At 33.9% G+C, this 72,089-nt stretch overlaps 5 protein-coding genes and 1 pseudogene across 5 annotated transcripts; 4 read left to right on the forward strand and 2 right to left on the reverse strand.

The window, feature by feature from the left end:
* The first annotated feature begins 5,702 nt into the window (after positions 1–5,702).
* LOC120212552 (histone H3.2) lies at positions 5,703–6,334 on the forward strand. Its single transcript, XM_039210827.1, has one exon. The coding sequence runs from the start codon at positions 5,739–5,741 to the stop codon at positions 6,147–6,149; it is 411 nt and encodes a 136-aa protein (XP_039066758.1). The 5' UTR covers positions 5,703–5,738; the 3' UTR covers positions 6,150–6,334.
* A 13,334-nt stretch (positions 6,335–19,668) lies between these two features.
* LOC120212441 (protein MIZU-KUSSEI 1-like) lies at positions 19,669–20,334 on the forward strand. The gene has a single exon (XM_039210739.1). It carries the CDS (start codon positions 19,669–19,671, stop codon positions 20,332–20,334), a length of 666 nt encoding a protein of 221 aa, XP_039066670.1.
* Positions 20,335–22,424: 2,090 nt separating this feature from the next.
* On the reverse strand, positions 22,425–23,026 carry LOC120212338. The gene has a single exon (XM_039210685.1). The coding sequence runs from the start codon at positions 22,959–22,961 to the stop codon at positions 22,554–22,556; it is 408 nt and encodes a 135-aa protein (XP_039066616.1). The 5' UTR covers positions 22,962–23,026; the 3' UTR covers positions 22,425–22,553.
* A 23,371-nt stretch (positions 23,027–46,397) lies between these two features.
* Positions 46,398–47,447, forward strand: LOC120212356 (transcription factor bHLH94-like). The gene is made up of 3 exons (XM_039210697.1): positions 46,398–46,770; positions 46,845–47,246; positions 47,329–47,447. The coding sequence occupies exons 1-3, from the start codon at positions 46,429–46,431 to the stop codon at positions 47,419–47,421; spliced, it is 837 nt and encodes a 278-aa protein (XP_039066628.1). The 5' UTR covers positions 46,398–46,428; the 3' UTR covers positions 47,422–47,447.
* A 745-nt stretch (positions 47,448–48,192) lies between these two features.
* Positions 48,193–52,111, reverse strand: LOC120212438 (annotated as a pseudogene).
* A 9,842-nt stretch (positions 52,112–61,953) lies between these two features.
* Positions 61,954–64,064, forward strand: LOC120212312. The gene is made up of 2 exons (XM_039210668.1): positions 61,954–62,284; positions 63,828–64,064. The coding sequence occupies exons 1-2, from the start codon at positions 62,045–62,047 to the stop codon at positions 64,035–64,037; spliced, it is 450 nt and encodes a 149-aa protein (XP_039066599.1). The 5' UTR covers positions 61,954–62,044; the 3' UTR covers positions 64,038–64,064.
* Positions 64,065–72,089: the final 8,025 nt, after the last annotated feature.

Here is a 72,089-nt window from a genome sequence, read left to right on the forward strand (position 1 = left end):
AAAGAAGATATTGAAGGAATCCCAGAAAAAAGATAAAAGAGCGTTGTTTTTTATTTTTCAAGGAGTAGACGAATCTACCTTTGAAAAAATTTCTGATGCAAAGACCGCAAAACAAGCGTAGGAGATTCTTCAAAAATATTTACAAGGTGCCGAAAAAGCAAAAATGGTACGCTTACAAACTCTCCGAGCTGAGTTTGAGATGTTAAAAATGAAAAATACAGAAACCATCGATGATTATATTAGCCGTGTGAAAGCAGACGTAAATGAAAAGAAATGGCGAATCACTCGACGATGTTAGAATGATGGAAAAATATTTGTGGTCATTAACAAGAAAATTCGATTATGTGGTTGTGGCAATCGAATAATGAAAAAATTTATCCCAAATTTCGATTGATGAGCTTGTGAGTTCACTTCAAGCCCATGAGCAGAAAATAAAACAAAATGAAGATTCAGAAAATTTGGAGCAAGCTCTACAAAGCAAGATGAATGTCAACGAAGGAGAAGCTAGCAGCAGCTACACACGAGGTCGAGGAAATCGTGGTGGTTATCGTGGAAGATATAGAGGATGACGAGGAACTCGTGGACGTGGTGGTCGATTATATAGCACCGTTCAAATAACTGAAAACAATCCAACATCAGGCCGTGGACGAGGATTCAGAGGCCGAGGTAGAAGCAGATATCAACAAGGAAGTAAATTCTAGGTACAATGTTATAATTGTAATAAGTATGGTCATTATAGTTATGAGTGTAGATCTGCTCCTAAACAAGAAGAAAGAAATAACGTAGCAGCAGCTGAAGAAGGAAAAATTGAAAAATCTCACGTATTCCTCACTTATAAAGGAAATGAAGAATTCAAGGACGAGTAACATTCAGAGATGACTCGCACGCAGAAATAAAAGGAAAAGGCGAAATCATGATTACTCAGAGAAATGGAGAAAAGAAATACATTTCAGATGTTTATTATGTATCTGCTTTGAAAAGCAATATCATCAGTCTTGGTAAACTCCTGGAAAAAGGATATGAAGTGCAGATGAAGAATCGCTCACTTGCCATCAAAAATAAAGAAGGAGAATTGATAGCCCAAGCTGCTATGACTCGAAATTGTCTCTTTACAATTGATATCGAGTCGGGAGAAATCAAGTGCTTGAAGACCACGATCAAAGATGATTCATGGCTGTGGCATCTAAGATATGGACATCTTGGATTTTCTGGTTTTAAGTTGTTATAAAAAACAAGCATGGTGAAAGGACTACCAGAGATCAACCCTCCAAATCAATTATGTGAGGCTTGCATCAAAGGAAAGCAACATAGACAAAGCTTTGACGTTGGTAGATCCTGGCGTGCCCAAAGACCACTAGAGATAGTACACACAGATATATCTGGTCCTTTTGGCATACCATCTCTTGGAGGTAACAAGTACTACCTAACTTTCATTAATGATTTTAGTAGAAAATGTTGGATTTATATCTTGAAAGAAAAGTCAGAAGCGCTGGAAAAATTTAAAGAATTCAAAGCAATTGCGGAAAACAAAGTGGTCAATATTTGAAGATACTCAGATCAGATAGAGGAGGCGAATATACATCAAAGTTATTTGAAGAATTCTGCAAAGAGCATGGCATCATCCATCAGCTGACAGTTATATACACGCCACAACAAAATGGAGTTGCAGAAAGAAAGAACCGCACAATCCTGGACATGGCAAGAAGCATGATAAAAGGGCAAACAACAACCGAGAAATTTTTGGCCTGAAGCAGTTCGATGTGCAGTTTATCTATTGAACAGATGTCCAACAAAAAGTGTGAAGTATATGACGCCAAACGAAGCATGGAGTGGACAAAAACCAGGAGTTGGACACCTCAAGATTTTTGGATGCATCGCATATGCCCACGTTCCTGAACAGACCAGAAAGAAGCTTGATGACAGAGAAGAAAAATGTATTTTCATTGGCTATGATGAAAGAAGCAAAGCTTACAGATTATATAATCCTCTTACCAAGAAGATAATTATTTCAAGAGATGTCGAGTTCGATGAAGCAAACTATTGGAGATGGAGCAAAGAGGAAAAGAAAGTTGAAGGACTATTTTTTAAAGATAATTATCTTATCAATCAAGATAAACAAGCTGATGATCAAGGTCCTCAACAAAATGTACCATCATCATCAAGCAGCAGCAGCGATGCCAGCAACATAATAGAAGATCCTGAAGCACCTCCCACAGAACTTCGAAGATCCCCAAGAGAGAGAAGAATGTCAGAAAGGTACAACGATTATGAACTAAATAATGTTTCACTTTTTTGCTTACTTGTGAACATTGATCCAATAACATACGAAGAAGCGGTTGAAGATGAAAAATGAAGGAATGCAATGGATGAAGAAATTGCATCAATAGAAAGAAATGATACATGTGAGCTAACAAGACAACCAGAAGGCCATAACCCAATTGGAGTAAAATGGGTTTACAAGACAAAAACCAATAAAAAAGGAAATGTCGAGAAGCACAAAGTAAGGCTAGTTGTCAAAGGCTATAAGAAAAGACAAGGAATAGATTATGATGAAGTATTTGCTCCAGTAGCAAGGATCGAGACCTTCAGACTTCTCACAGCAGTAGCAGCACAAAAAGGATGGAAAATTTATCAAATGGATGTGAAGTCAACATTTCTAAATGGCTACCTAGAAGAAGAAGTTTATATTGAGCAGCCACCTGGATATATTAAAAAGGGACATGAAGATAAAGTTTATCGATTGAAGAAAGCTCTATATGGTCTGAAGTAAGCCCCGAGAGCATGGAACACGAGAATTGATGAATATTTCCAGAGAAATGGGCTTATGAAGAGTCCATACGAGCATGCTTTATACACAAAGAAAAATGAAGACGGCGATATCATGATCTTGTGCTTATATGTGGACGACATGATTTTCACAGGAAATAATCCAGGTATGTTCAATGATTTTTAAGAAAGCTATGACTAAAGAATTTGAAATGACATATATTGAAGAAATGTCATACTTCCTTGGAGTTGAAGTGAAGCAAATGCAAGAAGGAATATTTATATCACAAAAGAAGTATGCAGAAGAAGTTTTAAGAAAATTCAGAATGGAAGATTGCAAGCCGGTAGCCACTACAATAGAACCAGGAATCAAATTAAGTGTGAATTCAACAAGAGAGCAAGTGAATCCGACGTTGTTTAAAAGCATCGTTTGAAGTCTAAGGTATCTGACTATCACACAACTAGACATAACATACACTGTGGGATTGGTAAGCAGATTCATGGAGAATCCAAAACAAGATCATTGGATTGCAGCAAAAAGAATCCTCAGCTATGTCAAAGGTACAACAAGTCATGGCTTATTCTACACGCGATCAGAAAATTCGATGATGGTTGGTTATTCTGACAGTGATTATGGGGGAGACTTAGACAATCGGAAAAGCACAACTGGATATCTCTTTCATTTCGACTCTGCAGTATTTTCATGGTCATCAAAGAAACAACAAACGATAGCTCTTTCAACATGTGAAGCAGAATACATAGCCGCAGCAGCGTGCACCTGTCAAGCAATGTGGTTAAAGAATATTTTGCACGAGCTAAACTTGGCAGAAGAAGAACCAATTACAATCTATGTCGACAACAAGTCTACAATTTCCCTTGCCAAGAATCCAGTCTCCCATAGCCGAAGCAAGCATATTGATACAAAGTATCACTTTATACGAGAGCAGGTGAAGAACAAAAATGTGGAGCTAATTTACTGTAGAATTGAAGATCAACTAGCAGATATTTTCACAAAACCATTGAGAGCAGATATATTAAATCGACTCAAAGAAAAGCTTGGAATGGAAAGTCGAGTTTGAGGGGGAGTGTTGAAGTCAAACTCAAAGAAGAGTGTAGAAAGCTTAGGTTTCCCATAAAAAATTATAAGGTGGCAGCAACTTTTTTTAGTTTTGGAAGCATGCTAATAATAAAGAAAAAAAACTCGACAATGCACTAGTATGTATGGCAAAGATTTTTTTAATGAAAGCAATAATTGTTGCTACAAACATAAGGTGGCGAGAGGAATTGAGAAGCATTCAGAGCAAGTTAAGTCGGTTTATTACAAATATAAATATGTGTGTATTTTGTAGCAAAGAGAGTGAGAGGGCAAAAGAAAAATATACGAGAGAAAAAATAGAGAGAATTGAGAGAGCTTAGCAAAGCTTAAAATAGTGAGGTTGAGTTTGTAAACTAGCCGCATCTAGTATTGCAATATTGTAATATTGAGGTAGTGTCATTGTAAAGTATTTTGTTTCGTATCAATAAAAAGTTCGAGTTATAAATTACCGAGAGTCCATCTACGCTTCCAACAGTTATGAGGTTTTCGTTAGGAAGCAAATATGTGGAAGGAAGTTGTATTATTGTCACCATTCTTGAGCCAGTTTGCTCGAGCTCGCTGCTCCCAATATAGCTCTTCTTTATCGGCTTCTATATTAAGATGATGCAACTTTGTTTAATGTATCTTATCATTATATTGTATTGGTTAGTTTAATAATTTACAACTTGATACAACTTTTAATTAATAATCGGACTAAGGAAAACCCAATATCATAAGCATTAATAATTGACTGAAATTCAAGTTGACAACTGTATATAATAACCATTATAAAGTTGTAATTAAACAACAATGTGAAATGGGATCCGAAAGGTCAAATCTATTTTTTATTCTCTCTTCTTATAGAATTACAATGTTTCATAGTTAGAATTGCTACTTGTAATTAAACAATATATCTCGTACAATTTGAAATTTAATAAAAAGTCAATTTTTTAGGCATAATAGATCTATCTCTTTTGCTTGAGCAAATCATATTAGAAATTTAAATTAATTTAAACTCATAATATAATAAATAATAAGATCAACCGAAACACAAGAAAATAATTTTTTTATTAGTATGGGGTGATTACAATATCATATCTATTCAAAAAAATTAATCAATTAAAAATAAATACACAAACATCATAAGACACAATTGCTCAAATTCAGAATCTTTAGGAATAACAACATTTTTTATCAATGAATTCGTTCAATAAATTTAAACACATGAAAATAACTAAAATACATATAATACAAAAAATAGTATGTATGTAGTAGAAATATCATATTGACATTTTATAATTTTACCTTTTGTTTTTTTTATTAATCTGTGATAAATATTAAGTAGTATATGTTTAAAGATAACTCTCAATATTTCGACATTGAACGCCCATATCTTTAGCATCTATGGTGCTGGAACATGAATCCTCATAAATAACAACAATTCCTTTATCACAAAAGTCAATTGATTAGTGCTACCTTTGTTTATTTATCTTAAAGGGAAGTATGACCAACTTGGTTTATTATTTTTTAATAATAATATTTTCTTGGGCCTTCACACGAGAATAGGCTTGCTCTTCAATGGGCTTCAAAATTTTCAAACAATCGTGGTTTTGCTAATAAGACTGTTTTAAAAGTTTCACGTATCAAACCCTCAAAAAAAATCTTTTGGCGCCTGACTAAACAAAATTATATTGGTCCAATCCATTTCACGCGGATCAAAATCTCACAACACCATCCCTCAACCGTCCGATTGAAAGGTCCCCTCAATTCCCATTTCAAATCTATCGAGCTTGTTTGCTTACCTCTATTTAAAACCCCGATTCCCTGCCCACTTCACAGCCCAATCGTTTCTTTCATTTTCCCAAGAAACAAACAAGTTTATTTTTCGGTATCCAAAATGGCTCGTACAAAGCAGACTGCCAGGAAATCCACGGGAGGCAAGGCACCGAGGAAGCAATTAGCCACCAAAGCGGCGCGAAAATCAGCTCCGGCTACCGGTGGAGTCAAGAAACCTCATAGGTTCAGACCCGGAACCGTGGCGTTACGTGAGATCCGGAAGTACCAAAAGAGCACCGAGCTCTTAATCAGGAAGCTCCCGTTCCAAAGGCTGGTGAGAGAAATCGCCCAGGATTTCAAAACCGATTTGAGATTCCAAAGCAGCGCCGTCGCCGCTCTCCAGGAGGCCGCCGAAGCTTATTTGGTCGGGCTTTTTGAAGACACCAATCTGTGCGCCATTCACGCTAAGAGGGTTACTATAATGCCAAAAGATATTCAATTGGCTCGTCGTATAAGGGGCGAAAGGGCTTAGTTTTCCTTTTTGATGAATTTTACTTTATATTTTATGGATTTGTGTAGGGTTTAATATTGCAAAAGTGGATGTGTACATCCTTGTCTTTCTTGTTTTAGTGTTTGTTTAAGGTTAATGTCATATTAATCATTCGTATTTTTACCCTTTTAATTAATATAAATGATTTAAGTGTTGTTTGTTTTTAATGTTTAAGGTTTTCAAAATTTTTATGTTTATGCCGTGTAGATTATGCATAGACATTAGATTTCGCAGATCGTTTGTTTTATGGTATATTATTTTATTTTCTTTACACTAAATTATATACATTGATATATTTTTGTTATTTAAATGTTCTTTAATCATGAAAAATTACAATATAAAATTAATATTGAGATAAATAAAAATATTTTTTAAATAATTTTATTTATATAATAAATATAAATTAAGTTAACTTAAATTAATTTATATGTAATTAATGTATTTCATAATTGAATGTATAATTATTTATGTTTATAGTTTACTCTAAATGTTTGTGTTAGTCAAAATATAAAATCTAATACATTATTTTGTTATTATATAAAAAAAAAATTGTAACATTTGTGTGTCCAATTAGACACATAAACTTAGCTTAAGGCTCACTTTGGTATCTAAATATTTATTTTTATCAAATTAAATATCTACACTTGGCTTGTTTGTTCAAATTAGTGTTAGAAATTTAGGAGTGTAAAATAAACAAAGTGAGATTAATGTAAAAAAGATATGCATAGAAACAAGATTTAACGTGGTTTAGTTTTATTTATTTACATAGATGAAAAAATAATTCATTATAAATGTAGATTATGAAGAGTATAAATATAATATCTCGTGTATCTTAAAACTTGATCTATATAAAAAAACATAGAGTATCCCAAATCACTCTTAAATATCTTTATAAAACTATATTTGCAATGTAAATCCCAAAAATTGCATAAACTATAAAAAAATACATCTCTCTATAATAATTTTCTCTAATTACTTGTAAAAATTAAGACATCCGCTTTGTTTATGCAATTAAATGTTTTCATAAAAAATATTATTGAATAATGAAACTTAATAAACAAACTTAATCACCAAGTAATTTTCAACTAGTAAAATTGTAATAAAATCCAACTTAATTTCTAATTAAAATTTGAATCAATATCTAACAATCTCTCCCTTAACATAAATTTCTTTAGAATTTGATCTATAAATTTTCAACAACTTCAATTTTTTATAAGTTAAATATTTATTGAAATTTTACCATCAATCCTTCAATAATTTTAATTTTTGTTTAATATAAGTCAATATTTAGTGAAGTAACGCTGATTGATTGAGAATTACTCCTCTATAACTGAAACTCATTGAAGCAAATTCTTCTTGCAAGTCTTCAATATCACTAGCCAAATTCGTCGTAATAAATTCCTTTGAAACTCTATAACTCGAACCATGACTACAATCCCACTTATTAAGAATTTAGAAGAGAAAAATAGTAAAGCGGGTTCAACATAAAATTATAACACGTAAGAGACATAATTTAATGTAATTCAACCTAGCCTATCTCTAAGAATGAGAAGAATAATAATCTAATAAAACGTAGAGATCACGAAAGATACTAATATGATATCATGTATATCTTAAAATATTATATGTATACCAAAACTCGGAGTATCCTAAATCACTCTCGTCTCTACATCTACAATGCAAATCTTAAAAATTGTAAAGACTATAAAAGAATTATATCTCTAAAAAATAATCATCTGTCATTAATTATAGAGACCAAGACCTACTCTATTTATATATTTAAATATTTGGTCATAAAAAAATTTATTCAATAAGAATTCTTAATAAATAAACTTAACTACCGAATAATATTTAACAAGTAGAATTATAACAAAATTCAACTTAATTTCTATTAAGAATTTGAGTTAATATCTAACAATCTTTCTATTGACACAAGTTCTATTAGAAAATTGATTTTCAAATCTTTAACTTTTATTTAAGTCATATGTTTTTTTAAATTTCGTCGTCGAGTCTTCAACAACTCCAATTCTCACGTAATATTTATTGAAGTACATCTAGATTGATTAAGAATTACTACTATGCAACTAAAAGTTCATTACAGAAAAATACATCTTGTATCTGTTTAATATCATTAACCAAATTCGCAATAACAATTTTTAAATTCTATAACTCGAATTATGACTATAAAATCATTAATTAGAAATATAAAAGTGAAAAACAAGTTAACATAAAGCAATGTATGATTGGAGGAGTCCATATCTAACAATTAGTATTTAAACTTTAGTTTTTAATATAAGTTAATATTTGCACTAAATAATTTATTCAAACCATAAACCCAAGTTCAAGTTCCATCTTAAATTTAAAAGTTGAGTTTAGATATTTAAGTGCACAAAAATATTAAAGTAAGAATATGGATTTTGAAATCTGGATATCTAATTAAGAAAAAAAATGAAATACCAAATTAGACGTTAAATTTTCTCCATTATTCAACATGTAATTAAATATAATTCATATATCTATATATAATTAGAATATTTGTATTTGCACTTTAACAATGTCTTAACTGTATTTGTCACCATACAAATATTGTATATGTTCTTTTTGAGTTTTTGGACTTTACATTTTAATAATATTATTATGTTCAAAATAAAATGACAAAAGTGGCTTCGTATTTGGAGCATTGATCCAATTGCTGAGATGGCTCTCTTTGTTTTGTCTCAACTTCTTTTCTTATGTCGAACAATCCCTTAAAAAAGACAACTTTTTTTTTGTGCGTGTGTGGTTGCTATCCTATCTTTTTCATAAATAATTTATAAGATTTTTGTTTGGACAGTCTTACATTATTGGGTATAATTAGGATGATAAAAAGGAATAAAATCATAATTTTTATTAAGTTAAAATATGATTTACAAATTTTTTGCATTCTGAAATTTTATTATAATTTATTATTTTTATACATTTATATAAAAATCTATGTTCGTTTCTAAATAAAAGTATTCGCAGGTATTATGTATTTTACATCCAAATAAATCCACTACATATTTTAGTTTCGTAATTTTTTTTCGATTTAAAAGTTTGGAAATTGGTTTTAATTTATTAGGTAAACAAAGGTAATTGGAACCCAACCCATGTTAATAAATTGACCAGGGGTCGATTATAATATGGATTTTTAGAATTATAGTTGAAAATTTTAAATTATAGGGATTTTGGGTTGGATTTTTTTGTTAAATTTAATAAAAAAGTTAAATTCTTTTTAGAGACAACTTGTCTTTGTCAAATAATATTTTTTTTATAAATTCAACGTGTTTTTTATCATATATTAATATTTTATTTAAATTATAGATATATTTTGTTAAATTTAATAAAAAAGTTAAATTCTTTTTAGAGACAACTTGTCTTTGTCAAATAATATTTTTTTTATAAATTCAACGTGTTTTTTATCATATATTAATATTTTATTTAAATTATAGATATAGAAAAAAGATTTTAATGGTTGAAAGAAAATATAATGAAACTAACCCAATAATTCTCTTCTTCTTCTTCTTCTTCTTCTTCTTCTTCTTCTTCTTCTTCTTCTTCTTCTTCTTCTTCTTCTTCTTTTCTTCTTCTTCTTCTTCTTCTCTTCTTCTTCTTCTTCTTTTCTTCTTCTTCTTCTCACAGAGTTTGTAGTTTTACATATGATAAACGTTACTCATAATTAAAAAAACTATGTAATGTGATAAGTTTAAATATAATATGAATATATACGTATTTATGATTGAAAGTCTCACACATTTAGAAAATTTATGTTATATTTATATTTATATGGTTGATTTAAAGATGTGAGAATAATAATAATAATAATAATAATAATAATAATAATAATAATAATAATAATAATAATAATAATAATAATAATAATAATAATGTAGTCATTTCATGGAAAACTCCTTAGAAATAAAACTCATTTTGTTTAATGTTTAATAAACGTTAAAATTCTTTTGAAATATTATTCTGTTTGTACGATCTAATGGAGAGGTGTGAGCGAGGTCTGAAATATTATTCTGTGTTTGTAAACAATGTGAGCAAAATGATTCATCCTAAAATCCTTAAGGAGGTGTTTCATTCTTATGGAGTTGTGATCGATGTGTTTATAGTGTTCAGAAGCAGGAAAAGTGTAGCAGCTAGTTCAACTTTTGCTTTTGTTAGGTTCAGAAGGCAATCGGAAGCAGACTTAGCAGTCCGTAGAGCTGATGAGAGGATTATCAATGGCTTTAAGATTAGAGTTTTTCACGACAATAAGGGAGATCCAAAGTTTCAGAGGTCTGTTGATGACAAAAATATCAACAAAGTTTGGAAGCCCTCGATAAGGGATTCCATGTCTTTTAAGGAAGTAGTCAGAGGGGGTCAGTTTGTTGAAAACATTTTTTATGTTTCGATATAACAAACTAAATATAAATGAATTTTAAGATTTTACAAAAGAGTTTCTATGTATATTCGATTTAATTAATTGAATATCAAAATATTACTCCAAGTCTTTCAAGATCATTTTCAAACCTTACTAAATGTGTAAAATTGTGTTTTATACTTAATATATTTTTGAAACAATTTTCACAAAGTATTTTGAACCAAAATCAAGCCTAAAATCAATTTTTCGAAGTGATGCACCAATCCATGCATCGATGCACTATGGAATTAATTGAACATCAAATGCATTTTATGCATCGATGCACATACCATGCATCGATGCACTCAGTACATTTGATGCATCGATGCACAAGCCATGCATCGATGCACTCTGGCTATTTTGAAACATCGAATGCATTTCATGCATCGTTGCACTCTTAGTGCACCGATGCACTAAGGGTCCAACAGTCAAAATATTTAAATTTTACACTTGATGCACTGATGCGCCATGGGTATGCATCGATGCACAGACGCTCCCAACTGATTTTATTAATTGTTTTCACACTTAAACGGCTATATTGACTCCACTAACCATCCCCAACGTTCAGAATCATTTGAAGGAGTATTTAAACAAGTTCTGAAGCCATTGATCAAAACAAGAAAGAAGAAATCATAGAGAAACAAGAGAGAAAGCATCAAACATCAAGTTTGTGCAATTCAAGCCAAATTTCCTTTCAATATTCATTTTGCTTTCAAGAACACAATTTGTGCTCGATTGTAATTATCTTTGAGTGTTCTTATCTTGTTCTAGAATTGTGCAAACATATTGCATTGTGAGGTTTTCCTTATAAGTTTGCAAATTTGTGTATTTCTCTTTGAAAAAGAGTGTGCTCAAGAATTGGGGTATAATTCTTGAGGGAGTTGTAAGGTTACTCTTTGTCCTCAAAAGAAAGAACAAATTAATGAATTTGTTGGAAAATCCTTAGTGTGGATAGCTAAGGTAGTGGACGTAGACTTTGGTTGAGAAAGTCGAACCACTCTAAATCGATGTGCAACTTCTTTCAATTTTTTGCAAAAAGCTTCCACCAATTTTTAAATTGTCAATTCACCCCCTCTTGGCCGATTCCATCGATCGATTAACTCATCACAGTTTGTTGAAGGAAGAGCTAAGGAACATGTCGATTTTTCTCAGCGTTTTATATTATCAGGTAAGGATAATGTGATTCATGTTATGATTGAGAATGATAAAGCTGTGAGGAAAGCTTCAAAAAACAGAGAGTACAACAAGATCATTCGTATTGCGGAGAAGGAGGTCTCGTGAAGACAATCTTATTTGGTTGGAAAAATAAAAAATATGTATAATGAAGATATAGTTCAGACTGCTTTATGTGCAGATGGTTTCGATGTGAAGGTAAGTATCTGGCATGAATTACTGGTGGTATCAATTCAAACATGATTATGCTCGACATGTGAGTTGGCTAAATAGGGAGCATTGGGTTTCTCTATGGTTTGACGAGTTGGAATTGTTGGAGGGTTATGAGAACAAACTTAGAGTTAAAACCTGGATTCTTTTGTCGGATGTTTCATTATTAGTATGGAGTGAAAGTTTTTTCATGAATTTGGGAAGTTTGTGGGGTAAAGTGTTGTTGGTAGAAGAAGATACTTGCAATAGGTCAAGGTTTGATGTAGTTAGGATTCTATTGGAAGTTCAGTGCGCTTCGGATATCCTAGAAAAAAATTTCTATTATATGTAATGGAAGATTATATTCCATTAAAATTATAACAGAAGCTCAGGAAGAGAGTCGAATGTTCATAGATGGACTGATGCCTGGAGGTGGTGCGTGCTGCCCAGATGCTGGGGTAGCGAGTAAGGAGAAATTGATAAAAGATATCCATGATTCAGGATTTGGTTCTGAGGACGCATTTAATTTGGCTGCTCCGCATGCTTCGCTCATCCAGAGGAGCTAAAATGTCAACAGACTGATGGAAGTTAGTAGGGGACTCGGGGAAGCTGAGGTGAAAAGGGGGTTGTTGTGGATGAGGCCTTACATGAGGTCCCAATTTTTACAAATATTGGGCCTAAGGATCTGTTCGCGGATGATAGTGTCGGGTATATGGAACTAAATAGAGATGGTGTGCATGTTTGGGAGACCTAATCTATTTCTAACAGCTCTAGGCTCTTGGACATTCCCATTGACGAGGTGTCTTCTTTTAGGATAGAGGGTGAGGGCCCTACTGCATATTTTCCTAGGGGTTATCGGTTCCTTCATCCTCAAAGCATGTCTAGGACCATCCTAATTCTCAAAAAAACATTATTCCTAGCGTTGATAAAGGAACAAATGGGGCTAAAATTAATACTCGTTCTACAAGTACCATTCCAAGAAGAAAGAATAAGAATTCTACAAGACGAAAATTGTTATAAATTGTAAAAAGGGGTACAGTGGATCAAGCTAATTCGGGGAGGGAGATCATTGTTGGTTCAGAGGGTTTACAAAATAAAGCGAGGCTACCTTTAGTGTTGGAGAGGCTCTGGGTGTATCTCTTTTCGAAAGAGGCGGTCATCCACAGATTGGAGCAGAACGAGCTCTTGGGTAAACTTTGATCTGGTTTGAGTATTTTGTTGTTATTTCTATATTTCAGATAATATGGATTTGGGTTTCTCAATGTTAAGCTAAAATATTAGAGGGTTAGGGAAAAATGTTAAGTTAAGAGCAATTAGTCGGGTTCTACAGTCCAATAAGCCTAGTATAGTGTTCTTCTAGGAATCAAAAGTGGGGGAAATTTCTTTTTCTGTTGAACGTGTTTTAAAGGGCTGCTTTGAAAGGGGTCTGATTTTTGCGCATGCGGAAGGAGCCTCGGGAGGTCTCATTACTTTATAGGACAATAATGTTTTTGTGATGAATAGTAACGTTATTTCCAGGCGAATAGTATCTCTAAAGGTATACTGATGTTGAACAATTTAGAGATTGGTATCATTAACGTCTATGGGCCAAATCATCAAAGCCAAAGGAGCGATTTTTTCGAGCAATTAAGTAATGTTTCTAGTTTCAAGTGTCCAGTTGTTATGGGGGGACTTTAACGTTGTAATGTATGTCTCTAAAAGAATGGGGGCCTCCGATCTACCTGCTGCAAGGAGATTGTTTGAAGAGTTCATTTCTAGGTGGGAGTTAATTGAAGTCCCAACTTTGGGCAGTATTTTCACTTGGTTTAGGGGAGGGTCGTCTGTGATTGCTAGTAGACTGGACATGATACTAATTTCTCCTGAAATGTCTGCTTATATCCTGAGTTTGTGCAACTATCTCTTCCAAGAATGTATTGGATCATAATCCGGTATCTTAAAAGAAAGGAAACATAGAAAATTGTTAGGCCCTTCAAATGGTTTAATCATTGGGCCGAAGACTCAATTATTGTGGACAAAATTAAGGTTGTGTGGGAATCGAATAGAGGCAAAAACATCTCACAGTCATTCTTACTTACAAAGGTTATCACTAAAGAAAGAGCAAGATCATTACGTGAGAGTGATATTGATTCTGTGGATAATATCGGGAAACTAATAGATGAGTTAGAAATAAGATGTATTTCGAATCTGAATTCTAATACTGCCCAGTCTGATCTTGTTGTAATGAAGGCTCGATTTGTGGTCTTTTGCGGAAGAAGAACGTGAATGGCTTCAAAAATCTATACTGGGGTGGTTTAAGGAATGAGATAGGAATATGAAGTTCTTTCATTTAACTGCTTCATCAAGAGCTAGAAGAAACCAGATTTCAAAATTGAAGGTGCATAACTTGGTTTTAAAACAACAAGCTAGGATTCAGAACACTTTTGTTTCTTACTTTCGGGTTCATTCCATGAAGTGAAGATTATTCTAGTAAAGAATTGGACATTCCAATTAAGAGATTGTGTGCTGGTTCGATAAGGCTGTTGGAAAGTCTGTTTTCCGATGAGGTTTGGTCCGTTATTATTCGTCTGATGGTTCGAGAGCGCCGGGTCCTGATGGCTTCAACTTGGATTTTTTAAAAATTCTGGAATGTTATCAAGGAAGATGTTATGTTGTTTATGACTTATTTTATTGGGGTAGAATTGAGGACCAGTCTTTAACAAATCGTATATCGCTCTAATCCCAAAGGTTAATGAGACGGTTCATCTAGAGGATTTCATACTGATTTCTATGGTGGGGAGTTTGTATAAAATAGTGTCTCAGGTTATGGCAAAAAGAATGGCTAGTTGTCTTAAAGAAGTTATAGGGGAATATCAGTTTGCTTTTATTTCGGGTAAGCAGATCACAGACTGTATCCTGATTGCTAATGAAGTTATTGATGACATGTCTAAGAAGAAGAAAGAAGCTGTGATTTTTAAGGCTGATTTTAGCAAAGCCTATGATACTGTTGACTGGAATTTTTTGAACCTTATTCTTAAGAAGATGGGCTTCGGAAAAAGATGGAGAAAGTGGGTATATTTCTGCATTTCGACCATATCCATTACCATTCTAGTTAATGGTTGTCCGTCTAGCAGTTTTTCAATAAAAAGAGGTCTAAGGCAGGGTTGCCCCCTATCGCCAATGCTCTTTAATGTTGTTGGGGAGGCCCTCAGTGACATGTTATTGAAAGTGTCTGCAAATGGGTTGCGTGAAGGTGTTGGAGTTAGGTCCGGGGACAGAAACATATCTCACATTTAATTTGCTGATGACCTATTGATATTTTCGGTAGCAAATGTTATGAGCTTAATGAATTTCAATCCCGTTTTAAAAATTTTTGAGTTGGCTGCGGGATTGAAATTAAATACGAAAAAATCAAAGATATTCGGGATCAATGTCAATGAAAACAAGATAAGAACATGGGTGAATTTGTTGAATTGTGGATGTGATTCTCTACCTACGACATACTTGGGTCTTCCGTTGGGTCACAAAAAGAATTCGAAGACTCTATGGCAACCAGTGTTAGATAAGGTACAACATCACCTACAAAGTTAGAAAAGCAAATTTTTATCTTTAACGGGCAGAATTACTCTAGTCAGATCTATGTTATCTAATTTACCTGTCTACTATATGTCATTATTTCCTATTCCTAAGTCTGTCGCAGATTCTATTGATAAATGCATAGCCTCGTTTGTCTGGAAAGGAAATTCGGAGAGAGGAATTCATTGGTTAAAATGGCAAATTGTATGTGGGCCGAGATCTCATGGGGGTTTGGTTATCTATGACGTTAAAACGAGGAATCGAGCGTTACTCAACAAATGGATTTGGCGTTTTAGTCAGGAGAGTGATAGTCTTTGGAAAAAATTATAGTAAAATACAATTACGGTTCAGATTCAATTGTTCCAAAAGAGATTAACTTGTGTAATGCTTCTGGGTTGGCGTAACATTATTAACCTGGCGCTTCCTTTGAAGGAAATGTGAGAAATGATTTTATTTGTGTTATGGGTAATGGTGATAAAATAGACTTTTGGAATGATCGTTGGTCTGAAATGTTTTCCCTAAAAGCATCCTTTCCTAGAATCTTTGGACTGGTGTAAAAAAATTCGGGAACATATTTGAGTTTGAGAATTGGATTAATGGGGTATGGGATTGGAATATTGAGCTTAGGAGAGGTCTTTTTGATTGGGAAATTGACATTTGGTCGTATTTTATGGAGGTTTTAAACAGAGCTCTAAGTTCAGCTCCTGTTGTTGATAAATTGAAATGGGTTGGTTTAGTTGATGGTATGTATACTCCCAAATCATTTTGTCTTAGTGTGTCCAGTGCAGGTAAATTGGAAGATCCCATCTGGAAATTTGTTTGGTGTAAATTCGTTCCACCAAAAGTGTCTGGTTTTGTTTGGAAAGCAGCATATCAAAGGTTGTCGGTAATTTCTGAGTTAATAAAGCGAGGAGTTCACGTTTCGGATCATTTGTGTTGTTCTTTCTGCACTAAGTTTCCAGAATCTATTAATCATTTACTGATGAATTGTGAGTTCGTGTGGCAAATTTGGCAACGCTGGTGCTTTGTGTGGAATATTAGTATGATGTTTCCTTCGAATGTTAAAGATCTGCTACAGGTATGGTATTCTCAGAACATCAAAAAGAAATTTCAGGCATTATGGATTATCAGTTTTTTTGGTATTATCTGGAATATATGGTTGTGGCGAAACAAGATCAGGTTTCAAGGTAAGTCGTTCTCGGTTGATCAGATTTTTCATTCCGCTATGGTTCTGATAGGTATGTGGGCTAATTCGCTTTGGCCATCGTTGATTCCTAGTATTCAAGATTTCGTTCGTAGCCTCGATTCTTTATTGATTGGAAGAGGATGATATTGGATTATTCTGTAAAGTTTCTCTTTATTATGGTCAGAAGTTGGGATTCAACTGCTCTTTAATGATATTCGATTACTATCATTTCAAGATTATTTGTTCATGTTTAGTTCTACTGGTGCAATCACAGTCTAGCATTTATGGTCCATGATTTTGGAGTTGTCATTGATTGAGCTTTTGAAGGAAATTGGAAATTGTGATGCTGTTGATCATTCCAGTTGTTTGCGAGGAGTTAAATATTTTCTTTATAGGAACTATCTGGTTGCTACAGTTATGCTAGGCCATATTTTTCAATCTTTTTAGTTTTCAATAGCGTTTTTATTTCTATTAAGGAGAGATGAATGGAAAGTGTGAATAATGTCTGTGTACTGAGTGGAAGATTGGAGTATGTGTTTATAGTTTGTGGCTAATGCAGATTCATGGTGTCCAAGTTTCCGTTTCGAGCCTCATGAGTCTTTTTGCATGAAGATTGATGTCCTTGGTTCTGATCGATGCTTTATTGTGTAGTGGTTGGTTAAATTGGATGGATCCCTATCTCTGTTTCTCAATGTCTGGAGTTAAGGATGGTGTTTGTTATGTGTGATCAACTTTATTAAAGATGTTCTTAGCTTCTAACTACTTTAAGGAATACTCTTTTTCTTCTATTTAGGATTAGGGAGGTTTTTTAATGAAGTCATTGAGGTAGTGTACTTTGTAAACGTTTCAATACAAAGTACATTCTTTAAAAAAACGTTAAAATTCTTTGGATAATATGGTGAAAAAATTGACTCGTTTAGGATTTTGAAGAAATTATTTTCTTAATTAAGGTGGAAAGAATAATATAGAAAAGAAGTTAGTCATACTATCAGATGATTTTATGAAATCGATAAGAATATAGTATGTCTTCCGCATGACATTTAAATCGAACTATGTAGAGTAACGAGACACATACAAAGTAGACCTGCCGATTTCTCTCTTGCAATGTTCATTTTATGCTAATTGATAATATATATATTAATACTTCATATGAAGTATTCCTTTTTCATCTAATAAATAATAACTGTATGAACCGAGTATATATATATATATATATAATCTATAATTATTTTTATAATATAAAAGCAACTGTTTCATATTTATAAATTATGATCTAATCGATTTAACCCGACTTGACTTTATAGTGCGATTTAATTTTAATTCAAAACATGAGAAAGCAAATAAAATCCAAGTGAGGATCCAAAACCAATGGGGGAAGGATGCATAAAAAAAAACTTTTAAGTTGAGCTGTAAAGTGAAGGTTGAGTGGTTTATAATGATTAGGCGATGGTAAATTTGCTTGTGTTTTGATCGTACGAACACTACTTATTCGTATATTTGGCCAGAGAAGCAAAGTTAGTCGCAAAGAAAATAAAATGTCAGTCCAATTATTTGGAAATGATTCCATCACTTTAGTGTTTTTTAATGTGAATTCTGCGAATGACAGAAGAGCATTTTCTATTTTCTTAAAATTATTATCATATTTTATTTGAATGTATTAAAATAATATATATCCTTTATTTTTTATTATTTTGAACAATATGCTAATTAACTTTATGATCCATTTTTTATATTTAAATATGTTAAAAGAATGCCATTCACGTAAAAAGATATATATAATAGACACTATTTTTTGAAATCTCTTTCACATGATTTCTTTCCTTTTTGGATGGAAAAGCCTAATTTGACGCCTTTTTCTTATTTATTAAAATATAGTAAGTCTTACTATCAGATTTGGTGAGTGCACTACACATGTACTTGAGGAATTTCCCCCCCTTTATCTTCGACCGGCTCAGGTTGTTTGTTCAACTTCATTAATTCACTCATCTATCAATAATTTTTTTTCCAAAATACATATTAAAATTCTAACATACACAGACTGGTATAATATAAGCATTTTTAACCTTTATATCTCGTTTTAGTTATTATCTCATAAAATATTTTAATTATAACATTAAACTTTTTCAATTATTTCTTTTCATCATTAGAACGTTAATTTAAGATGTTGTGATATTTTAATATGGACGTGGAAGCTAATTTTTTATTTATGTTTGTGATGACTTGAATTTTATTTTAATTTTCTCTTCATCAAAAACTAAGATTTTTTCTCATTTTCAATCTTCATAAGAAATATTGTTCTTCAGTATTTCTTGTAACCCCAAAATATTAATAAATTTATCTTATTACCCTCTAGCATACTACTACACAACCAATTTAATTTTTTTTTACATTTTTTTTAAAAAAAAACTCATGAAAATAAGCACAAAAAATTCATAACAAGAAAGGGGTTCATGTTTGTTCGAAAATTCAAAAAGTGAGAAACACTCTTCTTAGAAGAATAACAACATATATCGAAACTAGCTTCATCGTACAATTGTCGGAATATTTCAAACATTAGAAGGTTAAATTTTTGGATGGATTATCATTGATTTTAAGTGAATTTCGTGAAAAATCAATTAGATAAAAAGAGAAAATACGAATGATTTAGTATTGATTTTATTATGAACCAAAATTAAGTATCTTATGATAGATCAAACACATTTAATTAGTTGATCAATATGTTTGTCTATATTCCTCCATATATGATTAAAAATTAAAAATTTATTAATAAACAAACTTTTGACGTGTCTTATTAAAAAATTCTAAAAGAAATGAGAAAATTCGTTTACTAATAGGAATGAAAATTATAAAAAATCAGATTGAAAAAGTTACCAAATTGACTAAAGTGGTTTTACAAAAAAATCGCATCTCCTATATAATCCTCGACCGTCTCCAAAAAGCCAAGCTTCTCAATTTTTAACGGTAGGCAAATCAACATGTCCTGCCCAACAATTGCGTCCACCGCAACCCACTTAACAAACGGCGGCGTTACCTCAGTTGACTGCCAGAAACAAGTCCGATCATGGGGGCTCCTCCGTTCCATCATGGCACTCCTTGTCCCCACCTGCAACCGAGCCATCATCCAAAACCCACAAACCAAACACCACCATCTTCACACTTCAAATTCTAGTGTTATCACAGGCACCATCTTCGGTTACCGGAGGGGAAAAGTCCGGTTCTGCATCCAAACAAACTACAAGTCCACCGACCCGATTCTCCTCCTCGAATTCGCAGTCCCTACGCCGGTTTTGGCTCGAGAAATGCAAGGCGGTATACTTCGGATTACGCTCGATTGCACCGACTCCGAGTTCAGTTCGTCGATGCTGCCGTTGTGGACTATGTACTGCAACGGAAGGAAAGTTGGGTATGCGGTTAAATGCCGGCCTTCGAAAACCGATACGGATGCTTTAAGGCTGATGAGTTCGGTTGTGGTCGGGGCCGGAATGATAAGTGGGAAAGAACTCGAGAATGAAGATGAACTAATGTACTTGAGGGCTAACTTTCAGAGAATTCGTGGCTCAGCAGATTCCGAATCTTTCCATTTGATTGATCCAGAAGAGAATGTTGGTCAAGAACTTAGTATATTCTTCTTCCGTCCTTGATCACCTCGTTTGGACATGATAGATTTGATTGATGTCGGAATGATCGGATTGGTGTTTGGAAACAGGTTTTTTTAGCCATGCCCCCAACATTTTGAGCTGTGCTGATTAGCATGGCTTTAACATGGTTAAAGAACCAGATTTCCATAGCTATAATATCACCAATTTTGCCTTATTTTCACCTTAAATATTGTAATATTTTGATTGATATCATTGTACACTTTTTTAAAGTTTCATTTACATTTTATTTGAATTATTATAACGAAATTTAAGATTTGATGATGAAATGGATCAAATGCTGAAAGTAGTAGTCACAATAATTATATGTCGATACTATCGGTTAAAATCATTATAAATATTCTTCAATCATGATTAAAAAGAGATCTCTAATCTCTATAATCTCAATATCTACTTCTATCTCCTACTTATTATTTCTTCCTTCTCACATAACAAGACATCAAATGACAATTGTTTAATTACTGACTGCAATTTTTACCACAAATTAAAAAAAAAATGAACTGTCAACTACTAATAAGTAAGTGGTGTTTACATCAATGACAAGGAATGCGCATTCCCTTGGAGAGCACAACAACGGCAAAAGTTGTCCCCATAATCCAAAACAAACCCACCATTCGACATCTAACTTGTTTCTAACATGCAAATTTGGGTTAACAATAATGAAACTGTCTTCCAAAAACGGTAATCTAACATATTTACCTTCTCTTCATACACTTGAGGTTTAGTTATAAAAGACTATAAAAAATTTGTTCGAACCAAATCGATTCTAAATCTATAAAATAATTCGAGTTTATTCGAGTTGTCATTATTGATTATATTCATGTCTTAACAAATGTAAGATACGAATATTTTAACAATATAGTATTGCATGAAATGGTTGAATGTAAATCAGGTGAGTTCGTTAAATGAAATGCCTTCATATGCATATATCATGAGAATTTGTACAGTTCACAGTTCCATCACACCAATACATATATCATTTAGCAGTAGCAAGAAAATCCATCCCTTTTTATTATCCTCCAACTTGTTTTATTCAGGTTCTAATGAATTTAAAATAAAAATTTATTTATAATATTTATACTTATATATTTGAACGATGATGTTATTATAATCGTATTGATTGTGGGGGACTTAGTTGAAATGTTAGCGTGAGCTGGTTTTGATTCCTTGTGTCGTTTTAATAAAGAATTGGTTGCCGCAGGAGCGTGTGCAAATATTGTAATATGCACATGCAAGAACGATCTATACTCAAATTATTTTGGGTAAAGTATAGTAATGGTCACTGAACTTTTCTAAAGCTTTCATTTAGGTCCCCCAACTTTTAAAACTTGCAATACAATCCTCCAACATTTAGTCCGTTTGCAATATGGTCCCTCAACATTTAGTCTATTTGCAATATGGTCCATGATGTAACTGTTGGGGGACAATATTGCAAATTGACTAAATGTTGGGGATTGTATTGCAAGTTTTAAAAGTTGGAGGACCTAAATGAAAGCTTTAGAAAAGCTCAGTGACCATTACTATACTTTACCCTAAATTTAATTTTAGAATGATTTAATATTAATTTTATAAAATATATGAATAATTATTTAATCCTTATTTCTAAATTAAGTGGGAAAAACATTTAACTTTAATTTAACAATTTTATAAGTTAAATATATGATGAAGCACAAATAAACTCATAACTTAAGTTAGTGGCTAAGCTTTTAAAAAAAATACTTTTCAAATTAAGTTGAAAACCACGACCCTAAAAAATTATTTGTTCTACGTTAATTTAGGCTTTTAGCCTAAAAGGAGATTCTCAAACAAACTTTTCAAAAACACTTGTTGAAATGAAAAATATTGCAGAAAGGAATGGATGTGAGATTCAACAGAGAAGCTGAAGAACCAGGCTTACTACCGCGTTCATGAATTTACCAAGCAATGATGATTACTATAATTTAAGGTAAGGGAAAACATAGCTTAGCCTGCAAGTTGTGGTTGTTTTCCAGATCAATGATCAAGATGATCTTATAAGGAAGTTTTTACAGGTTAATCAAAACAAAGCATGCACACAAAAGAATCTATTTATCAAGGAAAACCAAATTGATATGTTAGTCCGAAGAATTTAGTTTACAGTAATACATATAAGGAAAACGAATGGAAGACGTAAGAAATACAGATCGCAGCCGAGAGGAAACATAAAATGTCTCTAATTTGAATGATTAGAATAGACCACACAATACAGAAAATCCAAGCAAGACGAGCCAAACAATATGAACCAAAAGCAGAGCTTGACCAGGAAACGAGGCGCTACCTCCATTCCCAACCTCGCAAAATCCTACTTTCGCTACTCGAGTTCCGGAGCACAACGCATCGGCGCAACCGCACCAATAGGTAACGTCGTCGACGCCGCACACGGGCTCCGTTCGGAAGCAATTGACCGGGCACGATGCCGGCTTGGTGAATCGCGCGCAGACGCCTTCGTTCTCATCGGTGTTGGTGAAGCCTTCGGAAGGTAACCGGATAGATCCTGGACTATCCGGCAATGATTGCACGATCGGTGTCCGAAAACGGAAGAACAGGAGGAGGACGATTAAGAAATTGAGCTGAATTGCCGTGAACCACGGCATATGTATTACAATTGAAAGGATTTCTTGCAATTGATTCTGGAATCCTAACCCAACCTTTTTGCGATGGCTATAACTTTATTCTTCTTCACCGGACAAACGTTAACGTCTACCTGACTTTTCTTTTCAATTAATTTATGGGTAAAGTATAGTAATGGTCACTGAACTGTTTTAAATCTTTCATTTAGGTCCCAAACTTTTAAAACTTACAATACAATCCCCCAATATTTAGTCCATTTGCAATATGGTCCCTCAATATTTAGTCCGTTTGCAATATGGTCCCGATGTAACTGTTGGGGGGACCATATTGCAAATGGACTAAAAGTTAGGGGACTGTATTGCAAGTTTTAAAAGTTGGGGGACATAAATGAAAGCTTTAGAAAAGTTTAGTGACCATTATTATACTTTACCCAATTATTTTCTTTACTCGTACATACATATGAGATTTTTTTTTACTTTTTCTGGGGGCAGATATTAATTTCTATAAATTATAGTTTCGGGTCTATCAATTGATTTTAGTGGTTAAAGGTGTTATTTTTTTTGAGATTATGAGTTTGTAAAATGACGTTCGTAAGGTGTATGTGAGCGTTTATAACAATTGATTGAGAGAAATTTAAACATATACTATCTCATAATCATCTCATATTAATAAAAAAGTTACAATTTAAAATGATATATTAGGTTCATTATTCAGTATTATGCCACACTTGTTATGTGTGTTAGTAATGCGTAAAATACTATCATATTGAGTGGGAAATATCACTGGCTTGAGTATTTATAGTGTTCATTTTTCCTTCTTTTGTTGAGTGATAGAAAATAAGGAATAATCTCGCTCATTGTCGCTGTCATCGTTCGTCTTGTGGTTGTGGTCGTAGTCAATTTAATTTTTTGGTGGACGATTTTACCCCTAAACTAAGCCTATAAATAGAGGTTTTCTAAGCTCTTCTCAACTCTTATATATTCTCTCAATCTAAAGCATTTCAATGCTATTATCAGAAGAGCAGTACCACCGACAATCTACTCCGGTTTCGGGTGTATAAATTCTCGGATCGATCGTGTTAACCTCGAGGGACGATCTGCCGTCGCAACGATTATACACATCGGGGCGAATTTGTTTTTAAGACAATGATTTTCACCACGACACGATTTCGATTGTTCATTATATATTATTTGTCATGTCAGTACTAACGTCTCGTTGTGCAGTATTCATTTCCAACAATGTGGATGAAATACATTTAATGGAAAAATATTCAATAATATATAAATGATTTTTTGTGAAAGTTATGTTTTTAATGAATGAGATTGCTTAATAGTTTAGAAAAGAATGCTTTTTAAGCCTAGTTTGGAAGTTGAAAAACGTATTAAATCATGCCTTAACATTGCAGTATTTAAGGGTCTGTTATTGCCGTTAATTTAGTTTTGGCAGTTAATTGATACGAGAAACTTACGGATAGCCGACAACCTTGTACTTAACTGTTACTTATTTATATTTTAAAATAATAATATAAAAATTGTTTTTAATACAATACCGAAATTATCTAAACTTCAATTCGCCACTCATAAGTCAGAAAATAATTGTAAAGGAAGTGTTCTCGTTGAATTGTTTCATCTTTTTCCTATATAGAATCTAAAATTAAAACCCAAACCCAAACCCAGTTGATGACTTTGTTTTTGGTGCTAAGGCCAGGGCTTGGATAAGTGTTAGTCTTGGGCTATAAACTACTAAAAACCTAAATACTATCAGTATTAATTCTTTATTATTTAATTATTATTTTTAAAAAAAAATTAAAACACTCGTATTGAACATATAATTATACTGAAAAATTCAAAAAAAAAACATAAAATGTAGAGTTATATTTAGGTACAGAGTATAAGTTCATCGTTACAAGACGTCCATGATAAAAATATATATATTTTTGTAAACTAGAGTTATAAGGACCATACATAGAAAATGTTAAAAGCTCAAGCAAATGATTCGAACAAAAAATAGATACTAACAAATCTGATTGTATTGACAAATAAATCACAAAAGGGGATTAAGCTATTGAAAGATAACTGAGAACCACAAATCAGAGTTGAACGTCGTGAGAAATTATCAACGAACGCAAAATCATGTATTCAAATTCAATATGAGGGTCCATAACAGGGAAGTTCAACATAAGTACAAATAAGCGCCATCTTAATTAGTTGTGACATTGTCAAATCCAATTATGAGAAAACATAAAATAAAAAATTACCAACCGATCGAGAAAAAAGACGAAAAACATACTAGAAAGACATATAAAAAAGTGTCACAAAGGTATAATTATTCTTATTAAAAATAAAAAAAAATAAAGAAAAAATAGAACCAACAGTTAGCAATCAATATCAAAACCGGTACTGTCATCAGTTAAACAAAATCAAATAAAAAAATTGATTTGATCTATAGAAAATGACACATCTCTAAAGAAAACGGTATGTTTATAATTAAATTTACTAATGATATTTAAATAGATAAACTATATGAAATGACTACTTAAATATAATTTAATCATTAATCTAATAATTTTTAATTAGATCATTTAATTATCTAAATGATATCAATTAAGTTACATATAATCATTTAATAAAAAACTAATTGTGATATTTAAAAGAATGGTATTATTATACATTTGGTCTTCGTCATTTACATATTTTATTAATTTAGTCTTCTTTTCAATTTTATAAATTTATTACTCTAATCAAATGATGATATGCATCATTAGTGACATATGTCACTATCTGATTGATATTTTTTTTAATTTAAACATGTTTAATTTTATACTTTTTATAAAGAAAAAGAATTGAATGTGTAATGTTTCATTGTCTTATTGGATGAAAATTTTAAATCCAAAAGTTAAAAGCAACGAGAATTAAATTTGAGTAGTGTGAGAGAGGTGGAACAACTTCAACCCCTAATCAACTCGTTTTTTGGTTAAAAGTCTGCAGTTGTTTTTTTATTGAATATATGATAATCTATTAATATATCAAACAAAATATATAAATTTATATACTACCAATATATCAAATATAAATATTAAAATTGATATTATATAATATATCTTTTAAAAATAACATCTTTACATGTTATGTTTTTAGTTTTTCCACACCTAATGTCATTGAAATATCTTTTCAATTTTCAACAAAGATAACTCACATAGGGTGCAGTCCTGAAAAGGGGAAAAAATCAAAGAAAGGAGGTCTTGACAGAGTTTGCGTTTGTATGAAAAATTATAACCATTATTTGTCTTTCCATATCAAATGAAAGGGACCCTACGTTATATAATAATAACAATGTCATTTCCCTTTTTGTCCTCTCTGACTCATAATTTGTATATTCACTTCTTATCTATGTCTAATAAGGTTTGTGTTTATTGGACTAAGGGTAACTCGTCGGATTGTGAGCTGTTTATTTGCTTTGATTTAAATAGAGAGTTATGGTTGAAAAAAGGACGAATGATGAGGGTGGTTATACTAGATCTCTCTAGTAGTTAGATTTTGAATTTCATTTTGATAAATCATATAGGTTTCTCAGAGGTCTTGTTTACCGATCTTATTTATGTGCTTGTAGCTGACTTGAAGGTTTATTTTCGAAGGAGCCATGTTGTTTGGAAGTTCTGGTAATCGAAGGGGCTTGTTTAGGACTCACTTAGAAGAGAAGGCATTTCATAATTTGGAGGTCTACGGAAGTTGTCAAAAAGTATAATACATTACATATGGGAATAAGGGTATAATTTTATTGATAATTTCTAAAGGTTACTTGTCAAAAGTATAACGATTTGACATTTATATTATATTTTATTTATATCATATTTATATTTATATAGCATTTAAACTTAATTTTTATATAATTATAAAAATAGAGGAATTGAATAGGAAGTGTTATTCTTTTTAAAAAATCTTAAAGTTATATTTGTATTGTATATACATATTGTTTAAAATTATTTAAATAAATAATATTTTATAATTATTTTAATCCATTAAAAACAATGATAGCATAACTAAGTTAAAATTTGGTGGGTATATTATATAATGGTATCGTGTAACATTATTTGGTGTATATGTGCAACTAATTAGGGACGTTTCTATCGAAATATCACCCTTAGACCTAATAATTACTTGTAAGACACCCTCTCTCCTAGTATTACCAATCTAGCACCATTTCTGAAACGGTGGCAATAAAGCACATATCATCAGTTGTGTTTTCATGGGATTCTGTATGAGCTGGCATCACGTAAGGAAAGGCGCAGACCATATGTGCCTTCGTTGAATGTCTAACACGTACGAAAGGCGTATCTTCCTTTAATTCAGCCGAACCGTCCGTCTCCCACATTGATTACCACCACTACCCCATCCCCTCTCCCTATATATACCACACTCAACACAACTCTCAAACCACACTCAAATCTCAAATTCTCATTCTTCCTATTATTAATATTTCTATTAAGAATGTAAAATATTTTATTATATTATAATTATTTAATATTTTATTAAATTTTATTGTACTAATTTTTAATTACTTTTTTCACTTATAAAATGGAAGGCGGATTGCTACTTTTAGATGAGAATCATATCTCTAGCTATTTTGCCGATACGGTAGTAATTTTAAATTGTGTTGTTATTTTAATTATTTTGAATGTTTTATTTATTTAATTTTTTAGTATTAGTTTATATTTTAATTTGTATACTATTTATAAAATTAGGAGAAAGGTCTTATATTAGATTCATTCATTCGTAATGTTAAAAATAACTACTCGTGTTTGGACATATTTAGCCGAGGATGGATTAGGTTACGTAGCGAAATATGAAGGGCACTGTAACCTTGAACCCAACCTTATTTTTGCACTGGTTGAGAGGTAGAGACCAGAGACACACACATTTCATATTCCGTGTGGAGAGTGCATTATTACGCTGGAGGATGTTTCTATACATTTGGGGATTTCGGTAGATGTGATGTGATTTCTGGGGTGGCAGATGGAGACTGTCATTCCTTGTGCAAAGAGTATCTTGGAGGTGCCCTGCCTAATTTTAACGGTGGTCGAATACCATTAAATTGGTTGGATACAACTTTCAAACATTTGAGTCACGACGCCTTCGACGAACATGTTAAAATGCATGCACAAGTTTGCATATTATAGCTCATAGGAGGGATCCTGATGCCCGACAAATCACCCAACCAAATTCGTTGTATGTGGTTGCTTCACCTCGTAGATTTTCACGTTGCCGACGTACTCGATTGGGGCTTCGCAGTTTTGGCATTTTTGTATAGGGAAATGTGTCGAACAACTGATTATCAAAAAATACTATCGGCGGATGTCTCATTCTTCTCCAGTTTTCGGCGTGGTATCACATGCCCTTTTTATGTCCGATCGTGAAAAACCCATTGGTCTTCCCACTACTGTTGAGGTAATTTCAATATTGAATTCATATATAAATAATTTTGTTGATTATATAATAAATTTTTTTTCATTGAATAGGAGGTCAAGTGCAAGAAAAGATCATCGGGATTTACCGAATGAATTGGAAGAAATTTGGCTACTCATTGATCAGAAAGCTGGTACAAAGATATGTATTTAAATTTTATTATTTACTTTTAATTATCGTTATATAATTATAATATTATTTTGATAAGAATTATATATATATATGTGTGTGTGTGTGTGTGTGTGTGTTAGTTTTAATGGGCTCTTTATTCTACTGAAGAAATGAGGATTTCCATCTCATATCACTTGAGAGGCCAATTAGATATATGAATGACGGTGGTCCCTATGATATATTATGCTATTGTCGAGTGACATCTTATTGATCGTCTGCTCTGCCAATTTGGTTTCATACAATATATTTCGGAAGCTCCTAAGAATATGGACCATATGCATATCATTGATAGACGGGGTAAAAAAGAAGTCGACTAGCTGCTAAAGCACATCGAATGGGTAATTATATGAGAGGATCGACGTGGACTCATTCCTCGTATGAAACCTATTTATGTATATCATTATTCAGTTGTGGATGATTATTATGAGTGGTTCAACACGAATGGGAAATTATTTTTACTTTTTGATGAAGCACGAGGCATGAGCATTCATTGGTGCTGACAAAGACGTCCACCGTCATAGCATCATCGTCCCCTAACTAGCGGATAGAGAGCAGGCACTTTCGGCTCGTCCTCAACTGTAACACCAGAACTATCGCAGCAACCACTGTCTATATTGGTGTATATTTTGTAGATGTTTTATATTGCACTGTAACCGTATCAGATTGCATCACAATCATTTTAGATACCAACACAGCCGAGTTAGATGCCACCGCTTCCATATCATATGCCACCGTATTGAGGTCAGATTTCATCGTCACATGTTTTATGATCCCTCTCGACGGATATTATACTTCCATGCTTGTAGATCAAACGTGGGGTTCATATGCTGCTTATTTGGCGGGTGAAGGTTCACCACATACATAGATAACTCCGGTGCAATTTTTTCACATATCGATGTTAATGTTTTCGTAATTTTCATAATTTTCTATGAGTGGTGTGATAGTCAGTTATACACCTCAATGGTCCTTATTCTATGGAGATGTTACATTGTCATTCGCCCCTTATCAACAAAATGTAGCTGCTCCTGATGATGACGATGATGATGATGATGATGATAGGAGTGAGGAGAAAGAACAAGTTATACGAAGAAATCCTTATCGACACAGGCAGTCACTGCCATGCGGAACACATTCAAGACACAGACATCGGTAGAGTTGTTTAGTTTGTAATATTTTTATTTAATTTGTTTGTTTACCAGCAATTGTAAAGTTTTATTTAATTATGGACTTTTTATTTATTTATTTTTGTTAATGTTTTTATTATTTAATTGTTCGAATTGTATTTTCTGCATTTAATGTTTCTATTTAGTTGTTTTTATTGTTTGAATTGTATAATTTTCTTATAATTAGTTTGTAATATTTTTAATTAATTTTCACTTGAGTAACACATTACTCGGTGATGCTCAAATGACATTATTGAAAGTAAATGAAAATTAAATAACACAAACTTATATTTCATAAACAATAATTACATCATTACAACATCAATGGTTACTTGATGAGAAAAGAGATAGACATTTTTTCCTATTGTGTCCTAGGTTTCTACAATGCCTAAATCTTTTGTTTTCTTTGGACTTCTCCCGAATGTCCATATCATAATGAATTCGAGTGGATTTTGGATGATCAGACTCCCTTAATAAGAACAGATCTTGCACAATCAGAAGCTAATTCTGAACCTCATCATAGTGTTTCTCATTACCTATGGGGGACTCAAATTCATATACCTTAAATACTTCTGAAAGTCGTTATACGGGATCCACAAAATGGTTATAGTCTTGACGGGTATGAGAGCAAGATGCTATGACATAAGAGCCTGGATACTTCAAAGCTTGAAAAAACCCATAGTCACATCAGTTGTCTCGTAGACAAACTGTAACATCCTCCTTACCGGGTTAGTGATTAAATTGTGAGATTTAAAAATCCGGTGACCAAATTGGATAAATTGAAAAGTTCAAAGAATTGATTGAAATGTTTTGTGTAGGATCAATTAGCAAAGAAAGAGGAACTAAAGGGGTAAATGAGTCTTTTAATAAGGGAAACAATTAAATATTAGTTGAGGATATCTTTTATACCCCACGTGGAAGACAATTGGGGGATAACCAAAGTTCCAAACTTTTTCTTCTTCCACATTCTTCTTCTCCATCGTGAAGCTAAGCTAAAGGTGAGTTTTCTTGTTGATTAAGTTCTTGATGAATTTAAGGTTGCTTATTGATCATTAGATGATAACTAAGCTTAAGGAAAGCTTATGTTATCTTAAAATCAAAAGATGATGGAGTTAGGAAGAATTAAAGAAAGGAGGTGAATAAGTGAAATATTGACAGAAAAGTATTAATTAGATTTCAAGACTAAATTTGTCTTGTCATTAGTGTAATTAAGGAATAGGAAGTGTTAGAGTAGGAATTAGAACATGTTGGAAATTTAATGTGATTCTTGAATGCCATGTAAATGATAGAATTTTGAGTTTAAAGAAGTGATTATGAAGTAAAAATGAGTTTAAGTATGTGTATGAAAGTTAGGAATATTAAAAGGAGTGAAGTATGAAGTATGAAGTATTAAGCTAAAAATGAAGTGATTTTCGAGCTCAAAATGTGATTTCTGGGCTAGGGGAATCGGTACCCATTCAACAGGTACCGATACCCCCTCAAACGAAAAAAAATTACAGAATGTCATAAGGGTACCGATACCCCCCAGTTGGGGTATCGATTCCCCCTAAAGGAAAAATGAAATATTAATTCCTTAAATTTGTTTAATCTATTAGAGGTTAATTTCAAGGTTTAGGCATCTGATAATCATCTTGAAATTTTTATTTATGTAGATACAGAGCCTAAACAAGTTCCAGAATAATTACCCCAGAAAGATCGATCAAGGGAAAGGCAAAGAAATATAGGTGAGTGCATATGTATAACATGATTATCGTAGTGTATCCAGTTATAGACTTATGATAAGTCTAGATTTAATACATTGATGCATAATTCATCTCATATTATGAAACATAATAGGAATTCATACTATGTGCATTATGTAGTATATTTGAAATGAATATGTATGCAAAGTTATATGAGCTATGTGATGAAGGTAAGGAATTGACATGTCTACTTGATATATTATGTAAGTTGAGAAAAGCCCATGTTATGTAGATGAGAATTATAGGTATAGTTGGCATGCCAAGAGTAGAGGGTCTACGCGGTCCTTCGGGACATATATATATATTCTTTGGAACATGTGTGAGGTCTTTTGAGACACATACTTGATCCTTAGCATATGTATATGATTCTTAAGGAATTTTCTATGTGGTCCTTAAGGACATCTTATATGGCACTACAATTCAATTCTACGCGGCACTTCAGTGCAATTCTATGTGGCACTTCGGTGCATTTATGCGAGCTGTGGTGACAACATATTGCACAACCTCACAATACTAACATACCTTAGGTTCTCAGTATGGTATCATGGGCCAATAAACTTATTAATACAAATTCATGAATGTTAATTTAATATGCTTATAGGTAAGGAACATGGTGATATAAACTGCATTGATTAAGTATATGATTTCATTTTATTTCATCTCATTATGGAATTTTCAGTACATTTCCTTGTTATTATTATTATTATTATTATTATTATTATTATTATTATTATTATTATATTACCTCACTAAGTCAATGACACAGCGTGTGAGTGTTTCACACGTAGGATCCGAGAAAGTAGACGAGACAGGTTAAGCAGCTGGACAACATTACTCATACAACTATCATATCAGAATCAACTTAATCAGTAGGTAATTTTGTTATGTAAATGAATATTGACATGTAATCAAATGGTCAAGTTGTATATGCTCTGAGTATTTTGATAAACCCTGTATTAACATATTTATATTATCGTATTTTAGTTATATAAGTCCAAATGTTTTATCATTTTTTAGAATATTATTTTTGATAGTTAATGTGACATCCTGGACTCGTATCCGGGTCAGGTATGGGTTGAGGGTGTTACATTTCATGGTATCAGAGCTATGGTTTAGCCGATTCTAGGTATAAACCAGAGTCTATAGAGTCTTTAAATGGAATACATGCCAACATATAATGAGAACTTCTGATCTGGTATAATATGAGTATGTTATTTTGCTAATAGAACAATATATTTATTTTTATTAGATATCCGGACATAATAGCTCCCAAAGTGAAGTGAGAGAAGATAGGTTGTTGAAAGTAGTAATTCACCTGCCCTGGCCAGGCAAGGTGAAGGACAATCATCTCAGGGAGTGGCTGTACAAGACCAAGATACTTTCTTCAGGACGTTGGACGCTATTCTGACGTGTATTTAACCTCCTGCCCCATCAACTCAAAGAATGAATGTAGCAAAAGAGTTGAGAAGTTTGGGAGCTCCCGAATTTAAGGGAGAACCCGAGGAAGATCTGATTGCAGCAGATCTCTGGTTAAATGATTTGAAAATTATGTTGGATGGTCTCCACTACTCTGAAGTGGAGAAGTTAGATGGAGTTATTTCTTTACTAAGGGGTCAAGCAAGGATATGGTGGACGAACGTCACCATGAGGATGTCAAGTGACCAGTTGACTTGGTCTTCGCTCTTAGAAGAATTTAAAAACAAGTATATTGGAGATCAGTTCATTCGGCAAATGAAGCAGGAGTTTATTAACTTGAAACATATGAACCGCTCTGTATATAAGTATGAATACGAGTTCAACAAGCTGAGTCGGTTTGCATCTAAGCTTTTGCCTACTGAAAAAGATGCTTGTTAATGGTTTGTGGAGGGTTTACGGCCTAGATTGAAGAATATACTGATATTATTGAATTTGTCCTCATTCCAATAGGTGATTAATTATGCCAAACTGTTGAAAGAGCTTAAAATAAGAGATTTGGGGACTTAAGAGTTCATACATCAAAGAGGACAAGTGTTTCTTCTAGCTCAGCACCACCAAAAAGAGGAAGAGACTCAGGATTTCGATCACAAGTTAGATCAGAATCAGTTACATCATCTGCTAGGGTAGCAAGTCAGGCAAGGCCTAGACAGACACAGTCAGTGGGATCTGGTACTGGAGATCCAATCAGGGTCAAGCAAGACAGTGCCAGCATTGTGGGAAGAACCATTTTGGGGCATGTCGGATGGCTGTTGGGACTTGTTTTCGATGCTGACATGCCAGCCATTTTATCCGAGATTGTTCGTTAATGGTTGGAGAGTCTACATCATCTGAGAGAATTGGTTCTGACTCAGAGAGTGGTCGGGGAAGAGGCAGAGGAAGGAACCAGTCTGAATCCTCCGCCCAACTTGAAGTTCGGTCAACCACACAGATATACAATTTAAAGACAAGTGAAAACCGTGATGATCCTGATATTATAGCAGGTACTTTTCAGCTGTATGATAAATTTGTATTGGTACTGATTGATCCGGGTTCTAATTATTCTTATATTGCAAGTAAATTAGTAAAGGAATTGAAGATTCCAATGGAAGTTACGAGTAATGAGATGATAGTAAATAATCCTTTAGGGTATAGTGCTAGGGTGAACATGGTCTCTAAGGGGTGTCCCATAAAGATTAAGGGAATTGAATTCCCTGCTAATCTGATGAAACTACCCTTTGACGAGTTTGAATTGATTCTGGGAAAGGATTAGTTGTTTCGTTACTATGGGGATGTTGATTATAGATCGAAAAAGGTAACCCTGGAGAGTCCAAGAGGAATAGAAGTAAGTGTGATTAATAAAATGTTTAATCCTTTAGCAAATATAATATCAATGATATCTGCTAAGAAGCTATTACTACAAGGATATCAAGGTTTTCTTGAAAATGTGATAGATACAAGAGTTAAAGAGAAAGGGTTAGATGAGATTCCAATAGTTCGGGAATTTTCCTGATATTTTCCCTGCTGAGTTGCCAGGATTACCTCCAGATAGTGAGTTAGAATTTCAAATTGAAGTAATGCCGGGAACAGCTTCAATTTTAATGACACCTTATCGGATGGCTCCGAAAGAATTGCAAGAGTTAAAGAATTAATTACAAGAGTTGTTAGAGAAGGGATTTATTCGACCAAGTGTGTCGCCTTGGGGAGTTCCGGTGTTATTTTTTAAGAAGAATGATGGGTTAATGCGTCTCTCCATTGATTATCAGCAGCTTAATAAGGTGACCATCAAGAATAAGTATCCCCTCCCGCGCATTGACGACTTATTTGATTAGTTAAAGGGAGCTTCAGTATTCTCGAAGATTAGCTTACGTTCTGGTTATCACCAATTGAAGATTCAGGAGAAAGATATTCCGAAGACGGCTTTCAGAATGAGATATGACCATTATAAATTCATCGTAATACCATTTGGAGTAACGAATGCACCTGCTACTTTCATGTATCTTATGAACATTATTTTTCAACCCTATTTAGACCAGTTTATAGTTGTCTTTATTGATGACATACTGGTGTACTCAAAATCCACTGAAGAGCATAGTGCACATCTGAGGATAATTTTGCAAATTTTTAGGGATAAAAAACTTTATGCTAAATTATCCAAATGTGAATTCTGGCTAAATGAAGTAAATGTTTTAGGGCATATGATGTCTGCCGATGGGATTAGAGTGGACCTTCAAAAGGTAAAAGCTATAATAGACTAGAAAGTTCCAAAGAATGTATCAGAAGTCCGGAGTTTCCTTGGACTTTTCAGTTATTATCGAAGATTCGCTCTCAAGATTTGGCATCATTATCTGTATGGAGAACGATGTTACTTGTATATGGATCATAAGAGCTTGAAGTACCCGATGACTCAAAAAGAGCTTAATTTGAGACAAATGAGATGGGTTGACTTTTTGAGAGATTATGATATAATAATTGACTATCATCCCGGAAAGACTAACGTGGTAGCAGATGCTTTGAGTAGAAAGTCGTTTGCAGCCTTACGAGCTATGGATGCAAGGTTATCTTGGACTGGAGACGACAGTCTATGTGTAGAGTTAAAACTTAAACCAACATAGTTGGACCGAATAGGAGAATTGCAAAGCCAAGATAAAAAAAAATTTAAAAAGATTAGAGAAAGTAAAGAATAAAGAGATTAAGGATTTTTAGGTGAAGTCCGATGAGAAATTGTATTATAAAAAAAGAATTGTGATACCATATGATAAAGAGTTGAAGAAAGATTTATTAGCAGAGGCTCATGGCAGTCCATTGACGATGCACCCGGGTAGAACCAAGATGTATATAGATTTAAAGGATCGATATTGGTGGTCAGGGATGAAACAAATCATTACTGAATTTGTGTCCAAGTGCTTAACATGTCAATAGGTCAAAGCCGAACATCAAGTTCCGTATGGATTATTGCAACCACTTTTTTTTCCAAAATAGAAGTGGGATAATGTAATGATGGATTTTATTTCGGGGTTACCCCTGACTCTAAACAAAAGAGACTCATTCTGGGTAATTGTTGATCGATTGACCAAGTCAACATATTTCCTTCCTGTCAGAACATATTTTTCTATGGAAAAGTATGTGGAGCTGTATATTAGAGAAATTATTAGATTGCATGGAGTGCCTGTTTTTATAGTTTCTGATCGAGACCCTCGATTCACCTCGAGATTTTGGAAATCCTTGCATGGAGCGTTAGGGACTCGCTTAAACTTTAGTACCATCTTTCACCCCCAGACAAATAAACAATCTGAAAGAACTATTCAAATATTGGAAGATATATTGCGAGCATGTGTCATTGAGTTCAAAGGGTCGCGAGAGAAATATTTAGCACTGGCGGAGTTCACTTACAACAATAGTTATCAGTCCAGTATTAAAATGACACCCTATGAGGCCTTATATGGGAGGAAATGTCGTACGTCATTAAACTGGTATGAGCTCAAAGATCGAAGTGTACTTGGTCCAGATTTGATTCAATATGTGGAAGAAAAAGTTCAAGAAATTCAACATAACCTAAAATTAGCATTTGATCGGCAAAAGTCCTATTCTGACCATAAAAGAAAAGAGATTGAATTTGAAGTTGGGGATAAAGTGTTTCTGAAGGTGTCTCTATGGAAGAAAGTATTACGATTTGGTCGGAAATGAAAGCTAAGTCCTAGATTCATCAGGCCATATAAAGTTGTTAAAAGAATAGGACCAGTGGCATATCAGTTATCTTTGCCACCAGAAATGGAGAAAATCTATAATGTCTTCCATGTGTCCATGTTGCGAAGATATAGATCCGACCCCTCTCACATCGTTGCACCTGAACAAGTAGAAGTTCAACCTGATTTAACCTATAAAGAGGAACCAATACAAATATTGGCTTACGAAGTCAAACAATTGAGAAATAAAACGATTCTGTTGGTCAAAGTTCTTTGGAGAAATCACAAAGTAGAGGAAACAACGTGGGAACATGAAGAGGATATGTGACTTCAATACCCCCATATGTTCGTGCAATGAAAATTCGAGAATAAATTTTCTTAAGGGGGAGATTTGTAATATCTTCAATACCAATTAGTGATTAAATTGTGAGATTTAAAAATTCGGTGACCGAATTGGATAAATTGAAAAGTTCAAAGAATTGATTGAAATGTTTTGTGTAGGATCAATTAGCAAATAAGGAGGAACTAAAGGGGTAAATAGGTCTTTTAGTAAAGGAAACAATTAAATATTAGTTGAGGATATCTTTTATACCCACATAGAAGGCAATTGGGGAATAACCAACGTTTCAGACTTCCCTTCTTCCTCATTCTTCTTCTCAATCGTGAAGCTAAGCTAAAGGTGAGTTTTCTTGTTGATTAAATTCTTGATGAATTTAAGGTTGCTTATTGTTCATTAGATGATAACTAAGCTTAAGGAAAGCTTACGTTATCTTAAAATCAAAAGATGATCGAGTTAGGAAATATTAAAGAAATGAGGTGAATAAGTGAAATCTTGACTGAAATGTATTAATTAGATTTCAAGACTAAATATAATTTGTCATTAGTGGAATTAAGTAATAGTAAGTGTTAGAATATGAATTAGAACATGTTGAAAATTTAGTGTGATTCTTGAATGCCATGTAAAGGATAGAATTTTGAGTTTAAAGAAGTGATTATGGAGTAGAAATGAGTTTAAGTATGTGTATAAAAGTTAGAAATATTAAAGGGAGTGAAGTATGAAGTGTGAGCTGAAAATGAAGTGATTTTCGAGCTCAAAATATGATTTCTGGGCTAGGGGAATCGGTATCCATTCAACAGGTACCGATACCCCCTTAAACGAAAAAAAAATACAGAATGTCATAAGGGTACCGATACCCCCCCAGTTGGGGTACCGATTCCCCCTAAAGGAAAAATGAAATATTAATTCCTTAAATTTGCTTAAGCTATTAGAGGTTAATTGCAAGGTTTAGGCATCTGATAATTATCTTGAAAATTTTATTTATGTAGATACAGAGCCTAAACAAGTTCTAGAATAATTGTCCAGTAAGATCGATCAAGGGAAAGGTAAAGAAATATAGGTGAGTGCATATGCATAACATGATTATCGTAGTGTATCCAGTTCTAGACTTGTGATAAGTCTAGATTCAATACATTGATGCATAATTCATCACATATTATGAAACGTAATAGGAATTCATACTATGTGCATTATGTAGTATGTTTTAAATGAATATGTATGCAAAGTTATATGAGCTATGTGATGAAGGTAAGGAATTGACATGTCTACATGATATATTATGTAAGTTGAGAAAAGCTCATGTTATGTAGATGAGAACTATAGATATAGTTGGCATGCCAAGAGTAGAGGGTCTACGCGGTCCTTCGGGACATATATGTATTTTTTGGAACATGTGTGAGGTCTTTTGAGACACATACTTGATCCTTAGCATATGTATATGATTCTTAAGGAATTTTCTACGTGATCCTTAGGGACATCTTATATGGCACTACGGTACAATTCTACGCGGCACTTTGGTGCAATTCTATGTGGCACTTCGGTGCATTTATACGAGTTGTGGTGACAATATAGTGCACAACCTCACAGTACTCACATACCTTAGGTTCTCAGTATGGTATCATGAGCCAATAAACTTATTAATACAAATTCATGAATGTTAATTTAATATGTTTATAGGTAAGGAACATGGTGATATAAACTGCACTGATTAAGTATATGATTTCATTTCAATTCTTCTCCTTATGGCATTTTCAGTACATTTCCTTGTTATTATTATTATTATATTGCCTCACTAAGTCGATGACTTAGCGTGTGAGTGTTTCACACGTAGGATCCGAGAAAGTAGACGAGACATGTTAAGCAGCTGGACAACATTACTCCTACTACTATCAAATCAGAAGCAACTTAATCAGTAGGTCATTTTGTTATGTAAATGAATGTTGGCACGTAATCCAATGGTCAAGTTGTGTATGCTTTGAGTATTTTGATAAACTTGTATTAACCTATGTATATTATTGTATTTTAGTTATATAAGTCCAAATGTTTTATCATTTTTTATAATATTGTTTTTTATAGTCAATGTGACATCCTGGACTCGTATCCAGGTCATGTATGGGTTGAGGGCGTTACATTAACTCTGAACGAGTTAGCTTGAATCCCTTAAAGAGGTCGGGGCATCTTTATGACACGAAGTAATCATGGGTTCTAGAGAAGATTATTACAGACATTCCATTTGATGCAATAATTCTTTCTTGTAGATCAACAATTAATCTTGGGTGATAGACATGACCGTTTTATATCCAAGTTTGAGCTTGTCCCCCTCAGCTTGGCAAAAAGCGCTCCCAAACATAAATACGGCATTTTAACTGAAGATGTTACTGGTAAATGGCATGCCACTTTAAGCTCGAATTGATAACCTCAACCAAGTTGGTCGTCATATGTTTATATCGATATCCACCATCATATACATTTGTCCACATTTCTTTGTTGATGAGACGATGTAATTATATCCTTGCCTATTCTTTGCTTGCAAATGTTAAAGCATGAACTCAAATGTTTCAGGTAATAGCTCATAACTTGAGCTTCAAATGTAGAACTTATTGTTAAGTTTCCATAAAAAAATGAAAATGATTGAGAAATAAACTTAGGCATTTTGACATACCCTTGCGTACAAGTAATTGGCACTCATAATTCTTCTTAAACTTTTCATGATAGTTAGCAGCAATGTGTCGAATACAATACCAATGTTGGACATATGGTGGTTTCCATATTGGACCTAAAGAATTCATTGTTGCTTTGATCTTAGCTTCGCGATATGAAATGACACAAACTTTTTCCTCGTGACAACATGTAAACGTAAGTTTCTGAGGAAAATAACCCAATAATTTGTATCTTCTCCTTCAACAAGGTCAAAAGCAATTGGAAGAATATTGTGATTACCATCTTGGACAACTGTCAATAGTAAAACTTGCTTGTATTTTCCATATAAGAATGTCACATCAATTTGAACCATGGGTTTGCAGTATTTCACAACATTAATGCACTATAGGTAAGTCCAAAAAACTGATAGAATTGACATCGATCACGAAGCACTCGATCATTTTGGTATGCATGGAAAGTTTTAACGTCGACAACTGTCCTTGGATTCAATCTGCGCACTACCCTAAACTAACTTGGTAGTTCGTTGTAAGATGCATATCACTTGCCGTTAAGTTTTTTTAATGACATTTTGCTTTGCCTTCTATGCTTTCATGTATGAGACGGTGTACTCATATTGCGATTGTATAGTTGAAATCAGTACCACAATAGCTATAAGGGGGCTTGCTTTGACCATGGGCATGATGGCTTGGCAGGTAATGTCAGAGTCTATGTTGTGATAATCCTAGTTGATCCCTCTAGCACAACATGTGTGAGGATTGTTATATACTGTTAGTTCTATATATTGTTTTTCCTCTTCCTCTTAGATACACGAACCATCCAGTTACATCCGTTATCACATTGGAAAAATTGAAAGACATACTTTTCAGTGGTATAATGGTCGACTCTGGACTGAACAGAATTACAAATGTTGTAATTCTTAATTTCCATCATCACTTCTTATTCGGATGGGAACTCCATTCCTTTATATAATTTACCATCATTAATTGATGAGTTAAATCCATAGTCACCAATATTAGGCATATCTGTAAATTATGGCCTGTACATTACACCATAGTCAGCTTCATACATGTGCTCTGGATGTTCAATGTGTATTGTATTTGTGGGAACTTCATCTACATCATCATCATCGGAGTTCATGTTGAACTGTAGTGATTCTGGCTAAATGAATAGTCAGTCTTAACTCCATCCGCACCTTGCTCACGAAGAGGTTCTTCTGGTAGAAATGAGGGTTCCACGATACCGACATTTAGGTCGAACAAGCTGGTAGTTGAATGCCTTCCTCTTGAACTTGAAGGCATCTCTTCATTGAAGTTGAATAAGCTCGCAGTTGAATGCCTCCCCTTGGAACTTAAAGGCATCGTGTCAAATGGGTATTGCACAAATTGTTGCGTCGAGGGCATCTCCATATTTAGGTCAAAGAAATTGGCAGATGAATATCTTCCCCTTGAACTAGAAGCGATGTTGCCATACAGATTGTTTGTGGAGCCACCTCGGTACAGATCGTAACAAGTTGCTGATGAATGTCCCCTATTGAACTTAATGGGATGATAAAATGATGTGGATTTCTCATTAATGAGTTAAAATCATTACACATTACTTGAGTTGGGATGTCAACTTGATCAGCTTGTTGAGCTAGCCCATAGTGGGAGCTAATGACATACCACGAACCGCATACACTTCAACAAATATTGCATACATCTATGTATCAACGCCTAAATATTGATTCTAAGAATCATCCATCATAGCAACATCATCATCATTGGAGAGTTCGAACGCTGTATAAGTTAACAGAAATATTGCGGTTAGAAATTATACTAAAGTGAGGACAGTCTTCTAGTACTTCCATCATTAACCTTCCTTGAAATTTTAATGATCAGCTCCTCAAGAGTGATGTTTCTCTTGAAGGATAATCTAACATAATGATTTGATGCGATGACAATCTATTTCGGTTTCATCTTCCCAAATTTCTCCATCATAGTAAACAATAGCTAAAATACGCATCATTTTGAAAGTTTGAAAGATTGAGAGTCTTATATCTGCGAAAACAATAGCTGAAATACGATTAATTAAATAAATAGTATATGAATTAAAATATAAATTAATCCAAATTTTTTTTAAAAAAATTCACAATAATTTAAATAACACAATTTCATATTGTTACCGTGTCGACAAAATATCTCGAGGTATGATCCCACATTCCAATTTTACAATCGTAAAAAATAATACAAAATAATTAGTAAACATTTGTTCAAATAATTAAATATAAAATAAATATAATAAAAAATTGTTTTACCTTATAAAAACAATAACAAAATCTACTTAGATTGATAGAAAGAATTAATAGAAGTGAGAATAAGCAAGTAATTTTGGTGTGATAATGTTTACATTAAGAGGGGTTATTTATACAGGAGGGGAATCGTTAAAAAGCGAGTTTTCAGGCTCGGGTAATAATGGAGTACCCAATAATTCAACGTGCACAATGGAAGGCGCGGATCATATTGTACGTGTCAGACGTTCAGCGAAGGCGCAAATGTCCATCAGCACCTTTCCTTACGTAGTGTCAATTTGGACAGAACCCTGTGAAGGCACGACTAATGATCCGCGCTTTATTGTCACCGTATCAGAAATGATATTATATCGATAATATTAGAGGAGAGGATATTGACAAGTAATTATTGAGTCTATAATAATTCGGTAGAAACGCGGACAATGAAATGCTCAATTCAATGCACCTTTGGTGGGGGGTTTGTCTCAAAGGGCCCAAAATTCAAGGAACAGAAAAGAGGAAACAATGGGGGCATACCAGGTGACGTAGTCATAGTTGCATGATTGTCCATGATAAGTCTAATCGCCATATCACATATTTTAAAGAGAACCTAAAATTTAAAAGTGCGGAGTAATTATGAATTACAAACATAAATTCGATTAGTTGTGGTTAACACTAGTATATATCACTTTTGAGGATAAGTAAATGTCGTAGAGGAACTCAAGAACGAAGGTTTTTCAACAGTATACATATAGCGAAAGATTTTCCAAGCTTTGTGGAGAATAACTACAGAAATGTATCTAAACTCTCTTGACTGGGTGATAGAGAGATTGCGGAGAAAATAGAGGCAATTTACTTTTGGTTAGACAGGAGACAATTCGACAATCTCAATAAAATATTAGAGGATGGACGAAGGTATTCTCGTCTTGGTGAAAGCAACGAAGAATTTTCAAATTTTCCTTGGTAGGATAAAGGCATCTTAACATTCATACAAGCAACGAAGAAATTCTTATTGTTGGAGCTGATATATACTTTTTAGAGGATTCTTTAAGCTCTAACAACTAGACTGAGAGGCAACTCAATATCTCCGATGGAATTTAAAAAAAAAAGATTAGAGAGATATCTCGACACTTTCATGATGGAGGCATATGTACATTTCATAAACAACAATGGAGAGACTCTTATTGCTAGGACGGAGGCCTCTCGACTCTCTTTTGACTGGTTAGAGAAATAACATAAGAGTCCATTGAATTATAGAGGAACAAAGACATCTCAATGCTCTCACAGAGAGGAGGCAAATCAGCCCTTAAAGAAACACTATAGGATGAGTGGAGGAATCCACGTGCCCAGTTAAATATTGCGGCTGAGACATCTTCGCCTTGGTAGAAGCAATGTGTGGATTCTCCTGCTAGGACGAAGACATTTCAACATTATTTAAAACATGGCTTAAGGGTCACTTTTGTCTATGTAGTAAACTTAATTTATCAATTTTTTCACTATCATTTTTTTCATTAATTTAGCTCTCAAAGTGGTTTAGGATGTTCATTCTCGCCCTCGAAGTCTGTTGACCGTTTTGACTAACAGAACCGTTAGCCTTTTGCTTTTTTCAACACCAACAATTTCCAGATCAGTTAATATTATTGATGTGGCTTGATGATGACGTGACATTTATTAAAAGTAAATAAAATATTTACTAAAAGCAACAGTTAGAAAAAATCCAAAAAATATGACCTAATCTCTTAATCTCACTTAAATAAATAATAAAATTTTGGGAATTTATTCTAATCATTGTGTTTAATAAATATTTTAATATAATCCATTAATCCATAGACATAGAAGACTCACAGTTCTGTTAGTTAAAACAGTCAACGGACTTCGAAGGTTATGATGAACACCATAAACAACTTCGAGAGCTAAATTAATACAAAAAATGATATGGACAAAAATAATAAATTAAGTTTACTACAAGAATAAAAGTGACCATTAATCCTTAAAACGCAATTAGAGAATTACTATTGCTAAAACGGAAGCAACTCAACCAACCTAGTGGATTCAAAAAGTCATAAGCTAGGGTGGGGTCAACTCTATGCCCTTGTATCTTGACGTTATTTATCTGTAACAGGATTCAAAAAGCCATAAGCTAGGGTGATGACATTATATATATATATATATGTATGACACAAGATCAAACTTTTGATCCAAAAATCTACCTAGATGAACTCATTTCTCGCATCATAAACTAGCTCTAGTTTTGATCGAGGTTTTTCCGAAAACGTCATCACTATTCACTAATACCTCACATGTGTCTATCACCTGACATAAGCTTGAGATTAGCATTAATAAGTTTTTTTTACCAGATGACAAGTTGCGGATTTACCATGAATGCTTTAGAAGGATATGGGAAGCCAGACTAGGTATTTTTCTCTTAAGAGTTCATCTCGAATGATTCACACTCATCACATCAATTGTTGATGAGAAAATTATGATTTGTGATAGTTGTTAGCGGTTAATCCTTTCTCATTCAGACGAATTGTCACTTTCGGTTCCTCAATGGAGGGAAAATAAAAAGCAGACGGGTTGAAGACTATAATGAATAGTCATCGGAAGAGAAAGAGTCTGGGAGAGAAAAGATCCTCTTAAGCCTTGTACTGTGATTTATATATTAACTCTTAGTGTTGACGTCAAGCCTTAGATGATGATGACTATTTGCAAGTTGACAAACTAATTAGATTTGATTATCAGATAGTGGATTGCATATCACATGGGCCTCGATAATTGAGACATGATTAATAACATAGGTTAAATTTATAATTGAGACAATTGAGATTTTTGAGGACCTTAGACTTTATGAAGATCCTGAGGCTTAGAAGAATGACAATTGAGACATGATTTTCAAGAATAATTCGAAGGAGATACAATAAAATTTAAATTTTGCTGAAACTTATAATGAATTGTATGAAAAAAAATAGATTAATAACACAGGTTAAATTTATAATAATCACTTGGTACATAGGTTAACTAGGAAAAAGTTGTGGTAGAGGGAGGAAGAGTGAGTCTTTGTGGCAGATGATTGCAGAAACTGGGCCTCCTCTAAACATGTATATATGGTTGTGTAGTAGTCACATGGTCTTCGACATAGATTCTCCAACCTGCCATCCTACCTGCTTCTATTTTCTGTTTTTGTCCCCCTTTTTTTATATTATTTCAGAACATTCATGTCCGACAAAATCATACAGATCAAATTATACTTTTCTTTTTGGTAATTTTATTTGAAAACCACATAAAAATTAAAAAATACCATTATGACACCATTTTTCTAATATTTATCAAATTAACACCCTTTCTAAAATCGAATTTTGCACATGTAACAAAAAGGCGTATCCCAAGGGACACGCCTTAAGTGAGGTGACATGACGCATGTGAAGCACGTCTCATAAGGCGAGCATTTCCCAAATTTCCATAAAATATATTTTTTTTAAATATACTTTAAAACAAATTAAAAAATAAAACTATAAGGATCAATAATGTAATTTGATACAAATTAGATCCTTGAGTTTAAAGGCCAAATGGAGTTAATATTTCTTAATAAAATTTAACTCAATAAAAAAATAAGTATTTAAATATTTTAACATATAAAAGATATTCAATTTTAATTAATATGAACTCTAATTTATATTTCAATAGTAAAAAAAACTTAATAGATTAAGTAAAATTTAAAAAATTAAAGATTACATGGAAAAAGATAGAATAACTCTATCCCACATTGTTAGTAAATATAACCTAAGCACTCCACCATGCATATCTAAACTAACTCCATTAAGCTCATAAATTCAAGGATCTAATTTTTATCAAATTATATTATTGATCCTTATAGTTTTTATTTATTTTAATTTGTTTTAAAGTATAGTTTAAGGAAATTTGGGAAAGGCTTACCTACGAGATGTGCTTCTTATGTGTCATGTCACCTCATCAAAGGTGCGCTCCTGGGATGTGCCCCCAAACACGTCTCCCTACTTTGATTTTAGTAAAGATATTTGTTGGTAAATATTGGGAAAATGGTGGCAGCTTGGTGTTTTTTAATTATTTGGGTGATTTTCAATAAAATCACCTTTCTTTTATCTAATTGAAGTATATCTGCACGTAAAATAATATATGATTTACTAAGAAAGTAGAGATTAGAATGCAAACGTATGATATTGATAAATATCAAACAAAATCGTGAGATGCACACATGTTTATACGTTCCAATATGAGCACAAAAATAATTTACTCGATTTTTTCAATATGAGATTCTTCGTATAATAATTATAAAAGTCTGGATTAAATTTGAAGTCGAATTGAATGAATATATGGGCGAAGTTAAGCTTTGGATAGGGGTGTCGAATGACATAACAAATAATTGAAATCATAAAATATAAATTAGTTTAAAATAATAGAGTGAATCTCCTCGTCTATATGTTTCTTCTATATCACCATTATTCACAAGTTCTTGTTTGGAAACAAAGAAAACTCAAAAGCTCTCAAATAGAAAATTTCAAGACATTATTTCCATGGCATTAGAAACCGTAGTGTTCCAGCAAAACCCTTTCAGTTATGACTGCCACCTCAAAGACTCGTTAAGCTTTAAACAAAAAGACGAAAGTACTTGGGCTAAAAGTAGAGGCTTTGGTTTCGGTGCAACTTGTTCTTCGTCGGATCATAATGGCTTTGCCGCCGCCAAAAGCGCTCCACCGTGTCGTAGGAAGAGACAGCGGAGAGACGGTGTCAAGAACAGGGAAGAAGTGGAGCATCAAAGAATGAATCATATTATGGTTGAGAGAAAAAGGAGGAAACAAATGAATGATTATCTTGGTGTTCTTAAATCTATGATGCCAGCCTCTTACGTTCAAAGGGTACTTTTTTTCTTTCATGCATTTCTTTTCAGCAAATTCGTAGATATTACTGAAATTGTCTTTATTGTTCATAGGGTGATCAAGCATCAATCATAGGGGGAGCCATTGATTACGTAAAGGAGTTAGAACAGCTTCTTCAATCTTTAGAATCTCGGAAAATAAGGGGAAGAAACTCAGAAAACTACACAGATTCTTCCATTTTCTCGGGATTCTTTTACTTTCCCAAGTACTCAACTTCCACCACCAACACTAGATGCGCCGCCGCGGCCGGTGGAGAGTCAGCGACGACGGCGTCATCTGCTGCGAATGTCCAAGTAACAATGGTGGGAAGCCATGCAAACCTGAAAATACTAACGAAAAAACACCCAGAACAGCTGTTGAAAATGGTTAATGGGATTCAATCTCTGGGATTCTTGGTGCTACATCTTAATGTCACATCGGTTGAAAATCTGGTCCTTTATTCTTTCAGTGTTAAGGTAATTTAATTAGCCGTAATCATCTGTTTCTTCAACATTCGAGTATTCTTTTTAAAGGAATTCATGTTTTCTGTTGGAACAGATTGAAGATGGTTGTAAAGTAAGTACGGTGAATGAAATTGCAGAGGCTGTTTATAAAATGGTGGATCGGTTTCAAGAAGAATCATCTGGTTAATTAAGTTGATAGGTTTTGTACCATAAATTATCATATGCTTGTAATTGTAAATCACCTGGTTAATCAAGTTTGTGAAATGGTGAAGGTGAGCTTGTTTAAGTGAAATTGGGTTAAATTATTAACCGTTAATAAAATTGATTAAATAAATTCATATAATATTATATTTCATCTTAATTATTTATATATTAAAAATATTTTTTTTCTTTTAGGTTTAAATTGATAATGAATTCAAGTTTCTGGATCGAACAGAAAATGAAACTAACAAATAAAAAGTGCAAATTAAAACATTAATATTTTGTTTTGAAAGTCTGGATAAAAACAAGTTTGCAAGAACTAAAAACATGAATAAAAGATGAAAGAGAACCATATTGTATAACCCTATCAAAGCACCAAGACAAAGACCCTTTCCCAAGTATATTGAATGCAGGCAAACTTTGGGATATTCAATCCAAAAGAGAATTAATGATGTTGTCTGAGAACCAGCACCGGTGGCCAGAACAGTACCGACCACCGTTCATCCGCCTGAAATCAAAAGTATATAATCTGGATAACTGAATATTCTACTCGATGACTTTTCCATCTGTTTCAGAACTTGTACAATGTAGAGTTTATAATAGCATCCAAATGGAGATGCAAGCAATACTAGTAAACGTGAAAAGTTAAAAAAATCATTTACAAGAACCGGTATTGGAGCCACAGGTTCAAAGATGTGTATTTATAAATCCTTAACTATATATATATATATATACACACACACAAGCTATATTACATGGATGATTGTCGAACTGTAAGCAATAGTTTAAAAATTAGATGATGGCCATGTGAAGAGCTCTCAAATGGCCATAACAATCGTCACTGCTGCTAAAGAACTCTAAACATACCCAGCAAACATGCCGCCCGCACCTACATTCAACGTGGTTGAACCCATCGATCTTCTCGATTGTGTATCCTCATACGGGGCAAGTTTTTACCTGATCTTTCCCCTTGCACCACTATTTCAAAGACGAATCAGGGTCTTCCTTGAACTCTTTGTACTTCTCACATGACACATACGGATGATATTCAAGATGGCACCTAGTACAAGTCTCGGCATAACATGCTTCACTCACAAATGGCTCGTCCGAAGTGTTGGGACCAGCAACACAACAAACGTTGGGGCAATCGGGAGAAGGGCAAAACCGATAGACACCCAAAGAGGCCCTGAAGAGCTCCTCTAACTTCTCGATCGACAGCAGAGACTTTAAATCAGTAAGCAAAATGGGAGCTTTACAATCTTGGTGAGCACAGCATACAGGAAAACTATCCAAGTTTCTAATGGCAGATTCACACTGCTCCAGCAAACACAATCGACAAAAGAGATGTGAACATCCTTCGAGCCCGTAGCCATCTTCTACTTCACACAAGCAAATGGGGCAGGTGACTTCACTATCAGATCTCTCAGCTAGATCTCTTCCTGCCTTGGCAATCTCAAGGACAATTTCTTCTACCTTTTGCTTCATCTCTGTCACCACGAATCGAAATAATATGGTGTCGGGTGTTAAGAGTAAATTCAGCCCCAGGTATCTTCTCTTTGAGACCATGAAGGTCTGGCCCAAATCTTTTAACCACTTCATAACATCAGGAGGCAGGCCCCGACCACGAAGTCTAACCTCAAGCTACTTGCTCTCATGGTAGGACAAAAGGGATTGAATCAATTTTTGCTCGGCTATAGAAGCAGCATCGGAAGAGCCAAAGATTCTCACATTGAGACTATACCGGTTGAAAGATATGTAGGTTCTCGTCTCTCGTCGCAATGATCTCATTAGATTAATGCCATCTCTAGAGAACAGGTGCTGCAATATGGAAGGAGAGAGGCTGGCATGTTTTACAGTCCTTCCATTCATTAGCTCTTCCACCGGCCTTCTCAACTCTGCCACGGTTTTGGTGGCATTGGCGGATATTCTAACCCGACAGGAACCATTTTCATTTTTCTCTAGGAAGAAGTCTGCACCTGTAAATGATGTGTTGACACTTTCAGAAGAAAACATCTAAAATCCTTAACCCTTTTTCACATCAAAAAAACAGATTGGAGAACCTGCTAATCAATTTGAGGATATATTTTGATAATTATATGCTAAAATGTACCTCGTAATCAATTTTACTATCACCCAGGTTTGGCAAAACTAAGCATCTATAGTGCAGTTTAAAACCGGCATAACTGCATTAAAATCCTAAAAGGTGATATGAAATGTCAATCAAGTGTGACAATTTTGAAAATAACCTAAAGCAGAATCGATTAACCGTAAAGAAAACTAATCGATATAATCGGAAATTAGCTGCAAAACAAGAAACTCGCTGACAAACTCTGGCCCGAGGCATATCTCTTCACTAAAAAAAGCACAAGCAGTGGCATGCATACTATGTTACTCGACTCCAGTGTCAGTATTGAAATAACAAAGCATTCATAGACAACTGTATAAACAAGCACAAAGAACGTTAAGACAAACAGAAAACTAATAATAGTGCTATGACAGTTCAAGTACCTTTTACATGTCTGAAGCTCCCTAGCAAAGAATCAAGCTGCTTCTTAATAACGGCATAGACAGAATAAGAGCAAGATATAGAAGTATGAAACAGTTGCCGGCATCTTATCTTCTGCCATGAAAGACATCCAGGTAATACTTTACCCTCTAGCTGTTCTAAAGCTTTTGCAGCCTCCAAATGAAATCTTCCATCAAAGGTGATCAACGCTTTCATGAAAGTCTCCCTTGGTTCAGGCTCAAAAACCTGAACCTGACAACAATTAGTATATGGATTCCCTTTAGGCATAAAGGGGGATATTTCTCTGAGGAGTACCTCCTCACAGGCACCACAAGTTGGATTTTTCACAGCATCTCCTCTCACGAGAAAAAAATTATGGATTTTCCTTTCTGTTTCCAAACATAGTGTATCCCTAATTTCAGCTTCAGAAAGCTCTTTATCAATTCCATATATCAGAATAGAATCAGCACATTTCCTGCTAACTTCGCAACGAACATATTTTCTGGCTATTACTAGACAAGAAAAATCATCCAAAATATCCCCAACATCAACCAGATCACATTTAACAATTCCAAACCCTTTACTGACCCTACGAGGCCAATGGAGTTTTGCTTTGACAGGAGGGAAAGAGAACACTTTATGATCCCCCCCAAAGGATGTATGTGAAGGAAGTACCTTCAATGCAGAGCCGGCAAAATAGACCCCATCCAGCTCAGCAGCTTTTCTGGCAGCATCAGGAGTTTGGAACGTTATCTTGCCCCATTTTCCCTTGTCATTCGCTTCCTGCCCACTGGCTTGAGATTTATGGACAGAAGAAATACTGCCATTAGAATTCTCCTCAAAGAACATCAAAAGTTCCTTATCATAGAAGGCATTAACATCTGAATGGAATACATAAACAATAAAATATCTTTTATCAACTTCAAGATGCTTGATCTCTGCACCAGCTCCTAAAAGTGCCATAGATGGTGAGGCTCTTCGTCCATGAAATAGAGATTTCTCCATGCATTCATTAAGCAACCATTTCTTTTCACATTCCAGCACCTCAGTTACAAAGTCCAGAACCTTCTGCATGTGCACTGATGAGACAAACAGAAGAATCTCATTCTGGTCAATATTGACTTCAACACCAACCCCCTCATTCATACAAGCAGTCCTAATCCGTGATGAAAGACATCGAAGGCTGTGGTTAGATCTCCCACAGAATTTTTTTAGCAGAGTACTACCAAAACCGGTTATTGTCTTCACTTGCAACTTCCGTCTTTCCAACAAAGATGCATCAAACAAGGGAGGAGGATCTAGGGTAGCCAAAGATTCAAAAATCAAAAGCAGTTACACAGACCAAAATTTTCTTTTCTAGGTTATAATGTAAAAGAAAAAGAACTTTTTTTTCTAGTTTTGTTGGTTTCTTTACTTTTCTTGTTATGTTGTTTGAAGGGAACTGTCAACTGTGTTAAAGAAGCCCAAAAATGGCGGAGAAGTTAAGATAGGACAGTGATTACTGCTCTTTAGTTGTAAAATGTTACAACTTTGGACAATTTGATTCTTGTTTGAGTTTCAATCTTAGTTGAATCTCTTCAATAACAACATCCATTGTCAATTTTTAAAGAAAAAAGATCTGACACCCAAAAAAAAGAGAGAAAAATTGTTCATTTCATTATCAAAGTTCATCGTCAAGTTCATCATCGACCATGACATGAAGAGATCTGGAAGTTCAGATTCGTTGGGTGCTTTGATGGCTATTTGCCCAACGTCAGGTCTAATAAAACAATATATATATATTACAAAACAACAATCTGTGATGTTCATCAGTGTCGTAATCGTTAATTATGTTTCGATTTTGGTACAGATGAAGATAGTCCCAGAAACAGTAACAATGTTTACGATAGGGAGTTTCAGCCGATGTTGGATGGATTAAATGAACACGGTTGTTCCGAGGAATTAACGGTCGGCAATGGCGGCGGCGGCGGCGGCGGGAAGAAGAGACGACTGAGTGTAGATCAAGTGAAGGCATTGGAGAAATTTCGAAGTCGAAAACAAGCTTGAACCCGACAGGAAAACGAAACTCGCTCAAGAACTCGGTTTGCAAATTGCAACCACGACAAGTTACTGTCTGATTCCAGAACCTACTTGCTAGATGGAAAACAATCTGGCCCTCGCCTGGGTCCATCCCTGGTGCTTTGCATTCGGTATGAAGCATCTTACCTTTAGGGATGTAAATTAGAGCGTTGGATAAATTATTTATAAATCGTTCGTATAATATTTTTTTATATTTATTTGTTAAATTAAATAAATGAGTATGAATAAAATTTTTATACTCATTTAATAAATGAAAGAACATAAATAAATATGTGCTCAGTTCATTTATGTTCATTAACAAGTTCGTTTATCGACTCGTTCGCTTATGTTCATCATGAACATAAGCTTGTTTATAAACTTATATTTTAACATTTAAATATTGGTGAATGTAGGGACTAAATTATATATGCTGTGAAATTTAAAGTTTAAACTATGAAGCTTAAAAAGTTTAAGGACTAAATAAATTAACACAATATTTAAATTTTGAATGAACATAAATCAAACATTAACACATTTAATACTAAATAAATAATTATAAACATAACTTTATTCATTAAAATTAGATTCATCTATACCTCTACCTAGGGATGTTAAAAAATATTCAACTTGTTTAACCTAATCCGTCGGCCTGCAGATATGTTCGAAAAATTGTCGTGTATTTATATTGAAAACACCTAAATTTCCGGATCGGGTACCAAACCCGCTAATTTTCTCAGCTTCTCGGGTCGAACCCGAGTCACAAAATATTATTTAATCGGGTATCCACCGACCTGATACATTTTTAATATAGTTTTTAAATATTTTTTATTAAAACATAGGCATCACTAGAATACCCTGTTCCCAATCCCAAATTAGAAAATTTTCAATCCCTGTCCCTTCAACCCTCAATCCCACGAGCCACAGTTCACGCACGGTCTCGCCATACGAATAGGCAACAGGTCAGGCAAGGATTCACTGCTTCTGTGCTTCCATTTCATCATCACTCACCAATCGGTCCATCACATGTCAAGCAGGCGAGAGACCCATACTTGAGATCGATACCCATTTCTCTCTTTCTTAATTTCTATAAACATTTGCATCAATACCAGTATACCACCAACAGCGGAAATCACTTTTTGATTTTTCATCAAATGAAAAATTCCACGATAACAGTAGCCACTTGCTGCCTGCTTTAGTGCTTTTCATTAGATATGTAAAAAATAAAGTGCCACTTTTTATTTATTTGTTGTACTAGAGTTTTACTCAACCTTCTATTTTCAAGTTCAAATATGTAGTAATTATTATTTTGTTAATACAATAAATAACCAATTGATGCATAAGTAAAATAATAAATGGCATGTTAGCTGGTCTAACAACGATTGAAGACGAACCCTTGCTTTCTTGATTCTTTCTTTTTGAATTTTTAGGGATTTCATTGGGCTATGATGGCGGAGGTAGTGACGGATTGGAGGAAGATCTTTGCTGCGGGAAGCGAACATGAGCTTGATTTTCCCCCCGACGGAGGTGGATGGTTCTTGTGTTGTCAAACCTCAAAAATATGTGTTCGAGAAAGGGATTCTGGAGTGGCAATTTGCACTGGTTGGTCAGATTATTGGATCACCACCAAGCTTTAGAGCACTGCAGAAGGTTGTCGAGTTGATGTGGGGAAGAGTTGCCCCGACAAAGGTTAGTTTGGCTGGCTCGAATCTATTTTTGTTTTCTTTTGCCAATTCTCCTGCCAGGGACTGGGTTTTAGAGAATGGTCCCTGGCATGTTCAACATAAGGTTGTGTTTCTTAGGAAATGGGAGCCGAATTTGAAGGAATTATATTTTGATCTGGTTCAAATGTCGATTTGGGTTCAGTTATATAATGTTCCCTTAGAATTGTTTTCCAAAAAAGGTCTCAACTATATTGCAAGTGCAATTGGCAAACCCTTGCATATGGATTCAACAACGGCATCTAGGGAAAAACTTGAGTTTGCTCGTGTCTGTATAGAAATCTTTGTGGGCTCTAAGATTCCAGATTATATTGATGTTTTGCTGTGTGATGAATCGACTGCTAGGATTAAGGTCTTTGTGCCTTGGAAACCAACCTCGTGTAATTAGTGTGGTAGGTTTGGTCACTCCTCAAAATACTGCCCTCAAGGAAAGAAAACGGAGCAAGTTTGGAGGGTAAAGGGATCTACCAGCTCGGGGACATAGATTGGTGTTAGAAACATTTGTAATGATGCCATTGTAGGTGTAACTGATAGTGCTCCTACTGAACAGATAGGTCAGAGTAATGTGAAGGATACTGCTTATACTGAACATGATACTTTGAACATTGTGGATGAGGTTGATGTAGACTGTAAAGATAAAGACAAAGCTAAACATACTATTCAGAAGGGGACATTGAAGTCTGGAAGCAACCCTCCCATTAAAAGAGGGAGAGGAAGGCCAATTAAAGATGGTGGTTAAAATAATATGGGAGGATCCAAAAAGAAGTTTGAAATTTTAAGTTCTATTGATCCTGAAAGTTTATTATCTGCTGAGGATTCGGGTAGAAAGGTAAGAGATGCCTCTCTTGGAGTAGCTAAGATTGTTCAAGACCTGAAGCTGAAAAAGAAAGAACATATGGAGAAGATTAAGAAAGTTGAGGACCGAGGTGGTGCCTCTTCCTCATCCACTCTCCCATGCTAGTTTGCTTTTGGAATATTAGAGGGTTCAACAATCCTCTAAACTAGAAGAGAGTGTTGAGATGGGCCGGCAACTATCAAATTAGCATTTTGTGCTTGCTTGAAACCAGAGTAAAAGAAAACAATGCGGGGGGTATTATGCATCAGTTTTTTAGCGGCTGGAATGCTTGTTGCAATTACAATGATTCTATTAACGGTCGTATTTGGGTGTTATGGCACAATAGCTTGACTTGTATGGTCCTTTCTGTATTTGATCAGAGCATTTCCATAAAGGGTGCTTTCAGGGGGAAGGATTTTGTTATTTTTGCGGTCTACGGTTCTAACGATGGATACACTCGGAGACAACTATGGAATCAGCTTAGCTCTGTGGGATGCGCTGTAAGGAATTTACCTTGGCTAATTGGAAGGGATTTCAACGTTATATTGAGTGCTGAGGAAAGCTCAGCTACTGCTAGCACGACAGCAAGTGCAGATATCTCAGACTTTCATAGTTGTATGGAAGACTTAGAAGTATTTGACCACCCTTTTTCTGGTCCCTTATTCACCTGGTCGAATAAGCATCAAGACACTTACTTGGCACGGAAGCTGGATCGCGTCCTAGTAAATTCAATCTGGCTCGAAGCTTTTGTTGAATTCTGTGGTAGAGTTCCAAACTCCTGGGGACCTCTCGGATCATTGTTCAGCTCTGGTCTGGTTCCATAAGGAAACTCCTATAGAAAAGCCTAAACCCTTTAAGTTTTTTAACTTTTGGGCGAAGCATACTGAGTTCTTGTCCATTGTTGAGAAATCTTGGCAGTCCATAGCTACAGGAAATCCAGCACAAATTTTATTCCACAAACTCAAGAGACTGAAGAGTTGCCTTAAAAATCTTAATAGAGCATGTTTCAATGACATCTCTAGTCGTGTAAAACAGAAAAGAGATGAGTTGGCAGCCATTCAATTAGCAAATTTAAGTTATGCTCAGGTTGACAGAAACATTATCTTTGAGCTGGAAGTTGAAAGGAATATGCATGTCCTTGAGGAAGCTGAAATGCTCTTCTACAAGCAAAAAGCAAAAGTAAACTGGATTAATGAAGGGGACAAAGGGACTCGATTCTTTCACTCTATGGTGGCAAGGAAGAGAAAAAGTAACACTATTATAATACTCTACAATCAGGCTGGAGCTAGACTTGACACATTTGATGACATATCAAATGAGGTGGTCCAGTTTTTTCAATTGCAACTTGGGGATGCTGACTTAAATGTCTCTGGTAGTAATGTTTCAACTATCAAAGACCTCCTGAAGTATACTCTTCCTTATGGGGCTGCTGAGGACTTATGTAGGGGAGTATCTGATGTGGAGATAAAGGAGGCCATCTGGGGACAAGGAAATGAAAAGGCTCCTGGTCCTGATGGGTATAACCCTTTCTTTTTCAAATCAGCATGGCATGTTATTGCTGAGGACTTCAAAGCTGACATAAGGTACTGTTTTGAAAATTCATTCATTCATTATGCCTTCAACTCTACTGCTGTTATTCTTGTGCCAAAAGTTTAACATCCCTAACTCATATTCAACCCGAATACAAGTTCAAGATGTCACATTGACTTTTCAAACTTTGATTCTTAAAGAAAAATCCCGGGAATTTAAAACTTTCATTAAAACAAAATACTTTAATTTACATAAAAGAGACAACTTAATACAAAATCGATCAGAGCATTCGTAATTAATCACTTATTATATACCAACACTCTATACACAACAAAATACTTACTTTGTCAATTACTTCTGATCTGATTTCTTAGTAATGTTGATGTCCGTGCCACTTCTATTCTGAATCTTCTTATTTCTTGGCACCTACGTGTAAATCACTTACACGCTAAGTCATAGACTTAGTGAGGTAATAAATGAATATGCAACAATATCTTCATGAATATGCATTCTCATCATTTCCTTCATGACATTTCAATATGCATGTATCTATTACACAATAACATATATAATCATATCATGCATGTACAAAACTTACCTTCTTGTACCACTTTCACTTTACTTTGTATTTCAATTGCCCATGTATATTATTGAGAATAGAGGTATGTGAGTACATAGAGGTTGTGCACTAATGCTGTCACCACAGCTCGTATCAATTCCCTCATGGGGCACCGAACCTTAGTTCAGTATTCATCCCGAAGGACTGTCACATATTTCTCGTAGGACCACTACATCCCGAATGACTACGTCCCGAAGGACTATTATGCCCTCGACTCTTGGCATGCCAATTACACCTATAGCTCTCAAATCGTATACTATGGGCATTATTCTTATATTCCATATGTTCATGTACTCATGCCATTTCTCTTGTGATCATGTAGCTCATGTCATTTCTCTTGTGATCATGTAGCTCATGGCATGTTCTCATATCACATATCATATCACATGTGTATTTGAATCTATTCATATATATACATCATTTATCCAATCACATGAACATATATATGCCTTATGCATGTATTACAATAATTATCATGTATGCATGTTCACAACTATTGTACTATGAAAATCAATATAGGAATTAGACTTATCACAAGTCTTATTCCATTATACTATACATATAGTATGCACTCACCTTAGCTTTGCTTTGATTCGATTTTAATCCTTTGATCGTTCCGGAATAAGTTTACTTTTAATATCTACATAATCACACATGGATCTATATCAGTATTATAGCTAATATACTCTAATGGTTCACTCTTTAGATTAATATAAATGCCAATTTCCTCTTTTAATGAAGGCATGCATCGATGCACTACTTGTGCATCGGTGCATAAAATGCATTCGATGTTTTATTATTAATGGAATGCATCGATGCATGCCTTATGCATCGATACACTAATTGCATTCGATGTTTATATTTTAAAAGAGTGCATCGATGCACTACCTGTGCATCGATACACCTTCAAACAATTTCTAGGTTTTAACCTTGATGAATCGATGCACTATGAATATGCATCGATGCACTCTGCCAGAATTCTCTTTTTGAACCCAAAAATTCATTCATTTTGGATTAAATCCTTCATGTTTAATCCTCTTTTTCATTCTTAACTCTAGTACACATCCTTAAACCAATTTATACTCATTTATTTCATCTTGAACCTCTAAATCTTATCCTTCATATGTAATTCAAGAATTACATCAATAATTCAACATGTTTGAATTCCACTTTTAACACTTCGTATATCTTAACTAGATTAATGACAAGTCAAATTTAACTTTCAATTCTAGTTATGAACTCTATTCCAATATTTCATTTAAGAACTTAAAATCTTAAATCTCTCCTAACTCCATCATCCTTTGATGTTAAGATAACTTAAGCTTTCCTTAAGCTTAGTTATCATCTAATAATCAAAACCCAATATTAAATTTAACAAGAAACTCAATAATCAGAAATCTTACCTATGCTTTGGTTCCCACGCACAAGAAATAAATAAGAAGAAGAGAACTCTGGAAGCCTTGGGTGTTTTCTCCCCTTCCACCCACGTGTATCCTTATATATACATACTTATCCCTTCTTTAATTATTTTTCCTTGCAATTACTCTATTGTCCTTTCATTCATTCTTCCTTTTAATTCCATCCTACACAATAATTTACATGTAAATCTTTATACTATTCATTCATTTTATTTTAACCACCAAATTCTGAGACTTTACAATTTAGTCACTAACCCGGTATTAAGGATGTTACAAAAAGTCCCTAATCTCAACATGGTTAAAGACTTTAGGCCCATTTCTTGTTGTACTGTGATCTACAAAACAATCATTAGGATTATAGTCAAGCGTCTCTCTGTTGTGTTTCCTAGTATGATTTCTAAAAATCACACTGCTTTTATAAAGGGGAGGAGCATAATTGATAACATCTTACTTGCCCAATAGCTTGTTAAGGGCTATAATAGAAAGTACATCTCCCCTAGATGTGCCATGAAAATTGATATGCAAAAGGCATTTGACTCCTTGAACTGAGAATTTATTGTTCTGGTTTTGTATGCTTTAGGCTTGCCTGAAAAGTTTGTTGGTTGGATTTGGGCCTGCTTCACTAAACCTAGATATTATATTGTGCTAAATGGTAGCTTAGTTGGGTATTTTAAGGGTGCCAGAGGAGTAAGGCAATGAGACCCCTTATCTTCTTACCTTTTTGTTCTCGTCATGAATGTCTTGTCTAGTTTATTGAACATGGCAGCCCAAAATGGAAGCTTCAGTTTCCACCCTAAATGTAGGAAAATTGGCCTAACCCACTTCTGTTTTGCTGATGACTTGCTCATCTTTTGCAAAAGAACTATTGAGTTCATCATGGGTGTTCAATCTGTTTTAGACTTGTTCTATTCTCTCTCGGGTTTGAAGCTTAATGCCAGCAAATGTGAGTTGTATGTTGCTGGAATGTCAAATGCTTTGTGTGATGATATAAAAGAGATCACTGGCTTCAAGATTGGGAAACTGCCTGTGAGATATTTGGGTATTCTTTGGTAACCAAGAAACTGGCAGAGAAGGATTGTTATTGTCTCATTGAAAAGGTAAGGGGGAAATTGAATTTGTGGGTGAATAAACACCTGAGCTTTGCTGGTATATTACAGTTGATTCGTGCTGTGTTGTTCAGTATTACAAATTTATGGTGCAGGCAAGTCATGCTGCCTCAAGTGGTGATCAAGAAAATCGAGCAACTTTGTTCTCGATTCTTTTGGAAAGGAGCTGGTGTGTCTGCAAAGGGAGCCAGAGTTAGTTGGAGACAGATTTGTTTACTAAAATCTGAGGGTGGCTTGGGTGTATTTGATCTAAGTAATATGAACAATGCCTGTTTTGTAAGGTTGATTAGAAATTTACTGGATGAGGATGACTCCTTATGGGTGGCTTGGATTCACTCCTACGTGATAAAGGGTGTTGATTTCTGGCAGATGAGCACTCCTATGAATCCTAGCTGGAGTTTTAAATGCCTATTAAAAATGAGGCCAGCTATTTCTCACCTGTTTGCTGGTCCCTATAGAGAGCTTAGCACAAGGCAAATTTGGGAGGATATGTGTGCTGCAGCTTCGAGAGTCTTATGGCACCGTCTGGTGTGGTTCTCTGGACGTATCCCAAAGCACAACATCATTTTATGGATGGTTGTCTTGGATAGGCTCCCTACTCAAGCCAGGCTCGTGCGAATGAAAATCTCCATTGAGAATGATAAGTGTTTACTCTGTAATATAGAGTCTGAAACTAAGGACCATATTTTCTTTGGATGTGGATTGGCTAAAGTTTTGTGGAGGACTATTATCTCTTTGTGTGATATCAACCGCAATGTGAGTAGCTGGAATGGCGAGCTGGCTTGGGCTATCCACTACTTCAAGGGTAGATCACTCATCATGCGAGTGTTTAAGCTAGCGCTGGCTGGATATGTGTACAACATCTGGAAGGAGAGGAACAACAGATTGTTTGGACTCAAGGCTAGGTCGATGGGCGACATGCTGGAGGATATCAGAGACACCGTCCAGACTCGATTGACTGGCCTGTCTTTCAGCAGGACAGACTCAAGGAATGCTAGCCTTTGTGCAAGCTGGGGTATTTAGTAGTTTGACGTACCACTGGTTCTTGTTTTATGGACTGTTAGCATAACTAAAGTCATTTGTGTGGATAATGTATAAACTTGTATTTTTGTAGCAGGTTTCTGCTTTTTTGGGCAATGAAATGGATTATCCAAAAAAAAAAAATAAATGCATGAAACATGCAGGGTTTTTTAGTGTAGAATATTTAAGATAAGTTAATGTAGAATGCAAAATGCAAAAAAATTAGTGCATAATTTCAACAAAAAAAATCGACTCGAATCAGTGGATATCCTGATTATGCGGGTACCTAACTTACAAATACTCTGATATTACGGGTTAGATCATGGATCGATTTTTTAATACCTGAATAGTCTGGATACCCAAAAGCACGAATTCCTTATTTTGAACACCCCCATCTCTACCTTCATTGGTCAGCAATATCAGCTTTTAAGGGCGAAGGAACAACACCGTTATCAAAGAAAAGTTCCTTTAGACAACGACTTGATAGGAAGCTTGACAATGGCTCAAGGCCCAACTGCTGCACCAAAGATTTCAACAACCAATTAATCAAAACATATTCTTTGACGGAAAGGGGTAATTGAAGACAATAATTCTTGTAAAAAATGTTTAAAAGTGGATGTTTAAAATTTGGTTGAGATTCTTATACCCATTATATTTAGAAGATATATAATTTATTTTTACAAGAAAATATATAATTACTTTCTACAAAAATTATAAACACGTCAAATGACCTCAATAATAAAATAAAAAATTATTTTATCAAAATATTAAAAAATTAGATAATATTGTCATTAGAAAAAATAAATGCATGTTACGTTACACTCATTCTATAATCAATGTTTTTTCTTACCGAATTTTGTTTCATAACATCTAAGGAAAAGTGTTATAAACCAAGACATATATTATTTTGTAAATCAAATTATATAACAAGTTGCAAAAACAAGTGGATATCTTTAATAAGCTGTAAAATTTAATTGACTATTATAATTCGATATTAAAATTTAGAATACATCTATCTTAAAGATAAAATTCAACTTCAATTGTACATTTCCAATTTTCATACTTAAAAATATTAGCATCTATATTTTTTTAATTTTATTTTACATATATCTAATACAATATAAAGTGTAAAATTATATTAGAAGAATTATTTTCTCAATTAAGAAGATATGAATAGTACAAAGTGAAAGACACATAAAACACAACATGTTTTCAGTTTCATCGAATAAGATACATAGGTTGTAGTGCGTTTTTAGTTTCGAGAGAAAAATGCATAGTGTTCTCGACATTTCCTAAAGACGTATAATGATCTTATCATCGTCTTTTAATTCTATTATTATATTTCAACAAATAATCTTCTGAGAATATCATATAAGAGGATTTTTTTTTTCTGACAACATTATTCAAACAATTTTACCAATATAATGAAAGAAATTTAAAGCTTTATAATAATATTCACATTCATTTACAATTTATTATCCGTTCTGAATCGAATCCAAACAAAAGACACTTCTTGCAACAGCAAGAAAGCAAGATCTCAGCTGATCCGCAACTGAGCACGCGTCCAGTTAAGCGCGTGTTCTTCTGAGCTATAAAAACTATTTCACCACCTTCCATACAATGTAAATAACTTATTTAATAATTTATTTATCAGTCAGCATCCATTAATCAATCATAGAAAAGCTCCAAACGATGAAGTCTTATTCTCACCTCGTGATTCTTTTCTTCGGCTCTTCTTCACCTACCTTTCTTCCCTTCAAATAATTCGTGCTGAGAAAAAAAAGGGGCAAAGCAAAAATATGTTTGATTTTGGAGATGAACTAACGATTCAAAGCAACAGAGTCCCATGGCTAATTTGGATCCAAATACTCGTGATGTTCCTTCTTATACTTATCCTCTACTGCTTCACCACCACCAGCGTCAGCCTCTTCGAGTTGGATCTCTCCGCCGCTTCCGCTCCCCTTTCCTCCCAGTCGGATAAAATGCCTGTTTTTAATCGTACTTCAACGCTTGTCTCCACTCGTTTCCAGGCTTCCCAGGTATGAACCCACTTACCCTTTGATCTATTTACCTTCCGCCCAACTCTTCTTTTTCGTTATTCAATTGGGTCTCCGTTCACATTTGAATCTATGTTTTGAGATTCGGATTTGGTTGAGCTAATTTTGGGTTTAGATTCTCCTATTCTCAAATTAAATTCGTAAGAGTTGAAGTTCAAATTAAAAACACAAGTCCAAATCCTGGTAATTACTGGCGATTTCTTCAATAATTTGGAGTTTATGTTCTTATTTATTATTCCTGGTATTATACCGTGGATTTTGGGAAATTATGTTCATATTATAGTGTTTGGGGCCCCTTGTTTTTTGGTTAGCAAATCTATGAAGTATCGCAACCTTTAAACTTTTGCTTTAATTCTCACTTTTTAACACACAATTCTGCCACAGAAACCCAATCCATCAGTCAAATGAAGATAAATTTCTTTTTCACTTTATGCTTTGTTTTATTGGCTTTAACTTGGAAGGTAAGAAATTTGTTCTCTATTATTTTTTGCTTTCTTTCAATGCTAGGAACTTGGAAGCTAAGCAATTTCCTCTCTATTCATTCCTATTTTATATTATAATTTATTCAGCAGTATAGTTTTAAGGTATATTTGGGTATTATTATGTATTGAATATACAATAAAACTGTGAAATTATAAAACGAGACTGTAGTGCCAATGACCTTAGGACAGATGACCTAACAATACGCAAATACTATGTCACGGACGTTGGTTCTAATGCTTTGTTTCATTAATGTTATTAAGGTGTCTTAATCATATGATAGTACTAATATCATTACTAGAGAAAAAAAATTGGTCCACTTGATCTTAATCTAGTTCTCGGCGTGTATTGTATTTGAGAGATGTGATGGGGATGTGGTAATTTTGTATGAGGTCCAAATTTTTACCGCCAGAGATAATTAGAACTGTAAACAAATCGAATATTCAACAAATTATTTGTGAATTGTCCGGTGAAAAATTTGTTTATATATGAACAAGAATTTCTATTCGTTTAATTAAACGAACGAACACAAACAAATGACTTGTTCATTCATTTATGTTCATAAATATTCGGTAATCCATTGTTTATGTTCGTTTAAGGTTTATTTGCATATGTATCCACCCTAAATCGTTTAAATTTATATTTGTTTGTGTTTGTTTGTCATTTTAATGAACGAACACGAACAATTAATTATGTTCGTTTCGTTCGTTTGCTCGATTAAAGTTAAACGAATAAACATAAATATATCCTCGTTCGTGTTTGTTTGGTTCATTTACATGCCTACGTGCAATATATTGTCTGCATGTGAAAGGTTATCTTTAGTGTGTATGTGTAGGGGAACATAGAATTTTATGCAAGGAGACAAAACTTAAAATATTTTAAGAGATGGAAATAAATTATCAATAAAATTATATGAGACAAAAACCTAAATTACATGAGAAGTTAAAATTTTCATAGAACCATTGGGTCCATCCCTGTTTATCAGACATTATATGTTTGTGTTGTGTAGAATCTAGCATAAATGATTGACATTGGGTGGTGGCAGGTGGAAGAAAAGCAGAGCATAAAGGGTGAAATAACCCCAGGGACGAGCAAAGGAGTAATAAGAGCAGAAGAAGAGAGTGTAGAAATGGAGGAATGTTCTGGAAATCAGAATTGTCATCATCCATGTCACTATCTTAAGCTTGCATTCCTCAAGTGCTTGGGTCTTGATTCTTTGTCTGAAACTAGTTCCAAAACTACTGAACAAAGATAGTCTCCACCTAAAACAAAAGTTTAGTTTCATTAAAATTGTTGATTTATAATTATTCAAAAAATTTGATCAAGCCTAATTAAACAAATTCCAGTCATTTTAGTTTTATCTCATTAGTTTTTTTTAATCAATGGTTTATTATTTATTCTTTTATAAAATTTTATATGATTTCTTTTATAAACTTTTAAAATCTCAATATAAAATTAAGCAGAGGTTTTTAAAGGTTTTTTTTAATTTTATTTTTTTGCTTTTATCATGGATAGAAGTATTTACTGTAGCATTGTAAATTTGTTTGATGTATGTAGTTTTTGCATTTTTTGATATGTTAAATTGTATAATTAATGTTTTGCTTAATTGATTTTGATTCAAATAAATTTATTTTAAGAAAAATATAATGATAAAATTAACTCTTGATGTTTACACAAATGATCGCTTTGATTTTTTTTTTAAATATTTTAGTCTTTTAACGTTTTAAATTTTGTCAAAACTAATTTTATTATCTTGTTTATAGTTATATAAATTAAATTTTACAAAACAATATGAAATTCTTTATTTAAAAGGCTCTCTAATAAATACTCAAATATTTTTACTATTTAAAATTTTTAAAAATAAAAAATTATCTTTTAAGTTGCTTGGTTGTGTGATTGTAGAACATTAATAAATGGGAAGAAAGAAATAATAAGAGAGTGGTTGTCACAATTGGGCATGAGTGAGCGTGGGCAAGTTTCTCTCCAACCCGTCGACCCAATTAGACAAACCTGGGAAGCAACTCAAAGACGGGGGTGCAGAATAGCAGCAGCAGCAGCCACGTCATGAACCACTAAGAATAATACAACGTGTCGGCCATGCAAACCATCGACAGGGTCGAGCCAGCTTTTGATGACCCGCCGGCTGTAGCCTCCTGGTTAGACGGGATTGTCTCAGGAAAGGCGGACTAATATACGATTAATATATGACGTTATCGGATACATTATAATATATTTAATAAATTTAGTTTAGTGCTACCGGAAATATCGAGTAATAACAATGTTTTAGGTGGAAATCATAAAGAAAATATTAAAAAATTTGGCAACCGGCAAACTTAGCTTGTCGGTTTGTGTCGATACAAATGAAAAATGTATCGCTCCATAGCAATATAATAGGTAAAAATATGATAAAACCGGGTTCATTATGATAAAATTGGTAAACCGCTACTGGATATATCGAAAGTATCGATTAGATTTAAATAAGTATCGACACTTTTGAAATTTAAAAGAGAAGAAGTAATAACGCCTATAAAGTGTCGATACTTAATAAAAACGTATCGATCCATAACAATATAACAGGTATAAGTATGATAAAACCAGTCACAAAATGATAAAACCGGTAAAGAGCTACCGGATATATTGAAAGTGTCGATACCTTAATATAAGTATCGACACTTTTTGAATTTAAAAGAGAAGAAGTTATAGCGCCTATAAAGTGTCGATACTTTATACAAATGTATTGATCTATAGCAATATAACATGTAAGAATATGACAAAACAGGTCTAGAAATGATAAAACCGGTAAAAAGCTATCGAATATATTGAAAGTGTCGATAAATTAATATAAGTATCGACATTTTCGTAATTTAAAAGAGAAGAAGTTATAACGCCTAAAAAGTGTTGATACTTTATGAAAATGTATCGATCCATAACAATATAATAGGTAAAAATATGACAAAACCGGTATCGAAATGACAAAACCGGTAAAGCGCTACCGGTTATGTTGAAAGTGTCAGTGCTTTAATAAGTACGCGTAAAAAAGTATCGACACTTTCAAAGAAATAGGTAAATATCCTATCGAAAGTATCGACACTTCACATAAAAGTATCGACACTTATGTAATTGTATCGATTAAATATAAATAACATATCCGGTGTAAACATAAATGCATAGCTAAATTTTCTCTGAAAATAGATAGAGTTTTTGAAATCGAAGCGTAATTGTTGCTGCATTTTAGAAGGCGTTTCTACGTTGAAGTTTGTTTGTTTGTTGCTGCATTTCAAATCAAAATGTACGTTGTTGAAACCCTAGTTTTTTATTATTACAGTAAGTAGGGTTTTTATGTGTTGTTGTTTGAGGTTTTCGAAGTAAAGAAGCATTTGAGACCGATTATATGTAGAAAGTGATCTTCTAGGTAGATGATAAATATCTATACTTTTATTTAATATTATAGGTAGAAAATGATATTATAGGTTGTATAAATGTGCCGATACTTAGAGTATTGAGTGTTCCCATTCGTTTGAAGGAAATAGGGAGGTTTTGGGACCGATTATTATATAATATTATAGGTAGAAAATAAATATGGATGCATGTATATAATATTATAGGTAGAAAATGATATTTTAGGTTGTATAAATGTGCCGACACTTGTTATAGTGGCCATTCAAATTCTTTTGAAGACCAACCGTTTTACCACAAGAGTGGTTATCGATTTTTGTATACAAGTATTTGATTTGATTTGCGTAAGCTGATATATGAAGGAAAAATGAAGTCAATGGGTGAAAAGCAACCAAAGGGTAGATATATGTACTTCTAGTAAGTATCAATTTCTTTTTGTTATTATTGTTGAAATGGTAATTGGATTAAAGTATTTAGGAACTTTAAATTTATTACAAATTTTAAATGTTGACAATATGGCCGAATGCAAAAGGATGAAGGAAGATGGCACACACAACGGTTCGGTATGTAAAATAAAATTGACATTGAGTATTATTTAGCGTTAATGTATTGATTAAGAAACGTTTATGCTTAATATTAGGTGACAAAAGATGTGAGGTCGAAATGGAATTCGATGAGTGATGCTCAAAAGGAACCTTACATCACACAGTCAATGAATGATAGTAAAGAATACAAAGAACGGAGGAAAGCACATGAAAATAATGTATTCATTAAACTTGTAAATACGTTAATACAAGATATATAAGAACAATAACATTATATATTGTTAAAAAATGTAGGATGTGTCGACAAGGTGCAACATAAAAAAGGTGTATTCATTAATTGAACACCTTAAAAAGAATGATCAGTTGAATGTGCTGAGTGAAATGGGGTTTGGATCATTGATAGGAGTAAAGGATCGACCAGTTCGGAGGGAATTGTGTCGATCCTTGATGGAGCAATTTGATGTCAAACAATGTATTGCTAATTATGGTGATTATTCATTCCCTCTGGGGGTATAGACTGCTGCAGCCGTCTTGGGGGTACAAAACAAAGGCAAAAGTGTTGTAGAAGTCTGTAGGAGTAAGAACTGGAAAGCACTTGCCTCCAAATATGGTTTGAATCATAAGGTGACATATGCTGAAGTTGAAGAGGATATCAAAAGCGGATCTTACCGGGGGGATGAGTTGAAGGCCCAAGTTCTATTGTACCTTGTCAGGATATTTCTTTGTCCAACGGGTGATACGTCAACGAACAATGACAATATGAAGCTCATTTGTGATGAAGGCTTGAAGGGTGAATTCAATTGGGCTGAATATGTCCATTCGAGATTGATTGAATCAATAATCACCTTTCAAAAGGGCAGCCAAAGATACCTCAAAGGGTGCATATCAATCTTAGAGGTAACTGAGTTGAAGAATGTTTTTGGTTTTTTTTATATAAAATGATGGTATAGTTATTATATAAAATGATTAATTTTATTATAAATTCAGGTTGCACTGTTCGATTATTGGTCGGGCTGTGATAGTTTATCGGCTTATGAAAGACACGGAGTGGCACGCATCCGTGCACGGGGGAAGGAAGATGTGGTTAGAGTGATGGCGAAGTTGAAGGTGGATAGACCGAGGAAGCTAGAAATGGTAATAAATGAAATTAAATAATATTAAGAATATAATCAATGTCTTAATACAAATTTAATTTTGAAGGTTATTTTCAAGGACGTAGATGAGGCAGAGAAAGCAGAGGAAGAGATGGTTGGAGGGGTGGATGACGGTCAGGGAAAATAGAGTAAATTCGACATTTTGATGTCTGAATTGACTTATATTAAAAAAATCATTTTTGATATTCATCAAATACAATCAAGAGTCGAAGAGACACATGAGAGACATAAGATGGAAGTGGAAGGAAATATAAATGTATTGGTAAAAAAAGTTGAGGTGTTGAGTGGTAAAGTTAATCTGTTGACGGGTGGAAAAATTGATGGAGTTGTCAAGGAGGTTGTGGAAATAAGGAGTGAACTTTCGGGGGTGAATGAGGTGTTTCATAAAAACTTGGATGAAGGGGGAAATTGAAGGGTGAAATAAAAGAGATGAAGAGCTATGTAGAGAAAAAATACGATGAACTGAGAAAATTTGAAGAAGAAAAGATGGAGGAAGAAGAAAAGATGGAGGAAATGAGGAGAAATGATGTCACTAACATCTATACACCGGAGAGTGTTATAGATGCATATTTGGATTCGGAATGTCCTGCACCCCAGAAGAAGAAGCAGAAGGTAAGTTGAATAAAAGATAACTTAATTTGATTTTTATCATGTTGTTGTGACACAAATTTGTATGCAAAACTGTATGTTGTAAAAGCAGATATTACAATCGGAATTGAACCAGTCGAAGCTGCAATTTGTGATTATTTATGGAATAGTGGGTTAGAATCGGGGTAAGGCACTTATATTGCTTTGTGAGTGATATTTAAATATTTCATGAAAAGATATTAATCATGAAAAGATATTAATCCTAATGATTCATACAGATATACTGTAATCTCAATAGGAAATCAATACGCACAAGTATCCGATGTTGCAACGTTGAAGCCTATGGAATGGGTTGACGATGTGGTAAGTAGAAATCAATTAAAATACCAAACCTATTGAATATGTTCTGATTGTGTAATTAATTTAGTTAGGTTATTGATTTGCTCGCCTAGACAGTATGCTACGATTCTAAAAAGTCAGGCCGGATGATTGGCTACATTTCATACCACTTAGCGGTGAGTTAAATTAATAAATGTTGAAAAGTAATGTTATAGACGGTAAATTAATAATGATTGTCGCGTAATTGCAGCAACAGGCATTGGACAACAACGGTAATGTTGAGGGTATTACGAGTTTTTGAGGTGCCATGTTGTCTAACTATATGAAATTCACCAACTGTGAGAAGGTAATACACCATACGAATAGGCATAAATGATGTTTTTGGATATATAATGTTGAATTTTGTTAAATTGTATGTGAAATTTGTTGCAGATCGTGATCACAATAAACTACAATAATTCACATTGGTATCTGTTGGTGTTGGATATGGCAAAACGTGTTGGAACTGTATATGATAGTCTGTTTAAATCTGAAGCAGCTAAACAGAGAGTGAATGATGCTAAGAGATTAACATGTATGAAAGGAAATTATGTAAATTATAATGCATAATTTGTTTGGATCATAACTTCATATTTTTTAATGCAGATGAAAATATTAGATAGTTATAATGAGAAACACATTTGGGTAGAAGCATGTGGCTCTCTAGGAAAAGTCTCATTGCAAAGATTCAAATTCGTGAAGCATAAGATGACCAAACAATTGAATGGATATGATTGCGGCATCTATGTGATAATGTGGATGGAATCGATCAGTTCTAGCGGGGCTACTGGTGATTTTGTAAGTAGAATTAAAAATTAGTTTGCCGTTACATTGTTAAAAGTCGTAGATTGAATGTTGTGGTTTACAATAATTAACGTACTGACAATTTGAATATAGGTTGTTGGAGAATGGGATCGTATGCGAATATTAAACGATCTCGTATGCCACAATCAAATCAACTAAGAGAGAATATGACAAAAGTTGCCATGATACACAAGAATAACAAAAGGAAGCGACGATGTAAATGTAGGGTTAATTTTGTATAAGATTTTTAATTTTGTATACGATTTATAATTTTGTATACGAACGTAATTATGTATGAGATGGGAAAAGTTATCAATAGGTTGTTGTACATGTTTCTTATACACAGTAGGAGTCTGCATTATTCCAAGTGTCACTAACATAATTGTCATCATGTGCGGGACTGAATGGCCATTCCATATTTAGGTATGTTCAATAACTACAAAATGCAATAATTTTAAAGTAATAGGTAAATTTACAATGTAGGTGGTAAAAATAGAAAATAATACTGAAAAAAATAATAAACACATATTTGATTCAAACATTTTGTCCAAGTATGGTTCCCAAACGTAATAGGTAAAATATACCGGTTTAATGAGAGTATGGTAAACATATGTGTCGATACATTTATAAAAAGTATCGATCCCAAAAACATTGAGACCCATAATTATAATGTAATAGGTAAATTATGAATCTAACCGGTCTAAATACACCGGTTTATGAGAAAACATGTCTACATAAAGTATCGACACTTGTTGAATTTGTGTCGATACTTTGTGTCCAGAATGATTTCCTTACCAAGTGCATGGAACTGTGTCGATACATTTATAAAAAGTATCAATCCCAAAAACATCGAGACCCATAATTATAATGTAATAGGTAAATTATGAATCTAACCGGTCTAAATACACCGGTTTATGAGAAAACAAGTATACATAAAGTATCAACACTTGTTGAATTTGTGTCGATACTTTGTGTCCAGAATGATTTCCTTACCAAGTGCATGGAAATATGTCGATACATTTATAACAAGTATCGATCCCAAAAACATCGAGACCCATAATTATAATGTAATAGGTAAATTATGAATCTAACCGGTCTAAATACACCGGTTTATGAGAAAACAGGTGTACATAAAGTATTGACACTTGTTGAATTTGTGTCGATACTTTGTGTCCAGAATGATTTCCTTACCAAGTGCATGGAACTGTGTTGATACATTTATAAAAAGTATCGATCCCAAAAACATCGAGACCCATAATTATAATGTAATAAGTAAATTATCAATCTAATCGGTCTAAATATACCAGTTTATGAAAAAACATGTGTACATAAAGTATCGACACTTGTTTAATTTGTGTCGATACTTTGTGTCCAGAATGATTTCCTTACCAAGGTCACCATAATGTGTCGATACAATTATAAAAAGTATCAATCCCAAAATATCGAGACCCATAATTATAATGTAATAGGTAAATTATGAATCTAACCGGTCTAAATACACCGGTTTATGAGAAAACAGGTGTACATAAAGTATCGACACTCTTTGAATTTGTGTCGATACGTTTTGTCCAGAATGTAAATGGTCAAAAAGTGAACAAAAAAGTGTCGATACATTTATAAAAAGTATCGATCCTAAAACAATGAAATTCATAATTTGAATGTAATAGTTCATTTTGTAATATAACAGGTATAAATATACCTATTTAATTTGAAACAAGTCACCATAATGTATCGACACATTTTAAATTTGTGTCGATACATTTTTAAATTACTCGCATTTTTTTCCATTCATTATTTATATGATACAAACTCCAAATCAAAAAACCCTAAACCTAAACCTAAAGGCAGAAGAGAACTCATCGACTCCGACAAATACTAGCGTTCATAACAGTTACGATCAGATATTCAGGTAAATTTGTCGATATTTTGCTATAAATTAGGGTTTCTTTGATTTGCAGATTGGTCACTTTTGTTTCCTTAATGTGTTTGTGTTCTAATGTAACATCATCCACACCAAAAATGGCTCCAAAACGTAAGCGTCAGAATCGGGGCTCTTCTCAACCCATCTCTTCTCAACCCACCTCTTCTCAACCCAGCTCTTCTGAGGAAATCAGGTCATTCGACACTGAGAACTTTAGATCCGATGCAGAGAAAGAAAGATGGCAAAGGAGTTTTAAAGTAAGGAAGATTCGTCACGAACATGTCATTGACCTGGGTTTCTTGTTCGATGGTAACTATGATTTTAGTTTTAAATCCACATTTACATCGTGGGGTTGGCTTGAATTCCTTGGTGTAGAACCAAAGTATTACCCCAACTTAGTTAGAGTCTTCTACAACAATGCTTCCTTCCAGTATGAGCCTAATAAGAATAATATAATAGGAATTAATACCCATGTCATGGGGAATGATATATATATATCTCCGGAGACTATTGCTTCGGGT

Source organism: Hibiscus syriacus, unplaced genomic scaffold (genome assembly GCF_006381635.1).
Source record: "Hibiscus syriacus cultivar Baekdansim isolate YM2019G1 unplaced genomic scaffold, ASM638163v2 tig00110013_pilon, whole genome shotgun sequence".
NCBI classification, from domain to species: domain Eukaryota; kingdom Viridiplantae; phylum Streptophyta; class Magnoliopsida; order Malvales; family Malvaceae; genus Hibiscus; species Hibiscus syriacus.

Bases quoted from the DNA above. Each gene is read 5' to 3' on its own strand.
- LOC120212312 (XM_039210668.1), top strand. From the start codon at position 62,045: ATGTTTGATTTTGGAGATGAACTAACGATTCAAAGCAACAGAGTCCCA. The intron at 62,285-63,827 runs GTATGAACCCAC...GGGTGGTGGCAG, and splicing joins CTCGTTTCCAGGCTTCCCAG to GTGGAAGAAAAGCAGAGCAT.
- LOC120212338 (XM_039210685.1), bottom strand. From the start codon at position 22,961: ATGCCGTGGTTCACGGCAATTCAGCTCAATTTCTTAATCGTCCTCCTC.
- LOC120212552 (XM_039210827.1), top strand. From the start codon at position 5,739: ATGGCTCGTACAAAGCAGACTGCCAGGAAATCCACGGGAGGCAAGGCA.
- LOC120212356 (XM_039210697.1), top strand. From the start codon at position 46,429: ATGGCATTAGAAACCGTAGTGTTCCAGCAAAACCCTTTCAGTTATGAC. The intron at 46,771-46,844 runs GTACTTTTTTTC...TATTGTTCATAG, and splicing joins CAGCCTCTTACGTTCAAAGG to GGTGATCAAGCATCAATCAT. The intron at 47,247-47,328 runs GTAATTTAATTA...CTGTTGGAACAG, and splicing joins TTTATTCTTTCAGTGTTAAG to ATTGAAGATGGTTGTAAAGT.
- LOC120212441 (XM_039210739.1), top strand. From the start codon at position 19,669: ATGTCCTGCCCAACAATTGCGTCCACCGCAACCCACTTAACAAACGGC.